Source organism: Oryctolagus cuniculus, chromosome 2, assembly GCF_051225735.1.
Source record: "Oryctolagus cuniculus isolate XC-2025 breed Fujian yellow rabbit chromosome 2, ASM5122573v1, whole genome shotgun sequence".
NCBI lineage: Eukaryota > Metazoa > Chordata > Mammalia > Lagomorpha > Leporidae > Oryctolagus > Oryctolagus cuniculus.
This window is the reverse complement of record NC_142868.1, coordinates 32008786-32072108: the sequence shown is the minus strand read 5'-3', so window position 1 is coordinate 32072108 and position 63323 is coordinate 32008786. Positions and strand designations below refer to the sequence as shown.

General features: G+C 45.3%; 1 protein-coding gene across 7 annotated transcripts; it reads right to left on the bottom strand.

Annotated features, from left to right (window-relative positions):
* Positions 1–9214: 9214 nt before the first annotated feature.
* On the bottom strand, positions 9215–53759 carry PGM2 (phosphoglucomutase 2). 7 transcript variants are annotated; one of them, XM_002709269.6, is made up of 14 exons: positions 53647–53759; positions 49431–49598; positions 45587–45693; positions 42190–42274; positions 38017–38100; positions 37692–37885; positions 27193–27382; positions 25943–26040; positions 24652–24832; positions 24468–24561; positions 22922–23051; positions 22129–22318; positions 16867–17000; positions 9215–11157 (listed from the first exon to the last, which is right to left on the bottom strand). In XM_002709269.6, the coding sequence occupies exons 1-14, from the start codon at positions 53746–53748 to the stop codon at positions 11055–11057; spliced, it is 1860 nt and encodes a 619-aa protein (XP_002709315.4). In that variant the 5' UTR covers positions 53749–53759; the 3' UTR covers positions 9215–11054. The 7 variants fall into 7 exon arrangements, 4 of the variants coding, with proteins under 4 accessions (XP_002709315.4, XP_017206137.4, XP_089183218.1 ...); XM_017350648.4 differs by lacking the exon at positions 53647–53759 and adding an exon at positions 50231–52967; XR_016229851.1 differs by lacking the exon at positions 22129–22318.
* Positions 53760–63323: the final 9564 nt, after the last annotated feature.

Sequence of the window (63323 nt, the reverse complement as noted above, 5' to 3'; positions counted from 1 at the left end):
AGGGGCCCAAGCACCTGAGCCATCTTTGACTGCTTTCCCAGAGCACAGCAGAGAGCTGGATCAAAGAGGAGCAACCAGGACTTGAACCGGCACCCATATGGAATACTGGCCTTGTAGGTGCATATTCACCCGCCAAGCCACAGCACTGAGTTTTAAAATGACTGTTTTTGAGAGTTGTGTTGCACTGAATTGTTCTGTTGGGTTAGCAAGAAAAAGGGAAGGTTTGGTTATTCCCTTGGCTTTCAGCATAGCCTTCCCGTCTAGAGGCGTTCTGGTAGAACTGCGTGGCCATGAGCCTCTCTGACCCTTCAGCCTCAGGAGAACATGCATGGAACTGAGTGTCCCTCCATCAGCACATGCTAAAGAAATGCGCCCTGGGCGAGGCTCCTTTGGGTCGCTTTTCCATGGCATAGGGATTTGTATCTTGTCAGTGGAACAGTGGAAGCTAGCACTTCAGTACTTAGCGGTTTCCTTTCAACCCTGAATCTGAGTCGAGATGGTCAGCCTCTCCTCACTTTCCTGTTGCTAAATACAAGTGGGAGATGAAGTTCTCCTTTCTTAAATGGAATGTGGGCTCTTGATTGGGACATTTAGAGAGAAAATTAAGTAAGAAGTAGAATTACCAAGATTCCCGAACTGGCAGGGAGGCACCGTCAGGGACTTAGCGGAGCTTGGTTGGTGAGCTGTGCGTGCCACCCTCTCGTGCCAGGCATGGAGGTCACGCAGACAAAGAGGAGGCATCGTCCGTGCACTCAGCATCTTCTGCTCTCTAACGCAGCACTCACTCAGTCATTTAGTCAGTGTTATGGGCTCTGCAGGACCTCAGTCTGCGTTCCAACTTTCCCCTCTGTTGTAGCATAAAAGCAGCCATAAAGGACTGGGCAACAAACCAGTGTTCCAGTGAGAACGGCTGCCGAAACGTGAAGTTCCGAAGTTCTTCCATGTCATGAAATAGGATTCTTCTTTCCCAGTCACTTAAAAGTGTGAAAATTAAGGTGGGTGTTTGGCATAGTGGTTCAGATACTGCATGGGAGACCCAGAGCTCATATCAGAGTGTCAGGGGCCCGGGTCCGTTCCTGCTTCCTGCTAATGTGCACGCTGGCAGGCAGCAGCTGATGGCTCATAGAGTTGGGTCCTTGCCATCCACATGGGAGACTCAGATCGAGTTCCAGGCCATCAGTTTGAGCCTAGTCCAGCTCTGGCTATTGCGGGCACCTGGGGAGTGAACCAACAGATGGGCGCCCTGTCTGTCTCTCTGACTCTAAAGTACAATAAATAAGCATATTTCCAAGGTATATAAAAACCTTTTGTTCACAGATCTTACATCATCAAGCAGCCAGATCTGCATCCCATATTGCAGGGACTGGGTTTGATTCCTGGCTCCAGCTCCCAAGTCCAGCTTCCTGCCAATGCACACCCTAGGCGGCAGCAGTGCTAGTTCAAGGAGTCTGGTCTCTGATGCCCACGTGGGAGACAAGTTGAGCTGTTGGCTCCTAGCTCCAGCTCTGTTCCAGCCCTGGCTGTCATAGGCATTTGAGGAGTAAATCGGCAGAGAGAAGACTTCTCTTTCTCTCTTTCTCCTTCTCTTTCTCTCCTCAAAGAAACAAATTTTAAAAATAAGGGAACTGATTAAATAGATTGCATTACTTCCAGATAGTAGCATCCTGTTTAGCTGCTAAAGAGAATGAAGGGCCAGCACTGTAGCGTAGCCAGTAAAAGCTGCTGCCTGCAGTGCCGGCATCCTATATGGGCGCCAGTTTGAGACTCAGCTGCTCCACTTTGATCCCGCTCTCTGCTATGGCCTGGGAAAGCAGTAGAAGATGGCTCAAGTGCTTGGGTCCCTGCACCACATGGGAGACCCAGAAGAAGCTCCTGGCTCCCGGTTTCGGAATGGCACAGCTCCAGTTGTTTCGGCCACTTGGGGTGTGAACCAGTAGATGGAAGACCGCTCTCTCTCTCTCTCTCTCTCTCGCTCTCTCTCTCTCTCTCTGCCTCTCCTTCTCTCTCTGTATAACTCTGACTTTCAAATAAATAAAAAAATTTTCAAAAAATAAAAAAAAAGAGAATGATATTGGAGGTCATTGTGGGGCAGTAGTTTAAGCCACTGCTCGGGACACCCGCGTCCCATACCGGAGTGCCTGGGATTGAGTACTGTGTTGTCTTCAATCCAGTTTCCTGCTAGTGTCCTTGGGAAGCAGCAGATGACGGCCCAAGTACTTGTGTTCCAAGTACTTGGCTTCCTGTCACTCACATGGGAGACCAGATGGAGTTACTGGCTCCTGGCTATGGCCTGGCCCAGCCCCCCTGGCTATTTTGGCCATTTGGGGAGTGAACCAACAGATGGAAGATCTCTTTCTCTCTCTCACTCTGCTTTTCAAATAAACAAATCTTTTAAAAAAAGAAACTTGTCCAATGTCACATACTAAGTTGTGGAAATTCAGTCAGCCTGGCTATAGAGCCCAAAACCTTACCTCGTAGAGGGTGTGATGGGTACAGTCTACATATGATATTTTTTCCTGGCTTTACTGAAATGTAACTGAGAAATAAATTTAATATGTACAACATGATGATTTGCTATACATATGTAATGTGAAGTTACTACAATCAAGTTATGTAACACACTTTAACTTCACCTAATTGCCATTTTGTGTGTATTGGAGAGAATATGTAAGATGTACTCTCTTAGCAAAAATCAAATACACAGTCGCCACTGTTCACTGCAGTCCTGTGCCATACCTTAGATCTGTGTGTCTTTCTCAACTTACGATGGAAAGTGTGCATCCTTTGACCAACATCTTCCCAATTCCCTCCACTCCCCAGCCACGGGTGCCCACTATTCTACTCTCTGCCACTGTGAGGTTAACGTTTTTAGATTGCACATACAAGCGTCATGCAGTGTTTATCTTCTGCACCCGGCTCATTTCATATTGTCACAAATGGCAGCATCCCCACTGGTTGTTTTAAGAAGGCTGAATGATATTCCACTCTGTGTGTGATATGACAATTTATCTTCTCATTTTTAACAAGGATTTATTAATTTATTTGAAAGTCAGAGGGACAGGGAGAGAGAGAGAGAGAGATTTTCTATCTACCAGTTTGCTCTCCAGATGGCCACAACAGCTATGACTAGAGCAGACCAAATCCAGGAGCCAGGAACCACATCTGGGTCCCTTACATGAATGGCAGGGGCCCAAGTACTTGAGGTACGTTCAACTGCTGCTTTCCCAGGCACATTAGCAGGGAGCTGGAAGGGGAGAAGCCGAGACTTGACCTGTCACTATGATATGGGATGCCAGCATCACAAGGGGTGGCCTAATCTACTGCAGATATTCCTTGGAATACTAATTTATTTTCCTTCTGATAGATGAATATATCCAAACTTGGAATTGCTGGACCATATGATAGTTCTATCTGTAATTTTTGGGTGAATCTCCATGCAGTTTTCCATGGGCTCTGTTTTCTCCACACCCCCACCAAAACTTATTTCTTACCTTTTTATAAACAATTACCCTAACAGATGTGAAGTAACAGTTCACTGTGGAGTTGATTTGCATTTCCTTGATGATTAGTGACACTAAGCACCTGCTGGCCATTGGTGCTTCTCCTTTAGAAAAATGCTGATTCAGATCCCTTGCCTGTTTTTTTAAGAAAGCTTTTATTTAATAAATATAAATTCATAGGTACAGCTTTACAGCTTTTGGATTATACAGGTTCCTTTGCCTGTTTTTAATCTTTTTCTTTTTTGCTATTGAGTTGTATGAGTTCCTTATATATTTTGGTTATTAACCCCTTATTGGATATATGGTTTGCAAATATTAGACTGTGGGGAGCAACTCGGACTAGACTAAGTTACTGGAATTAAGACTTATTCTATGCATCTGCTCTCCCACAATATGGCGCTGGGAGAGGAGAAAACAGCTTCTACGCAGCTGCCTCTTGCCAACTTGAGTGATGACCTCCAGGAGCTGATCCTGCTCCTGATTGGAGGAGAGCAGCGTACTCGGCGTGTGGGCAGCCGAGTTGGGATTGGCGGAGGAGGACTATAAAGGAGGAGAGAGACGGCATGCACCAGGAACATCTAAGGGGAACATCTATCTGAAGGAACACCTGTGCAGCCCCTGAGAGAGCCGGCCGGCGGTGTGCCGCTCCCCTGCGGAAGTGGGGAAAGTGGCCAGGGGGAACTGCCCTTCCACGGAGGTGGAAGGGACAGTAGCCAACCCGGGAAGAACCAGCAGCAAACCCGGGGAGGGCCGAGCAGACAAAAGAACAGCGTAGGGTCCTGTGTCGTTCCCCCACGAAGACGGGGAGCGACATAATGGTGCCGTGACTCGGATGTGAAGCCTAGGCAGGGTTTTGTGTCGTTCCTCCACGAAGAGGGGGAGCGACATTAGACATGTTTTTTTCCTTTTTACAGATTACTGTTAACATCTGAGAAACAGGACAGCAAAGGGATACCAGTTTTTGAAGCATTGTTGCACATACTAAATGGATGGATGATGAAATGAAACATAATTTATGATTTTAATTCGTTCTCTGCCAATTATAGCAATACTTACAATTTGGCAATTTATAAAGTGCTTTCACATAGGTCATATTACATCATCGCTTCAACAAAGATATTTTAGCTGTTACAAAAGCATTCTTCCTATATTTAGAATGGGTGGAGAGTGATGAACAATGCAACATTGTTTTAGTAAAAGTCTGGAAACAACTGGAACACCCATCTTTTACCTGGAGGGCTGAAATGCATTGGCAGGAATATGTACAGTGTATACCCATTTGTGAGCAAATGTAAACTATTTCAACCTCTTAATTGTTTCAAGGTTTCTAAGCTTGGAAAATGGCATACTCTATCTTTTTATTATTGTGATATCAACATTTTCCCAAATCATATGTATACCTTGGTCAAATGTTGAGGGTCTGTTTCATTTACAAGGTCAGCCCTCTTAACTCTAAGTACATTTCTCTTTGCCTTCAGATTTCCACTCACCTGCCAGCCTCTGCCTTCTCTGCTAGTGATGATTCTCAAAGCAGCAGAACCTTCGGATCTCTGTTACTGATGACAGGGATGGCACTGATGATGTGAACAGATGAAGGGGAATAACACTGGTGGAGTGGTATGGCTTCACAACCTTTTTTCAAAATCTTTCCCTTTGTCTCACTTTGTGCAATGATCAATAGCTGCTTAACACAGAAATGCCTCCTCCGGGGAGAACGGCATGGGCAGCACAGGATTCAAGAGCTTTCTGTGCTGTGCCCTCTGCAAAGAAGGGGCTAAAGGCGCTCACTCTCCGTTCTGATGGCTGCAGCAATGAGTCAAGTCCTTCGCAGACAACGTGCACACTGAGAGTGTCTGAAACTTCTTGCTGCCATATCAACAAAGAGCACGGTTCCTGTTCCAGGCTTCGGATCAGAGTGCAGTCTCCCTGCTTCCATCCAGGGCAGCTGATCCATTCAAGCAAGGCTTCCACCAGATCTCCTCGTGCATTCTCACATCTTGCTCACGTTTCTTCTTTAGTTTGTGGATCTTTATAACTCAGTGTAAGAACGAAATTTCACTCTACAACAGGCGAATGATAAATTAAGAGGAATCACTACACCTAGCAGTGTGACAAATCACTCTGAACCACAGACATCCCACACAGCTCCCAAAGCAAGCACTCTTCCACCTGGTTGACGTAATTACTAGCCCTGTCTCAAACAGTTCATCAGCTCTTTCTGCCCCAACCAGTCTGGCAGTATTCTTTGTGAGTGACACTAGATGCACTGATTCATCCTTTTTTTTTTTTTTTTTTTTTTTTTTTTTTTTTTTTTAACAGACCCTCATTGCTATTTACCTGTGAAGAGCAGAGCAGGAGGGGCTTGCACTGCTGATGAGAACTAACCCCTGGGACTTGGAAATCGATGGGAAATAGTGCAAATGCTGCAAAGAATTTCTAGATTGAAGGAGACATAAGAAGCCTGCCAGGCAAACACAATGAATGGACACTATCTGAATCCCATCTCAAGCAAAGTGTAAATGAAATGTATTAGACAAAGGGGGAAATCTGCAGATTTCCTGAATAATCGATGGCTTTAAGGAATTGCCAACTCTTAGCTGTAGCAATGGTAGTACAGGTGTGTGGGTGTGTGTGGGTGTGTGTGTGTGCGTGCACACGAGAGAGAGAGAGAGAGAGAGAGAGAGAGAGAGAGAGAGAGAGAGGCAGAAGCCTGGAACTCAATCTTGGCCTCCCATGTGAGTGGCAAGGATCCAACTACTTGAGCCACCAGCTGCTGCCTCCCAGGGTGCACATTAGCTTGAAGCTGGAACTCCAAGCAGAGCTGGAGAAAGTGACGATGTAGGGTCAGAACTTGATACAGAAGTTTGCCATCTCATACAAGGGCTCTTCAAATAGTGCATAAAAATGCACATTATGAAAAAAATCTATGCACGGATTTCACAAATTTTTTGCACTAAGATAGACTTATCAATTGCACTTCTCATGAAAATTCTGAAGTACCCCTGTGCTTAGGATAATTATAGTCGTGAGCACCAGAAGCTTCCAGAGGGCAGAGACAGGGTCATCACAGCACAGGGAATGAGCCAGTCTATGGTTAGGAAAGGGAGAAAAGGAAGTTCACAGAGCCTGCAAAGGAGAAAGTCAGCCTGCACCCCATCTGCAGTTTACTTGTTTTGCTAAACCACAAGGACACTCATCAGGTACACAGCTACATTTCACTCTTGCCACCTGGGTGTTTCGAAAAAGTGCAATTGTCCAGTTAAGGAGAAAGGGTTCAGGACCACGTATTTGAAGGACGTAACCAGGCTCTGTCATCTCTGGAACTTGCAACCCGAACTTCCCTTTGGAAGTTGCACAATGCTATTTTGAAATGGTTTCAAAACTATTTGGAAGCTGGAGGGGCTGTCTGTGTGTCCAACTCCATTCAGCACCATGTCTAGGCCACAGAAGAAAGTGGCCTTAATTGGGCACAAGTGGGAGATGACCGACGGCTCTGTTTCTCACATTTCATTTACAAAGACCCACAAAAAGGAACCAGGTGGGAAGAAGCGGGATTCCTCACTGCTGCTGAGTGGGGGCTTCCCCGGCGCAGTTTTCTTTCTGCTCCAGTTAACCCCAGGAGTCATCACGCTCTGCTTACAGGGAGAAAGCTGCAGAAGTGATGTTATTTTAAACTTGCAGTTTCGACTGCTAAAGAGTGTGACATCTGGCTTTCAATGGTTGAGTTACGCTACACAAATATTCTCGTAGCAAGAGTTGAACGATGGGAGGATGCAGGAAATCACATGCAAATAATCTCCCAGAGCCATTTTGTGTTAAACACGTGTTAGGAATTTGAACTTGGGAGTGAAAAACAAATTGCCTTTTCTTCTTCTTTTTTTTTGACAGGCAGAGTGGACAGTGAGAGAGAGAGACAGAGAAAAAGGTCTTCCTTTGCCGTTGGTTCACCCCCAAGTGGCTGCTGCGGCCGGTGCACCGCGCTGATCCGAAGCCAGGAGCCAGGTGCTTCTCCTGGTCTCCCATGGGGTGCAGGGTCCAAGCACCTGGGCCATCCTCCACTGCACTCCCTGGCCACAGCAGAGAGCTGACCTGGAAGAGGGGCAACCGGGACAGAATCCGGCGCCCCGACCGGGACTAGAACCCGTTGTGCTGGCGCTGCTAGGTGGAGGATTAGCCTAGTGAGCCGCGGCGCCGGCCTTTTTTTTTTTTTTTTTTTTTTTTTTACCATCTGAAAGAGTCAGACACAGGGAGATCTTGTATATGCCGGCCCCCTCTCCACACCTGGGGCTGGGACACGCTGAAGCCAGGGGCTCAGAACCCGATCCGGGTCTCCCACAAGGGTGAGGGACGCAGTTCCCCCGAGCACCGTCTTCTGCTGGGACTAGGACTGGGCACCCTGACAGGGAGCGCAGGCGTCTCGAGAGCCTCTCAGCTGCTGCTGCGAACATCTGCCCCGATGCTGCTCACCCTTCAGATGCTGCACAGCTGCAGTGCAGCGCCCTAGACGGGTACAGCCGGCACCTGTTTCCTTGGCTAGACCACGCACGCGATCAGAGCTGCACGTTTACCACCAGCACCCAGAAAGGAGCCCTGCTCTCAGCTGGAGTCAAACGTGGCTCCCTGGGTGAGCGTGGAACGAACGCGCAAATCCCTGGGAGGGTGGCATCTCGGGATGTGGAGATCACACATGCAGGGCAGATGCCACCCTTCCAAAGTCCCTTCAAAGCAGGACGCACACGTGCGCACGTTCTGCCACTTAAAGCACTTACTTTTAAAGCCACGTGGACTTCCAGTATGAATGAAATAACGATGCTTTCCCTTTTAAGCACCATGACTGAGTAAATAACTGACACTCCCTGTGTTTCTTGGAGGAAGGAGGGACAGCTGATATTTCAGAGACCACAACGAAGAGCAGCTAGAACAGCTGGCCTGTGTGTCCCTCTACAAGTCAGTCTCTCAGACGCGGGACTTGGTCACCTCTACACTCACATCGGAGGCATCGCTAGGCAGGGTGAGCGATGAGGAGGCACAGTGGGCCACTGTGCCAGGTCTCCGTCCTCACCACGGCCGGGGACTCGGCCTTGCTCCCGGCACAGGGCCTTCCCCGGCACCTGTGTGTCATGCAGTCCTGTCTCGCTTGGCTTCAGCCTCGGCACTCACCCCCTTCAGGCTGCAGCCCAGGCAGGATAGCACACAAGGCTGCCCTCGTTGGTACCTACCTGAGATGTCAGGGCTTCCAAGAGCATTCTGCCAGATGTCAGCAATGCATTGGTGATCATGCCCCTTATCACTCCATCACTTAAAGACCCACAGTGTGAAATGACCTCAGAGGTCACTGAGAAACATTTATTAAAAAAAAAAATGCCAAAACATCACCCGAAGCCCACAGTTTATGTCAGGCTATTAGTGTTGTACATTGTATGGGTCTGAACAATTGCACAAAGCAAGTGCTCGTCATCACGGTGTCACCCAGAGTGTTCTAGGTTCTCTGCCTACTCATCCCTCTCCATGCCTCAAACCACAGATCTTCTTCTTGTCTCCATGGTTTGGGGGACAATGGTGGGTGCTGGGTCAGCAACTGTAACACGTGTATCCTCTAGTGGGTTGCAGTGGTAAAGTGGGGGACACAGGGGTGTATGGAATAGCTCTGTATCTTTCAATTCTGCTGTGAAACTGTAACTGCCCTAAAAAAGTCTTTGAAACAAAAGACAAAATTGAGGTTTTGAGAGGTTGAGATTTAATCAAGGTCACAGATTCAACTGAATAAAACCCAGGGGCCTTAGTGTTGTGAGCTGATGCACCACCCAGTGCTACCCCCATATCCCATAACAAGCAGACATTAAAAAATGGTTAACGGGCACTCATGGCATGCTCTTTCTTAGGAATGTGGGTGAGAAACAGCTTTGGGGTAGAGGGAATCCCCTCTAGGTCCAGTGGAGTTGTCTGCTCCTATGCATGGCAGAGAGGTGGGGTACATCCAGAAGTATATTCTGGGCTCTGCCTTCATCATCTCCCCCTGCCCTAAACCCTCATCTGCGTGCACCTGTGCACTGCTCTTAATGCTGGGCTCCATGCTTGGGAGACTGCTCCATCCTCAGCTGCTACCCGCCCCTGATGCTGAATGAGGGCAACCTCACCCTAGGCTATGAGGCATCCTCTGGCCAGAATGAATCCCTCCCCACACGCTTGCAAATATCTCTAGTACAAAATTTGTGAGTATTATTGCTACTACTGGCCCAGCAATTAGACCCTGAATTCCAGCATGATAGGATGGGTCTTTCTGTATTTCTAGAAATAAACTCTGTGATGGGATATGGGGTACATGCTTAAAAAAGATCCGTAGAGGACACAGATCTAACATCTCTTTTTGCCAGAGTACAGTTTAAGACTAGAAAGCATTTTAAATAAAAATAAATATGGCTTCTCCAGGAGGAGCTGATAGAAAATACTGGCTCTTGTAGGCTTGACACTTCTGGCAGGACACAAATTGCGTATCATTAAGATAGAAAACCACTTTTCCCTTCACTTTAGAAAAAAGATTGCCAATAGGACTGTGATTTTCTATTATTCCAGAACTGTTAATAAACATTTGGCTTGATTGTAATAATAAAATGGCAATCACTCACGTTAAAAGTAGAAATGGATGGAAAATACATAAATGTACAAGGCACAGTTTGCTCCTAGCTCACGGCCACGGGAGTCGCTCTGAAAGGCTGTATGGCAATGAACCATGAGGAAAAGGCACAGATTGAAAGACAGGCGTGGAAAAGGCAGTCTACATTTCCCATCACAGAAGAACAATGTGACAAATTCAGAGTGAAGCGAGTAGTAACTGCTCACGTCCGAGAACTACACTACATTGTGCTTAAGCAAAAAAACTGAACAGATAAACGACTTCCCGAACTACAAATCACTGTTTGGTTCCCAAGATTTAAAGAGAGAAAATGAGTATCAACAAGTAAACCGCAGTGAAGCTGCTTCTCCTACCACATGTGTAGCGCACAGTGGCATATGATTAGAACAAAACGTTAGAGCTCAGAGTTACTGTTTTAAATTATCTTTTGCTCCACTTTACATGTTCCTAGGAACTACCTTTTCCCTGAACATGAACACATTTGATCTGTTCATTTCTTTTGGCTCCTAAGGAACTGATGGAAACAGCAAAGTAAATATACCTAAAACGTGGCAATCCTACACATGACAGTTCGGAGTTTAGTAATCATACAGATTTTCTATCTCAACTATACAGAAGAAGAGCTACAGGGAAGACAGCCATTTACGTAAGTTAAGGCATATTAATTTGACCTATTTTTGAAAGTTATTTTGAAAAATTCAGATAAGTCCTTGCTCAACATTTTTAAAGGAATGTTGGTTTGTTAGGTTTTGCTCTTTTATTAACCTTAAAGATCAAACTAAGACAATGAGTAATACAGATCTGTCTAAAAGATATAAATACTAATAGTGATAATTTGAATCATTCAGCCCTCAAAACTACTCCTTATCAGGTTGTGCTTGATTGGAGATAAATGTACTTATGCCCAAGGCTGGAATAGTTTATTCTGCCTTTGGCTGCAGATTATACTTTTGTGGCTGGAAAAAATGTTCTTCAATGGCGTCGACTAGTTCATTTAGTTCTTTCTTCAACTGCTCTGGGTCACTGGAAAACAAGAGAAAAAAAAAAATCCAGATCAGTGAATTATTCCAAAGCACATTTAAATGCCCCCACAAGAGAGCAAGAACACTGACGTTCACACTTCGGAGAGGGCCCACGTGGGAACAGAGCAGAACTCCAGCAACTCAAGCTTGGGAACACATCTGCTGACTTAGACCAAACCTCATGAGATAATATGCATGATTTTCCCCAAAGGGTTTCCCGAGGTCTTAACTATATAAACAAAGTCAGCTCTTGTTCTATTCATGAGAAGTTTTAAGAAACACAATTTTTGGCCTAGCATTCCTGAAAGATCTACAATGTTTGTACCTAATAGTGCAGAGAAAACTTTCCTGACTCCATGAAATTCTGCTAAGTTTTTGCAAAGAACATCTCCTGTTAAGTCCTCAGTCATCCAGGACATGAACGCTCCTGATGATGCTTGCCCCGAGACTGTTGGAAGCCAAGCTTGAGCCCTGTGGATGAGGCCCACCTAGGGTGGCCAGAGCTGGGAGCCTGCCAGGGGGCTCAGAAGCCAGGAAGTCAGTCCCCTGGGTTTTATTCTTCATTACTATGCCTCTAGAACAAACAAGAATCTAAGGTACAAAGTCACAGCCAAACAGGAGAAACATGTTTTGGTGTCGTTAACAGAGGGGTGTAAAATATAAAACAGCTAGAGGAGAACAACCTGAGTGTTCTCATCACAAAGAAATGGCAAATGTTTGAGATGTTGGGTAATCTAAATATCCTGAGTAGATCATTATACAATATTTAAAGGTACTTAAACTTCACAGTGTACTCCATAAAAGGTGGCTCACTAGGCTAATCCTCCACCTGCGGCGCCGGCACCCCGGGTTCTAGTTCCAGTTGGGGTGCAGGATTCTGTCCCGGTTGCTCCTCTTCCAGTCCAGCTCTCTGCTGTGAGCCAGGAGTGCAGTGGAGGATGGTCCAAGTCCTTGGACCCGGCACCCGCATGGGAGACCAGGAGGAAGCACCTGGCTCCTGGCTTCAGATCTGCACAGCGTGCCGGCCGTGGCGGCCACTTGGGGTTGAATCAACGGAAGGAAGACCTTTCTCTCTGTCTCTCTCTGTCTAACTCTGCCTGTCAAAAAAAAAAAAAAAAAAAAAGAGAGAAGGGGCCGGTGCTGTGGCACAATGGGTTAAAGCCTGGCCTGCAGTGACGGCATCTCATTTGGGCACTGGTTCAAGTCCCAGCTGCTTCACTTCTGTTCCAGCTCCCTGCTAATGCACCTTAGAAAGCAGCGGAGAATGACCCAAGTCTTTGGGCCCCTGTGCCCATGTGGGAGACCTGGAACAAGCTCCTAGCTCCTTGTTTCAGATCAGCTCAGCTCTGGCTGTTGTGGCTATCTGGGGAGTGAACCAGCAGATGGAAGACCTCTCTCTGTCTCTACCTCTGTAACTCTGTCTTTCAAATAAATAAAATAAAATTTAAATTAAAGGAGATTTAAAATGATTATATTAGTATATGATACAAAGTAGTTGATAAAACTTTGTACCTTTAGTTTTTTTTTAAAAAAAGGACAAATTTAGGGATATAGATTCCTCTAAGAAAATTAACCTTTTCAAGGATGTGGGAAACATTCATTTGCATGAAAACAATTAGAAGGTTAATAATAGATAAAACTGAATTTCCAGCAACCTGTGTGAGCTACTTTAAGTATTTAAAACTGAAAAGCTGAATTTAGAGCCGTCATACTCAATCATCTTTAATATATGCCAAGCTTATTTTTATGGAAACGCCGTCTCTGTCATTAGTTAAGATCATTTTTTACAATGGAATAGCTAAACAGTACAAAGAAATCAGACACTGATTTCGCCTCTTCTATTTACTATGAGCCCTTGAGCAAATGGCTAAGCTTCTCCAAGGCCCAGATTCCTTGCCTGAAAACTGAGATAGAGACTTTACCTTCTCAAGAGGGTCAAGATACTTTCTATAAAGTAATTAGCCCAGAACCAGGCTCAAAGACCTCAAAAAGTGCAGCTTTTGCTATAATTATTTTATTCTTATTGGAAATATGTAAAATAATCATGCTTCATAAAGACATATGAATTATACTCTTTGTCCCTTTTCCACGAGTGTGCACTGAAGAAAAAAGAAAGCACATTTTTTAAAGAAAAGTATACCTGAAACTAAAACCCTGTGAATATGCTAATTATTTACTTACTTATTAATTGAGTCCAGTTTTTAACCATGGCATACACATAATGATTCATTTACACATTGACTTAATGTTGCTGGCATTGAGTTTCTTACGTGCAGAACAAAATCAGTACTACTAACGTTCTGTGGGGCAAGAACTCCTAAAACCAAAGTTTTTGTCTTACTAGTCCCCATCCTAGTTGTTAGAGGTTCATTTTTTAAAAATAAAGTTTGAGAACATTTCATTTAATTTTTTAAAAAACACCAGGCTGCATCCCACAAACCAAGGTTAGGAATTCTTGTTTCTGAAATGTCTGAGCCTAGGCAGATCTTTTTATGGAAATGCAGAGCAAGTATCAAATATAATTAGGCAGTTGTTTTTCTGCATTCATCAGGAAAAACCACTTACACTAAATAAACAGCAACTAATTTTAATTCAGGGATCTCAACTTCCTCCTGGATCCCGAGAAAATGGGCTGTTTTGGAAACCCTCTGGCAAGCCTGAATGTGTGTCTCTTTGGCTAAGTCCTGGTCCTCAGGTATTCAAATGCTAACCCTGGTGCTGCTATGAAGCTATTTTTGGAGATGTGAAAAATGTGTATAATCAGTAGACTTTATAATAGGCAATCCAGATAGGCCAGACTGTATTTGCAAGGCATTAAGGTTTTCCTGAAGAATAATTCCATGGGTTTCTGGCAACTTCCACCCATGCCTGAGAAAGTCCAGCCTGCCCTTGGGATTCCAGACTCACTTAGCCAGCCCCTCCCTCCATCCTGCCCCCTAGGGCACAAGCCAATTCCTTGCAACCAACTTTTCTCCAAACACATTCTTCCGGTTTGTTTCTTGGTGGGAGGGAACCCTGCCTTGATACAATCATATCTAGTAACTTGAGATACTTTCACACTACAACCAGAAAGCACATGGCCTGCAACACTTAGTAAGATACTTACTACCTCGTTCTTTACAGAAAACACTTGCTGATTGCTGATGTAGGTGAAAGGTACATGGATATTCACTGCACTATTATTTCAGTATACCTGCAGGTTTGAAATTTTCCCAAATAAAGAGTTCGACAAAACTAAAGACATCTCTCCCAACAGAAATATTTCTGAAAAGCAGGCTTACCCTTGAAAAGGATTTTCCATTCTAAGTGATGGTAGAATTCTATGAATACATGAAATCCATGATATAAACACACTATTAACACATATTTTTTAAAGCTTTATTTATTTGAAAGCAGATTGGGAGGGAGGAATATTGATCTTCTACCTGTTGGTTCATTCCCCTAACAAGACGCTCAGAAATGTTCTTCTGCTTCCAATCCCATGTATTCATAATGCAAATGTTATTCACAAAGTGTGAAAACCCTTCTATGAGCAAGGCTTTGGTCTGGATATGTTGTGGCAATTGCCTATACTGGTGCTGGCAGCTACCACAGCCATGAGCCACATGGCCACATGTGGCTACTGAGTACCTGAAAATATGGCTGGTGCATCCAAGGAAATGAATTTTTAATTTTGTTTAAGTCAAGTTAATGGGAATTCAAATAAAAAATACTTAATTCATTTCTTGGAAAACTGCAGTATGTTTGGAACAATTTGAATATCAAAATCTACTTTTTCTACTGTAAACTTTATGAAACCTAAATACAGATCAGGTATATCCAATATAAATTTACCATTCAAATTGAGACATATTCTGGAGGGGTTGGTGCTATGGCCCCCTTAGTAGGCTAAGCCTACATCCCATATGGGTGCCGGTTCATGTCCTGGCTGCTCCTCTATCAATCCAGCTCTCTGTTATGGCCTAGGGAAGCAGCAGAAGATGGCCCAAGTGCTTGGGTCTCTGCACCCACGTGGGAGTCCTGGAGGAAGCTCCTGGTTTTTGGCTTTAGATTGGCCAATCTCCAGCCATTGAGGCCATTTGGGGAGTGAACCAGCGGATGGAAGACCTCTCTCTGCCTCTGCCTCTCCCTGTCTGTAACTCTACCTCTCAAATAAACAAATAAATAAATATATTTTTAAAAGAGTACATTCTGGAGTAGATACTAAAGACTTTGAAGAAGTTTCTTCCCTTAGAAACAAAAGAATGCAAAATATTTCATTAAGAAATTTTACATGCACCATATATTTTAATGATAATTTTTTGCATAGTCTAAGTCAAATAAAATAGATTATTAAAAATTGTTTCAGCTCTTTCTTCTGTTTTAAAATGTGACTAGCAGAAAATTTCACACTTTTTTCTACTGGAGAGCACTGAACTTAATTCACCTTAAAGAATTTTTTTTTCCTGATCCTTAACTGTATTCTGATTAGGGCTGTGTATCAGACAGGTTTGCAATATCACATTTATGCATGCTAAGGACATGCACTAAGGCTGTTATAGTTCAAAAGGGTATGGTTGTTGGAGGGTGACCAACTCAAACTCTTTGCCAAAGCCACAGAAACATGACCCAGAGGCCACCAGCCCATCAGCTCCTGCAGGCAGGGCCTATTTCTGATGTGATTCTTTCTCCTCCCTGAGATCCAGCTCAGAGCTGTGCTGGTACTCAAAGATATTTGCTGAAGTCATGTGGAATGGATTTTTTTTAAGAGATTTATTTATTTATTTGAAAGGCAGAGTTACAGAGAGAGGGAGAGGCAGTGAAAGAGGTCCTCCATCCACTGCTCCAATCCCCAAATGGATAAAATGGTCAGAGCTGAACTGATCTGAAATTCGGAGCCAGGAGCTTCCTCCAGGTCTCCCAAGTGGGTGCAGGGGCCCAAGCACTTGGGCCATCTTTTGCTGTTTTCCCAGGCAATAGCAAGGAGCTGGATTGGAAGAGGAGCAGCTGGGACATGAACTGGCACCCATATGGGATGCCGAGGCTGCAGGCAGAGGCTTAATCTATTGCACCACAGCACCAGCCCCTGGATTTTCTTTTTTCAAAACATTATTTCAGAAGCAGAAAGTGAAAGACAAACATATATGGAGAGAGAGAGAGAGACAGAGAATGAGACATAGAGACACATATACTTCCCATTTGCTGGTTCACTCCCTAACATGCCTATGGCTGGGCAAGGCTGATGCAGGTAGTGGAGAGCTCTAGGTCTCCCACATGGGTGGCAGAGACCCAAGTACTTGACCTACCACCTGCTGCCTCCCAGAGTGCATGTTAACAGGCAAGTGGAATTAACAGCCAGAGGCAGGTAACAACACGGGAGGTGGGTGTCTCACCTAGTGTGTTCGGTGATAGCTTAAATGCCTGCCCCTTTATGCAGGAGAGAAAGAGAAAAATTCACTGGTGCTGAACACCAACAAAAAGTACTTAGAAAACATAAGCGCTATCACTATTACTGGAACTAGGAAGGCAATTTTCCCATACAAAGAACGTTAGGAGGGAGGGAGGTGAGAAGCACCCACTCTCACCGCATCTGCCACAGGCCCAGGGACAGCACTTCTAACTACATGGCACCCTCGCATGCTGGAACGCCCTGGCACGCTGGAGCATTTTACTGAGCCAACTAGAGAGCCCAGAGAAGCAAATGTCACAGCAGCTGCCTTGCACACCATACCTGTTTCCAGGAGGGGCGCACAGCTCTGCGTAGTACTTGATTTTGGGTTCTGTCCCGCTGGTCCTCATGGTGGCCACGCCTCCATTAGCAAAGGTAAAGGTGATCATTTGGCTGCTTTTGCTGGTCGGAAGGACCTAAGAATAGATGATACACATTGTGATTTCACTTTTAAAATTTTCTACTCCTGAAAGAGAGATGAGAAAGAGCGAGACTCCCATCTGCTGGTTCATCCCCCAAAGCCAGGAACCAAATCCGGTCTCTCACGTGGGCAGTAAGGACCTAACTACTTGAGCCATCAGGAAGCTGCAGTCAGGAGCCAGAGACGGGACTCAAATCCAATCGCTCTCAATCCCTGATATGAGACAGGAGCATCCTGTCCTGTCTTAATGGCTGTGCCACACCCCATCCCATATACTATAATTTTAAATTGTAATGTAAATTGTAAATTGTTCTGGCCTAATTTTTCCCTGATAAGAAAATAAGTGCCCCAAATATTGGTTAAAAAGAAGCGAAACAAAGCAGAAAGTGTACTCCATGGGAATGAGACACTAAATGCTAATAATTTATGAAAATTAAGCAACCTCAGGGCCAGCACTGTGTGCAGTGGGATAGAGAAGCTGCTACCTGCAATGCCAGCATCCCATATTGAGTGCTTGTTTGAGTCCTGGCTGCTCTGCTTCCATCCAGCTTCCTGTTAATGTACCTGAGAAGGTGAAGCTGGCCCAAGTACTTAGGTCCCTGCCACCCATGTGACAGACCAGGATGGAGTTCCTGGCTCTTGACTTTGGCCTGGCCCAAATCTGCTGCGGCCATTTGGCGAGTGAACCAACAAATGGAAGATTTCTCTCTCTGTCTTCTCTCTCTCTCGTCACTTTGCCTTTCAAATAAATAAATCTTTTAAAAAAGGAATTAAAAAGAAGTAACTTTATATATTAGCTTTTTACCTCCCTAGTTTTATTATAATTACCAAAGTTTTATTTGATTAAAACACATTTCATAAGAAATTAATTTAAATGGATTAATATTGTACTAACCACACACAAATGAGATCACATTTCATTGTTGCTAAGGGAAACTCTGCCCCCAAAAAGTGCCTATGGAGTTGATTCATTTGTCCTTTTTTTTTTTTTTTCAGATAAAGCTTCTGGAAGATGTATTTGCCCCACTAAAATTACAGGAAGACTATTTTTTCCTTTAACGATTGATTTATTTTATTTGAAAGGCAGAGTTACAGAGAAAGAGGCAGATAGAGAGAGACAGAGACAGAGAGATCTTCCGTCCGCTGGTTCACTCCCCAGATGGCCACAACGGCCAAAGCTGGGACGATTTGAAGCCAGAAGCCAGGAGCTTCTTCCGGGTCTCCCATGTGAATGCAGGGCCCAAGGACTTGGACCATCCTTCCTCTGGAGACGGAACCAGAAAGGTTCAAGAGTTGGGAGCACCAGGCTCCATGGAAGGTAGGGGATTATGAAAAGGCAGATCAGACGACAGCCCCGGGGCTGAGAGCCTTGGCTCTGCTCCTGCCGTGTTTTCAGGGCTGAAGTGTCTGAACTTACAGCCCCCAGACAAACCAGTTTAGGCTTCACTTGAGAAGCTAAAGAGCCCAAGATAGGGGTCCCCCATAAAAATGCTGACTTGTAACTGCTGTGGTTTGGATGTGCTTTGTCCCCCAGGGCACATATAATGAAAGCCTGGTCCTTAGCACAGGGGTGCTGGGAGGTGGTAGATCCTTAACAGGTGGGAGTCATTAAGTCACTGCCTTTGGAAAAACTGATGTACTCCTGTGGGACCCTGGTCAGTCCTTGCAAGAGGCTGCTTATAAAAGGGAGAGTCTGACCCCTGGATTGCTCTCCAGCTTCCTGTCTCACCACGCAATCTCTCTCGAACAAGCTCCTACCACAAGGCCATGTGCTATGATGGGACGCAGCTGGGGGGCCTGCACCAGAGTCTGTGCCATGCTTTGGACAGTGAGCTGAACAACTCTTTCCCTTAAAAAGGTATTTCAATACAGTTGTGGAAAACTGACTGATACACTACTCAATATCCCTGGAAGTATGGCATTTGACCCGCACGTATCTACACAGCTTCCAATCAACTTTTAGGAACAATCCTTTTTAAAGTTAATTTATTTAGGAGGCACACACACACACACACACACACACACTTTCATTCACTGACTCATTCCCATGCCCACAATGGCCCCCTTCTGGGACCAAAGCTGCAAGCTCAGAATTCAATCCTGGTCTCCCACTAGAGTGGCAGAAACTCAATCATATGAGCGATTACTGCTGCCTTCCAGGTCTGCGTTAGCAGGAAGCTGAAGTTAGGAGCCAGACCTGGGTTTCAAATCAGGCTCTCCAGTGTGGCACATGGGTGTCTTAACTGATACCCTAACTGTTAGGCTAAAAGCCTGCACCCTCAATGAACTTTTAGGTACCTAAAGGGTAGTTAAGGATCAGTAGACTTCCAGGGAAAGACATTGGATAAGAAACAAAATCCAAAACAAATAGGAAAAAAAAAAAAAAAAAGAACTTGGAAGAAATACATACAGGAGGAAAAAGAAGATGTATTTTTTTAAACTATCACTAATATCCTTGGAGAGAGAAGCTGTGCTATGTATAAAACAAGAAGAGCCTGCCATTTACAAGAAAGAGCTGAAACACGTTCAATAGAAGCCCTGGAAGTCAACGTTGTGGAAATCTCCCCGAATGTAGAAAAGGAAGACTGAGACGGAGGACAGAGAAGAAAGGCAAGGACAACAGGTCAACAGGCTACAGAGGAGCCTCTAAGAGCTCCTCAAGACAGGAGGACAGAAGACAGAGGGCAGGTGATTTACAAAAATAACTAACCAGCGCCCTTCCCCAACGCACAAAAACATACTCAGAACCTCAAAAAAAAAAAAAAAAGACCCCAGAAAACCAAATAAAAACAGACCCATACTAATACATAACACTACAATTTTAGAACCTGAAGTTTACAGAAAAATGTCCTAAAATCTCAAGAGTGAAAAGAAACAAGTTGCATGGAGACGGCTAAGTAGGGCAGCTGGGCTTCAGCTGTGCACTGAGTGACTGACTGGAGGCTCAGCGCAGCAGGTGGAAGCTCCACCAACACACAGCAAGGCTTTCAGAACCATGGGCACATAACGAGTCCGATAAAGACCAGATTCCAACATTTTTCCTCCCAGACTTTACCTCCTATTCACTTTCTCGGAAACTGACGAGAGGATGGGATCTAGGAAAGTAAATATAGAGAGAGGAAGTCATGAGGTCAGACGCGAGGGCTTGGACCCTGGCAACAGCCTGCCCAGGACGACAACTGTGCACCCAAACCAAACAGCAGCTGCTCCTGCCTGGAAGAGGTGCCAGAAAGGAGGCCGCTGGGAACAAGTGGAGCCGACAGAACGGCTGAATCCTTGGACCACCTGGAGAACTCTACTGAGAGGTATTTGACAGATCTGGGGAGAGGTGGTGACAGTTACATAAAACTCCAGGCCGGGGCTGGCATCGAGGTGTAGCACACTAGTGCGCTGCTTGCAATGACAACATCCCATGTTGGAGTGCTGGTTCAAGTCCCCACTGTGCTGCTTCTGATCTGGTTTCCTGCTAATGCACCTGGGAAAGCAGTGGATGATAACCCATGTGCTTGGGTCCTTCCACTCATAAGAGAGACCAGGATGGAGTTCCTAGCTTCTGGTTTTGGCCTGGCCCAGCCCTGGCTCTTATGGACATTTGAGGAATGAACCAGTGAATGGAAGAACTCTCTCTCTCACTCTCTCTCTGACATTCTGCCTTTTAAATAAATAAATAAATAAACTTAAAAAAAATCCAACCAAAAGAACAAAGCAATCATTAATTACAAGAAATATGATTCCTTATACAAATAGGTAAACCTAATTAAAATATACTACCTAGCTAAGCAGCCCACAATACTTACTAGTCATAAGAATAAAAGCTCAGAATCTTATTGAGCTAAAAGCTGTGGTATGCAGGTGTTGTGAGGATGGGGAGGGGGTTGAGGGGTGGGGAGAATACTGGGTGTAGGTGTTAAGATCCAAATTCTTATTTCCATGACAATAAGTGAAAGAACTCTAACACAGGGAAGGTCAATGTGGACACATCATTTAGAAGCTAGCAGGTAAATAAACACTCTGAGAAACAGGTGCAACCAGCTGCAGTGGGTGTGGGCACTTGCTTCACCCTAGCCCCCATAATACTATTTATGTGTCAAAATATACCATGTGCAGATGAAAATAAAAAATCAAAAGTGGTGAACATCACCGAGCAGGTCTAACCTCTCTTGGGGAGGTTCCGCCTCTACCCACTGCCTGGTCAGAAACACTCTTCTGCTACCCTCAGTTCTTCTTCTTTCAAGTTTAACTTACTGATGTATTGATTTGAAAGGTGGAGACAGAGAAAGACAAAGACAGAGATACAGACCAAGAACTCCCATCCACTGGTTTAGTTCCCAAATGCCCATACAAGAAGCCAGGCCAAAGCAAGGAGTCCAGAACTCCAACAGGGTCTCCTGCATGGATGGCAGGGATTCAGTTACTTGAGCCATCACCTGCTGTCTCCCAGGGTCTACATTAGTAGGAAGCTAAAGATCAGGAACAGAGCTGGGACTCAAACCCAGGTCCTGGATATGGGATGCAGGTGCCCAACCCATGGCTTAATGGCTACATCAAATGCCAGCCCCTGGGTCTTCTTTTGACTGCCATGGGGGATCCATGATGCGTGATGAACGCACACCCACACTTTATACCTAACAGCTCCCTTATGTACAGAGAGCCGGGTACAACCAGCTAGAAAGTAAAGAGTGGTTCTCAAAGGGTGAACAGTCACCTAGGCACAGCAACACCAGTGCTCAGCCCCCACCCCAGACCCACTCCATCCGAAACTCCAGCTTGGCTCAGGCACTGTGTTTCCTTGGTGTTTCCACCAGCCCTCTGTAGAACTCTGACACCATTCACGTCAGCCAGGTTCTCCCCAGAGCATCACCAGCCTCATGTGTGACACAGACAGGCCCCACGCTTCCGAGGTTTGCCTCCCCTATGTGTCAAGCGACAGTATCAGCTCAGAGGACAAGGGAGATCCTTTTACCTGCTAGTCCATGGTTTTTAATTTTTCATGTATTTTATATCTCATTATAATTATGCCTAAAATCAGCATCCAGTACTTCTAAGATTAAATGTTAACCTATTCAAATTATTTGCAATGGTAAATAGAAAAGATTTTAGTTGAGAAAGTGAACATTACTTACAGCTTTTTTATCAGATTGGCTATCATCATAGCCAGTCGTAAGGTCCCTAATGGCAGAAATTTCAAATTTGCCACAAGTTTTTGGATAATTATTCTTCCCATCATAGTTTCTAAGGTTTTCAAATAATTTTTTAATGGTGCCTGGATCATGGCAGATAAAATATGAAGCTTTTGTAATATGGTAGCCATACCTATCAAAAAATACAAATTCATGTAAAATGAAGGACAAATAATTCTGTAGTGTATACATAGGACATGTATCAACCAACATAACAAAAAAATCAATGAAACAAATAACTATTTATTATTTTAAAGAAATACCTCAGCATTAAAAAAAAGGTCCAACAATCTACCCCAGGGATTGACAAATGGCTGTCAAATGGGTGTCCAGGTCTGCAAGTCAAAGTTTCATTAGAACACAGCCACATCAAACCTGTAACTTTCTGTGATGTGCCTGGCTGCCTTAGTGCGACTGAGGCAGAGCTGAGTACTTGCTCCAAAGACTGAACCGATGTGTTATCAATGCAATTCATCTTTTGTGACAATGCACATTAAAAATCACATTTTTCAAACAGCCATTTCTACAAGTAAGAGTCTTAATGTTAAGAATTAATGTCACTGTGAGTGGCAATTATTAATATGTGGTTCAGTATCAAAAGCAAATGATGATCTCTTCATTTTAATGAGAAATAGATTCACCACCAAAGTAAGAACATTAGAAAGACTAGTATCACACGCACGAGAACATGAGCAAACATTAAAAACATGACTTCAATCAGTCAACACAAACTTACTCCACATAGATGGCTTTTAGCTGCTGAGACAAAGACAAATTCTTGGTTGCTAGAAAGCTGGCCAGCTCTGCGCTTATGACAGCGGCACTGACTCCATCCTTGTCCAGAACAAAAGGGCAGCACATGTATCCTGCAGAAACAATGCCACACAGACATCCTTAGGATGGGTTCCTTTGCCACATCCCCGCTATGTCCCAGTACAGGTGGTACAGTTTTGAATACTGGCATGTTTTCTATTTAGCTCAGTGCCTAACACGAAGGAGGCCTTCAAGAAGTACTTGTTGAATCACCTGTGAGGAGACTGTTTCCCCTGTGTTCTCTAGATTCTCTGCAAGTCCCTCCAGCCCACATGAAACTGTTTCTCATGGTTCCAGTCAACAAACAGCTCTTTCATCTTTGAGTCCCAATCATTCTTGGTGGTCACCTGACTAGATCCCTGGTCTAGACACTTTCTGTGGTTACTTAACTAGACCTACACAAGCTACCATAAGCTAAGTTCACTGTCACCCATTTCTTTCACAGTCACTGAATAATGGATTTGCAATTAATATCTGATAAAAAACACAGGGAAAAAATTCTAAATAAAAATGGAAGATGAGTACAGGAAATCTGACAACAAAAGAGCGAACGTTGAGCGATTTCGCCTCATTTGCTCCATTAAAAGAAAGATGGCTGTGCATTTTTCATAGGAAGTAGCATAATAATATTCAACTTTTGTAAAACAGAATTATATAGATGTTTATCTAAGTTACATGTGTAATTTATAAATCTCTTTAAAATATTTATGTTGCTTAATGAATACAACACAGATAGGTTTGCTAAAACATCTTACATTGATGTTTGTAAGCTAGTTCATATTTTGTTTTGTATGATTTCCAATTACAAATCCATCCGCAAGTTTTATTTGTAAAACAATCTAATCATCACATTCACTTCATTGAGGAAATATACAAATGTATGTAAATAACTTAATGTGTAATAGTTTTGCAAAATTAACACCTAAAATATTTGGATTCAAATGTGTGAATTTCAGATTTTTATAGCTAGTTCTCCTTTCTGCTCATTTGTGACCAACGGTTCAGGATAGGCACCCTTCTGGCTGGACTTGGGTCAGCCTTTTGGGCGACCTCTGCTTCATGAGAGCTGCACAACCTTGCCTTCTGCTTCCTCCTGGACAGACCTCAGCACAGGTCCTACTAGCACGTGTGGAGGCGGGTCTGAAGCGCAAACACCACAGTTGAAGAAACATCACAGCTCCCAAAGTACGTGGATTCTCAAGCTGCCAGAGGCCACGTGCAGAATGCCACTGTCTTTAGTCATTAGCGGATGGCCTGATCATTTGCAAGATACTCCTCTTTGCTGGAAAATTTCCAGACACCAGTTTTGGAATAGGACAATTCAATACTGCACCCAAGCATGGAGAACCAAAGTAACCCACGTGTTTCTGTTTCACTCCTGATCTTCTGCACCTGAATCTAAGGCTTTTCCAAGTCTACTTACATTCTCTATATTAATCGATTCTATGATCTTCATTTTTGCTTCTTACCGATAGCTTCTTCAAATGCAAATAACACAGTTTTCCCCTGGTCTGCTAGCTGCTTGGCTCTGTTTCCCATCCACTTAAAGCCAGTGAGTGTTTCCTAAAGAGAGCATGTGAAAGAAAAGACAGGTCTCAGCCCTTCCACAGAGCAAAGGGAAGGAAGACAAACGAGCACGCTCGGATACCTTACCTCGAAATGAAAACCCTCCTTCAAGGCAATGGCCCTCAGGATTTTGGAGGACACGGTGCTGGACAGCATGTACGTGTCTTTGAGGGCACTGTGATCTTGCTTCTTCTCTTTCCAAGAAGTAAACAGCCACCAGCCCAGGAGGGCCCCCAGCTCATTGCCTGAAAACACTCTCCATTCACCACTGAAAGAAAAAAAACACCTATTCATCGCAGGGATTTTAAGAAGCACTGGCACAGGATGATGATGCAAACAAGGCTCCAGGTGGTTTCTGTGAGCATGTTCTTGCTATTCAGCATGTGCAAATCGCTGACCAGAAGTGTAAGGGCGGCCTCTCAAATGTTCAGGTAGCTACCGTGTACCAGCCAGCGTGTCCAGACAAACATCCTGTCTTTGGAGATCACATAAACCAAGTATGTCAAATATTGGCTTTAAACATCAACAGAAATACGTTCCCAGGTTGCCCCCATTTCAGTTTTGGGTCTGGGCAGTATTGCCAATTCTGAGACAGTGACAGCTCAGCATTCTTTGAGATCAAGCTTAGTCCTAAAACTGTCAGAACAACGGAGAACAGATGTATGAAGTGTGTTCCTCTTTGTAGTCCAGGGGCCTAGAAGTAAACTCCGCATCGCAGCACTGACCACCTTAACTCTGTAAAAGCTGACACAGAAGCCAAACTGTTTTATCATAATCTAAAACCCTGGCCTTTCAGTAGGACTTCACTGCCCCCACAGTATCACCTGTGCTCTTGGACATCTTGGACATCCCAAATGGCTCAGGCTCTGCCTGTTTTCAACTTTCTTTCCCACTTCCTTACTACTCCTTTATACAAACTCTATGGTCAAATTTGTCTTAAACATTGAACCAATACCCCAAAGGTATTCCTCTTGGTCAGTTTAACCTAAATTCAACATTGTCTTGAAGATCCAGCTCCTTATCAAACCCATCAGTCAACAACGAACTGCAAAGCCAGCACTGTGCAAAGCACTTTGCTCTCATTAGCCATGGGAACATTATTTGTAATAATTATGAAACGAGGGAGGGGCACACATAGAAATTTCAACTCCAAATACATGCTGGGTGGATTTACTGTGTATTACGCTTGCCAGTCACGTGATAACCACTCTCCAGCATCTTGCTCTGCTACAGCACTCCACAGGGGGTTGTGTGGGATGATCGGTCACAAAACAAATGGGAAATGTTTCCATATGGGTGCTGTGTCCCAGGAGTATGTTACAGCTGAAGATGTCAGCTCGATATTTTCTCTCCTATGCACCGTCACAATTAAGGTTACCTGTCTTGCTTCTCCGCCACAGCCAGTCTGTCAGCATCTGGGTCATTTGCTAAAACGATTTTGGCCTTGGTTTTGTCAGCCAAAGCAAAGGATAAAGTCTGTAAAAGAGAATGAAATAAAAGATTACTGAAATCATGGACTGAGTAGTGTAATTTTTTTTCTTATTTATTTTATTTTTTTTAACTTTTATTTTAATAAATATAAATTTCCAAAGTACAACTTTTGGATTATAGCGGCTTTTTTCCCCCATAACCTCCCTCCCACCCACAACCCTCCCATCTCCTACTCCCTCTCCCATCCCATTCTTCATCAAGATCAATTTTCAATTGTAATCTCCCTATGGAACAGCAGGTTAAGCTGCAGCTTGTGACAACGGCATCCCATATCAGAGGGTGGGTTCGAGTCCCAGCTACTCTGCCTCCATTCCAGTTTCCTGCAAATGTGTCTAGGAAGTCAGCTGATGGTGGCCCAAGTACTTTGGCCCTGGTCACCTACATGGGAGACCTGACTGGAGATCCTGGCTCCTACCCCAGATCTGGCTCTTGTGGCCATTCAGGAATGAACCAGGAAGTAGAGGATCGATCTCTATCCCCCCACCCCGCTTCGTGTCTCTGTCTCTGTCACCTCTGTCATTCTGCCTTTCAAATAAATTGATAAATAAATCTCTTTTTTTAATTCAGTTCTTAACTAGTTTTTAGGCTGAAGGCTGAATTTTATTCCTGGAGCAGGTGCGGCTGCTCTGATTGCTCAGATGCTCTTTCTCAGCTAGAAGTCAGGGAATGGGAGCGCCGTGTGTGGCCCGTGCTCGCCCACGGAACCTGCCCAGCAGTGACAGCACGTGTGCGGCCAGACAAGTATTTCAGCCTCATCAACAAACTAAAATAAACTAATTCTTTGCATATCAGTATTACTTTAGCCACCATTTAAACACTTCTTATTAGGGAAATGACAATTAAGGAATAACCACCATAATACAATAAAATTCCCTTCAATTACTCTTTCTTTCTGGCAATAAAGAAGGACAGTAAATTAAATTTTAATGAAATTAAATTCAACGAAGAAACCATTTAGATTTCAGCTCTCATATCTTGATGCTACACTAACTTGAAATCAAGGACTAACAAATACATGTTTCCAATGACAAAGTTAGTTTTCCGGCAACATAATGGATATATAAAAACGTATTTTACTTGACAGTAATCATTTTGAATATAAAAGGTGGATTTTATAGTTCAAAAAAATCCTGTTACCAAGACCCCTTGACCCTCTTCAGGATTTGGGTATTTCACGGTGGGAAACTCAGGATCAGGATCTTTCTGCTCCGGAACAGCCTCAGGGGGCACAAGGTCAAAAGCCTTGAAAGCCGACTGCACGAAGGCGTGACCCACGCCGTGGACGGAGGTGTGCACAAACTTTACTGTGGTCTCCCTGTTGATGTTCCTAGAATCAGACACATCGCAAAAAATGATCAAAGACAGATACAAGCCTCTCACAACTGGAGTGTTTGTGAAAGTATAAAAAAGCCAGATTCTTAAGAATGTAAAAAACCAAGGTAATGAAAATATATGTCAACTGAAAATCTTTCCGTTTTATTAAAAACGGAAAAAAAAAAGTTTGGTGCAGGGGCTTAAGTACTGCTTGGAGCATTCGTATCCCATGTCAGAGTGCCTGGGTTCAAGCCTGGCTCTCCTTGTGATCCTAGCTTCCTGATGATGCATACCCTTGGAGGCGGCAGGTGACAGCTTAGGTACTGCTACCCAGGAGGAGGTTTGGATTGAGCTACTGGCCCAGCCGTGGCTGTCGCAGACACTTGGGGAATCAAGGAATCCAATTGCATGAATTAAAATTAAAACAAACAAACAAAAGTACCATCCAAAACAAAAAATATAAAGAAAACACTGCCTGGTCTGATGACATCTCAGAAGGCCTGCCATGCCTGGGATACCAACTCCTAGGAGGCGAAGAGAACCAGTGTAAAGCTGAAAAAAAAAAAAAAAGCCAAAATCACTCCATTAATCAGATATGATGCATGCGACTGGCCACAGCTGCCATCTTGGGGGTGGAGTCTATTGTCTGCTGTCCATCTTCTGGTAAGGATGGAAGTCCTTGTGATGTCTGCCCACTTGGCAACAACCCTGGGGTCAGCCTGGGGAGACTCCTGCCAGGGCAGAAAGGTGTTTCAGATGTGGATAGACAAGCCACTGGCAAAAAGAGTGTCCTCTTCCAAGAGCTTCCCAAAAGGAACGCCCCAATGCATAAAGAGTGGCCACTGGAGGAGAGACTGCCCTCTTTTCCGAAGCACTGAATAAACGAGCTACCAATGCATCTCAAGGACCTAGGAAAACAACAGCAAACCAAACCCAAAACTAGTAGGATAAAAGAAATAATTAAAATTAGAGAAGAAATCAACAGAATTGAAATCAATAAAATAATACAAGAGATTAGCAAAATGAAGAGCTGGTTTTAAAAAAAAAAAACAAAAAACAAAACAAAATTGATACACCACTGACCCAACTAACTGAAAAAAGGAGGAAAAGACCCAAATCAATAAAATCAGAGATGAAAAAGGAAACAACAGACACCACAGAAATAAAAAGAATCATCAGAAATTACTACAACGAGCATAAGCCAACAAAACGGAAAGCCTAGAAGAAATGGATAGTTTCCTGGACACATACAACCTACCTAAATTAAGCAATGAAGACAGAAAACCTAAACAGACAATAACCAAGACAGAACTCAAATCAGTAAAGAAGACCCTCCCAACAAAGAAAAGCCCAGGAGCAGATGGCTTCACTGCTGAACTCTACCAAACTTTTAAACAACTAACTCCAATTGTTCTCAAGCTATTCAAATCAGGCAAAAGGGAGGAAATCCTCCAAAATTCTTTCTATGAAGCCGGCATCACCTTAATTCCTAAACCTGAAAGATAAGAAAGAGACAGAGAACTATAGACCAATCTCTCTGATGAACATTGACTCAAAAATCCTCAACAAAACATGAGTCAACTGAATCCAACAACACATCAGAAAGATCATTCACATGGACCAAGTGAGATTTATCCCTGGTATGCAGGGATAGTTCAACGTTTGCAAATCAATCAATGTGATACAGCACATTAACAAATTGAAGAGAGGCTGGTGCTGTGGAATAGCAGATAAAGCCACTGCCTGCAGTGCCGGCATCCCATGTCCCAGCTTCCCCACTTCCAATCCAGCTCTCTGCTATGGGCTGGGAAAGCAATGCCAAAGCTGAGACTGAGCTTCTAAGATCAATTGCATTCATAATAGCTACCAAAAAATCAAATACCTTGGAATAAATTTAACCAAGGATGTCAAAGATCTCTACAATGAGAATCATAAAACATTATAGAAAGAAATAGAAGAAGGTACTAAAAAATGGAAAAATCTTCCATGTTCATGGATTGGAAGAATCAACATCATCAAAATGTCCTTACTGTTGAAAGTAATTTACAGATTCAATGTAGTTATAATCAAAACAGCCTGGTACTGGTACCAGGATAGACCAATGGAACAGAATAGAAACACCTAAAATCAGTCTAAGCACATGCAACTAACTTATCTTAACAAAGGAGCTAAAATCAACCCCTGGAGCAAGGACAGTCTCTTCAACAAATGTGCTGGGAAAACTGGATTGCCACATGCAGAAGCATAAAGCGAGACCTTTACCTTACACAAAATCCACTCAAAATGGACTAAAGACCTAAATCTATGACCTGACACCATCAAATTATTAGAGAACATTGGAGAAACCCTACAAGACACTGGCATAGACAGAGTTCTTGAAAAGGCACAGAGGCACAGGTAATCAAAGCCATAATTGACAAATAGGATTACATCAAATTGAGAAGCTTCTGCACTGCAAAAGAAACAATCAGCAAAGTGAGGACACAACTGACAGAATCAGAGAAATTATTTGCAAACTATGCAACTGATAAAGGATTAATAACCAGAATATATAAAGAGATCAAGAAACCAAACAACAACAAAACAATCTGGTTAGGAAATGGACACAGGGACTTAAACAGGTATTTTTCAAGAGAAGAAATCCAAATGGCCAACAGTAAGTGAAAAAATGCTCAGGATCACTAGCTGTCAGAGAAATGTAGATCAAAACCACAATGAGGTTTTACTTCAACCCCATTAGAATGGCTTTCACACAGAAATCAATAAACAACAAACGCTGGCAAGGACGTGAGGAAGAAGGTACCTTAATTCACTATTGGTGAGAATGTAAACTGGTAAATCCACTAATGGAAGACAGTGCGGAGATACCTCAGAGGTTTGAACACAGACCTAACATATGACTCAGCTACCCCACTCCTGGGAATCTACCCAAGGGACATAAAATCAGCATATGAAAGAGCTATCTGTACCTCCATGTTTACTGCAGCTCAATTCACAATAACAAAGATATGGAATCAACCCAACTGCCTGTCAAGTGAAGACTGGATAAAGAAATTATGGGGGGCCGGCACCACGGCTCACTAGGCTAATTCTCCACCTGCAGGGCCAGCACCGTGGGTTCTAGTCCTGGTTGGGGCGCCGGATTCTGTCCTGGTTGCTCCTCCTCCAGGCCAGCTCTCTGCTGTGGCCCAGGAAAGCAGTGGAGGATGGTCTAGGTCCTTGGGCCCTGCACCACATGGGAGACCAGGAGGAAGCACCTGGCTCCTGGCTTCAGATCAGCACAGCGCACCAGCCGCAGCGGCCACTTGGGGGGTGAACCAACAGACAAAGGAAGACTTTTCTCATCTCTCACTGTCTAACTCTGCCTGTCAAAAAAAAAAAAAAAAGAATTTAAAAAAATTTTAAAAAAAGAAATTATGGTACATGTACTCCATGGAATATTACACTGCAGTAAAAAAAAAAAAAAAAGTCTGGTCATTTGTAACAAAATGGTTGAAACTGGAAAACATCATACTTAGCGAAATAAGCCAGTCCCAAAGGGACAAATTCTACATGTTCTCCCTGACCTGTGATAACTAACAGAACACCTAAAAGGCAACATGTAGAAATGAAATTGACACTTTGAGAGGCAATGATTTTGAACAGCCCCTCTCTTGACTGTTGAGGAACAGCTTTTTATTCTACATTTTTGTTTATCTTTTCCTTTATAATATTTTCCTTTTTCTCTTTCATATGAACCATAGAACTTTATACTTAACATAGATTATACATATATGTATAAAGTTAATTAAAAATAGGTGTTAGTAAAGAATAAGAGTGAGAATAAAAAGGGGAAGAGGAAGTGGGGTGGGAGTATGGGTGGGAGGGCAGGTATGGTGGGAAGAATTACTAAGATCCTAAAGTTGTAACTGTGAAACATATGAAGTTTGTAACTATAAAGTAGTAGAGCCCTATATACTTTCCTCCAGACTTACTTCAAAGAGTGGAATTTAAGAACTTGCCATAGGACCCTAAAATCCCTTAAACTGGCTAATAAAATATCAGCTTAAGTGTTACAAAGATCAAATGGATAGGATTAAGTGGTAAGTGACCATATAGATAGGATCAAATGATAAAGTGATTATATAAATAGGACTAAGTGTTTGGAAACAATAACAGAATTAAAAAGGAGTAAAGGCTACAATATGCAAAGCAGTCCATGCAGCAGACTCATAGAATGATAATCGCTTTAAGCAGCACTCTGATCTCAGAATCAGCCCTTAAGGCATTCGGGTCTGGCTGGAAAGCCCAGAGGGAACATTTCAGGCATGGAAAGCCAAGACACTGGCAAAAAATGTTCTACATTAGAGACCCCTGCAAATGAGACCCCAGTGGAAAGACGTGGCCACCAAAGAAGGATGTACTTTTCTCTGAAGGGAGGCGAGAACTTCCACAAGGCTTATGGCCTTGTTGAGCTAAGAGTGTTATTTGTTAAATAAACAACAAGAATCACTATACACTAACTTCCCGTGCAAGACTTCTGCCCCCAAAGAGTTGTACTATGAGACTTAATAATAAAACTTGTACTTAAGAATCACTTCCTTTTAGTATTAAATGGAGGACATTATTTTGTCTCATAAGTTATAGTTATATCTAAGAGCTCAGAAAAGATGTAGCATCCTTGGGTTCTTCTTTAAAGACAATTAAGTTTCTAAAGGGAAAGAGGGAGGAAGGAAGGGAAAGGAGGAAGGGGAAAAAAAAGTAAAATCACCTTTGAGAAGCAATAACATAGGACAGCCTTTCTCTAGACCATTGAAGAACAGTTCTCTCAGTTTTTTTAAATTCCACTTTTCTTTTTCTTTCTTGGGCTAAACAAGAGAGGGAGGAGGTAGAGGGCATAGAGTGGGTGGGAGGGAGGGTATGGTGGGAAGAATTACTGTGTTCCTAATGTTGTATTTCTGAGATACATACAAAAAAAAAAAAAAAAAAAAAAAAAAAAGGCAGGTTATGCCATAGTGGATCTTACCCAGGTAAAAGAAGCTCAAGCATTGCCAAGCAATACTTCAGCTTAAAAGGCTGAATTTATTGCATTAATAGAGCACTGCAATTAGGGAAAGGTCAGCAAGTTAATATATATTACAGATTCCAACTATGCTTTCCTTGTGTTACATGCACATGCAGCAATTTGGAAAGAAAGAGTCTTACTAACTGCAAAAAATTCCCCCATGAAATATGGAAAAGAGATATTGACTCTACTTCAGGCAGTACTGGAGCCTTCAGGGGTGGTTGCCATTCACTGTAAGGGACATCACAAGGAAGAGAGCCATGTTAGCAAGGGAAATGCAACAGCAGATAAGGCAGCAAAAAATCTACCGCACAGCAAGTTCTGGAGTTGGCCCTAATACTCAGCTGTAGCAATGAGTGCAGGGCCTCCCTGTAGTGAGTCTGAGATCGAATGGTCCCAACAATGAGGTTATATGAAAGATGCTAGTGGATGGTGGACTTTAGATCTCACAGTTATGCTCCCAAAGGCCTCTCAATGTAAAATCATTCAGGAAATACATGACTCTACTCATCTGGGAAGAGGAACTTTAATGCAAGAAGACTCTCGAGTGTTCGGAGGGAAGGGACTAAGTGCTGCCATAAGGGAAGTAACTCGTTCTTGCCCACTTTGTTTACAAAATAACTCTGCTGGTCATGTAGGACCACCTCCTTTGCTGACTCCTGTACAAAGGAGAGGAACATATCCAGGTGGAGACTGGCAGAGTGACTTTACTAATATGCCTCCAAAGAAATAATTACAAACATCCTCTAGTTTTTATGGATACTTTCGTAGGATGGATAGAAGCCTTCCCAGCTCAAACAGAGAAGACACAGCAGGTGTCGAAAGCCTTGCTTAAGGACACTGTGCCATGCTTTGGACTCCCACAGTCACTCCAGAGTGACAATGGACCTTCATTTGTATCTAAAATAACTCAACGGGTAACTGCTGCTCTACGAGTTTCTTCCCATCTCCATGCCTCTTGGAGACCTCAGTCACCGGGTAAAGCTGAAAAGGCTAATCATAGTCTTACAAAATTCTAGCTATGCTTTACCTAGAGACCTCAGAAATGAGGCTTAAACTATTGGCTATTGCCCTTCTCAGGATGAGAATAGCACCCAAGACTGCTTTAAAGCTTAGTCCGTATGAGATGCCGTATGCAAGGCCTTTCCTCACCTCTGACATCCTCTTTGATTCAGAAATTTCAAGATCAGAGGCTTTGATAGAGTATGGTAATAAAGTTCTCCCAGAGCCAGATCCTAAAACTCAAGAGCAGCCTACTTCCCCAGGATTTAGTCTTATTAAAAACTTGGAAGGAAGGATCCCCTTCAGACCAGCTGCAGCCTAAATGGAAGGGACCTTACCAGCTGTTACTGAGCATGCCCCCATCCATGAAACAGGGCATACCAAGCCTGGTGCATTTGTCAAAGATTAAACTTCCACCCCTTGAGTCTTCACAAGTGAACCCGAAAGACATGTTTGTTTATTCCTGTGAGCCAAAGATCTTAAATCCTTCTTCAAAAAGCAAAATGACACGTAAAGCTTTTTGCTTTTGTCACATCAAAACTGCTGTACTTTTTAAAAAGATTTTATTTATTTATTTGAGAGGGAGAGTTATAGGCAGTGAGAGGGAGAGACAGAGAAAGGTCGTCCTTCTGTTGGTTCACTCCCCAAATGGCCGCAATGGCCGGAGCTGAGCCGATCTGAAGCCAGGACCCAGGAGTTTCTTCTGGGTCTCCCATGTGGGTGCAGGGGCCCAAGCACTTGGGCCATCTTCTACTGCTTCCCCAGGCCATAACAAAGAGCTGGACTGGAAGAGGAGCAGCCGGGACTAGAACCGGCGCCCATATGGGATGCCGGCACCGCAGGCGGAGGATTAACCTACTGCGCCACGGTGCCAGCCCCAAGACTGCTATACTTTAAGACATACATATTTTACCTACGTTTTCTTTTGATATTCTCTGGGAGCTGTTACTGGCAGGAAAAATCCTTAGTGAGTTGTTTTATTATGTCAGAAGATCCTAGTGTGCCTCATGAAGCTGATTTTAAAAATCTGACCATCGCTTTTGGCAATCTGGCTAACACTTCAGGCCAGCTTTTACAGCAAGTACTTATGTCTGTGGACACTCTGTCCAAGGTAGTTACGGGCAATCAACAGGCCTTAAGATATATATTAAGAGAACAAGGGGGGCTGGTGCTGTGGTGCAGTGGGTAAAGCTGCTGCCTGCAGTGCCGGCATCCCATATGGGGGATGGTTCGAGTCCCAGCTGCTCCTCTTCCAATCCAGTTCTCTGCTATGGCCTGAGAAAGCCCTTGGGCCCTGCACCCATGGGAGACTCGGAAAAAACTCCTGGCTCCTGGCTTTGAATTGGTGCAGCTCCACCTGTTGTGGCTAATTGGGGAGTGAACCAGAGGATGGAAGATCTGTCTCTCTCTCTCTCTCTCCCTCTCCTTGCCTTTCCTTCTCTCTATATATAACTCTGATTTTCAAATAAATAAATAAATCTTAAAAAGACAAGGAGGAACATATGCAGTGATTGATGGAATCTGCTTTACTCAGTCTATGTTTACTAAAAAAGACATTAAAAATCAGGGGCTGGCGCTGTGGGTGCAGCGGATTAACGCCCTGGCCTAAAGTGCCGGCATCCCATATAGGCACCGGTTCGAGACCGGGCTGCTCTACTTCCAATCTAGCTCTCTGCTGGGAAAGCAGTAGAAGATGGCCCAAGACTTTGGACCCCTGCACCCGCATGGGAGACCCGGAAGCAGCTCTTGGCTCCTGGCTTCAGATCAGCACAGTTCTGACTGTTGTAGTCAACTGGGGAGTGAATCATCAGATAGAAGACCTCTTTCTCTCTGCCTCTCTGCTCTCTGTAACTCTGACTTTTGAATAAATAAATAAATCTTTAAAAAAAAATCAGACTAGAGGCCGGTGCTGTGGCGAGGCGGATGGGGCTGCTGCCTGTGGTGCCAGCATCTCATATGGGTGCCGGTTCCAGTCCTGGCTGCTCCACTTCCAATCTGGCTCTCTGCTGTGGCCTGGGAGGGCAGTGGAGGATGGCCCAGGCACCTGGGCCCCTGCACCCATGTGGGAGACTCAGAGGAGGGTCCTGGCTCCTGGCTTCAGATCTGTGCAGCTCCAGCTACGGGGAGTGAACCAGCAGATGCAGGACTTCTCTCTCTCTTTGTGTGTCTCTCCTCTTTCTGTGTAACTTTCTCTCTGACTTTCAAATAAATAAATAAATAAATATCAGACCAAATGGTTTGATGATCTGCACAAGGAGAGCCTATCACTACCCACTAAACATTAGAATATATTCTTTCCATCTTAAAGGGCCCTAGCAATTTGTTTTCTTCCTGTTTTGCCCATGTTGACTGATAAACTTGTGTGGTTCAGAATCGAACGTTTGAAAATAATGACTGTGTGGGGGATGCAGGCATTGGTGATGACTGAAAGTTCTCCAGCTCATAATGGAGTCATTAGATAAGACAGAGACAAAGAGATTTCTGGGCCCCAGAGAGGCAGGGCCTGCGTCCCTGATCAGCAGGAAGCAGCTACAGAAGATAGAATGAGTCTGTGCCCTTCAGCATACCCTAAAGATTAAGGCTCAGAAATCTCTGAGTGGGGAATGATGTGGGAAAGCTTAGATAGATAATTTTAAGTTCATGAGCTGGAACCCACAGCTCCTTCGCTCTGTGTTGCCACGTTCATCTATCTATCAATCAGGGGACCCTTCCCCAGGAAGTACCCCCTCTTACCTGGGACGTGGGGGTGGTACCACCTAAACACTTCTGTTTTTCTAAGCTCCTAAAAAGCTAGGAAGAGCGGAAGTGTGCTCTCTCCTCCACATGGACTCAGGACAAGCAGAGCAGGGTATAATTCCCTTTCTTTGGCCCCCTTTCCCGAAACACAGCCCTAATGGGCCTGCATATTTTTTTCACTTTGTAAATAAAGTTTATCACTCTGCATGCTGTGTTTGGGTCTGTATTTAGAATTCTTCTCTAAGTAAAAGGTAAGAACCTGGAAACTTAATTTAGGCCCTAATGCAGCCCATAACAGTAACACTCAGTGGGTGTGGTCACCCCTTCAGACTGGACTAGCGTCCACGCTCTGTGCTGCACCTGCCCCTCCCGGGTGGTCCAGCAAGAGACAACGTAGGAACTGAGCTTCTGAAAATTAGGGGCCTCTTGCCCAGGAGACAACTGAGAGTGGTGGGACCTGCAGCTTAGCAGCTTCACACCTGGCAGTGTGTCCTGGGGTTAGACCAATGGGCGCAGCGGCCTCTGAAACAAGTCAGGACTAGCAGGAAGGAGACGAGAAAGGGATCCACAAGAAACTAATGGGGGAAAGCAAAGAAGGAACGACCCGCACTCCACACCCCTTCCTTACAGATTGGAGGTCTGTGATACACATGATGGCACTTCAAAAAGGTTGAAAAAGAAAATGGAATTAAAAAGATAAGCTTATTTTGGTATAAAAAAGTTGAAATCTATGCATAGATTTGTTTCATAATATGCATTTTCCATGAACTTTTTCAGTCCCTTCATACATATTTTTACATATGCACAGAAAACTTCTGTAAGATAAGAAACATGCCAGTGTTCCCTACACACACACACACACACACACACGCACACACACACACACACACACACTGTCCTTTAGTATCCTCAGGGGGTTGGTTCCAGGATCCCCCTTGGATACCAGAGTCTGTGCTGCTCCAGTCCCTTATATAAAATGGTGCAGCATCTGCTTGTGACCTACCATAACCTCCTATTACACTCTACATTGTTTCTAGATGGCTTACAATACTTGACACAAGCTAAATGCTGTGAAAATAATAGCTACACCGTATTGTTCAGGGAATAATGACAAGGAAAAAAAGCCCACGTTTGTTCATCAAAGGTGCAATTTATTTTCAATCTGCAGTTGGTTGAACCCACAGATGCAGAAATGGTGGGTACAGAGGAATCTACAACAGAAGAGCAAACTAAGGCCGGGGGCTGGTCACCTCTGTGTTACACTGTTAGCGGCACACAGCTGAGTGTGCACTCTGTCACTGACGTATCAGCTCTGGCTGTCTTCCTAACAGGACAGCAGGGGTGAGTTGTTGAGAACAAGCCTCACTACCTGTTCCTCTAAGAAAACTCTGTCACCCCGACCCACAGCTTCTACGATCAGACTCAGCTCTCACGTGCACTCATTAATAAACAAACAAAAACTCGGTGAAAACTGATAAGAGTTTGACTGAATCACATTAACGTAACTCACTTGAGGTCAGTGTAGACACAATCCAATTACCTGTGAAAGCAGTATTTTTTAAGGTCTTCAAAGTAGGCACTGTTGATGGAAGTCATTGGGTCATGAAGAAGCGGACTGACATCGATTAAGGAATCATCCCACGCTTGAGGCCATGGCTCCAGATTTTCTTCAATAGCTTGAGAAATCCCTTTATCATGTGGAGAGATGATCTGGGCTCCATTATCCCAATAGACCTGGAGAACCCCGGAGACGTTGAGAAAGTTTAGGGCTAATGGAAAGAAAGCATCTGTAACCAAGGCTCTCTCGTATAAAGGCATAGGATTCCTGCAGAAGGACCCCTACGTGGAGAGAAAAATCGAAATACCTTATAACCATTATCCTGCTTTGGATTGTGAGAGGCGGTGATCATGACTCCAGCACAAAGTTTCAGATGTGCTACTGCGTATGGCTGTAACAGAGCAGGACACATGAACAGTTTAAACAAAAAAGTAGGCACACTTACAATGTCTATTGCATACTGTTGTTTGCATCAACTTGATCCCTTCTAATAAACACAACATCTGAGTATCGTAAGGTATCATTCAATATTTTTGTGCCACATGCAAAAAGTATACAGTAGCCCTCTCTTATCCATGGTTTCAGTTACAGCCCACCGTGGCCTGCAAACAGTGCTATTTGTCTTGACACACTCAAGAGAAAAACTATACTCACATAATTTTATTACATTATGATTATATAATTATTTGACCTTTTTTTAACTTTTATTTAATAAATATAAATTTCCAAAGTACAGCTTACGGATTACAATGGCTTTTCCCCCCCATAACTTCCCTCCTCCCCGCAACCCTCCCATCTCCCGCTCCCTCTCCCATTCCATTCACATCAAGATTCATTTTCAATTATCTTTATATACAAAAGATCAATTTAGTATATATTAAGTAAATATTTCAACAGTTTGCACCCACATAGAAACACAAAGTGTAAAGTACTATTTGAGTACTAGTTATAGCATTAATTCACATTGTACAACACATTAAGGACAGAGATCCTACATGAGGAGTAAGTGCATAGTGACTCCTGTTGTTGACTTAACAAATTGACACTCTTATTTATGGCGTCAGTAATCACCCTAGGCTTTTGTCATGAGTTGCCAAGGCTATGGAAGCCTTTTGAGTTCACCGACTCCGACCTTATTTAGACAAGGTCATTTGACTTTATTATTAAAAACAGTTGCTAACCTCTTACTGTGTTTAATTTTTAAAAATTCTAGCTCTCCAGAGGCCAACACTATGGTATAGAATGTTAAACCTCTGCCTGCAGGGCCAGCATCCCATATTGGTGCTGGATTTGAGTCACCGCTGCTCCACTTCTTACCCAGATCTCTGTTAATGCGCCCGGGAAAGCAGCAGAAGATGGCCCAATAACTTGGGCCCCTGCACCCATGAGGGAGACCCAGAAGAAGCTCCTGGCTCCTGGCTTTGGCCTGGCCCAGCTCCGGCCATTGCAGATATTTGGAGAGTGAACTAGTGGATGGAAGACCTCTATCTCTCTCTTTCTCTTCTCTCTCTGCCTTTCAAATAAAATAAATCTTTTAAAAAGAAATTTAGCACCCCCCAAGGCCAGTGCCGTGGCTCAAAAGGCTAATCCTCCGCCTTGCGGCACTGGCACACCAGGTTCTAGTCCCGGTCGTGGTGCCGGATTCTGTCCCGGTTGCCCCTCTTCCAGGCCAGCTCTCTGCTGTGGCCCGGGAGTGCAGTGGAGGAAGGCCCAAGTCCTTGGGCCCTGCACCCCATGGGAGACCAGGAGAATCACCCGGCTCCTGCCTTCGGATCAGCGCGGTGCGCTGGCCGCAGCGCACCAGCCACGCCGGCCATTGGAGGGTGAACCAACAGCAAAGGAAGACCTTTCTCTCTGTCTCTCTCTCACTGTCCACTCTGCCTGTCAAAAAAAAAAAAAGGAATTTAGCCCCCACATATAAGGAGAACATGTGGTATTTGTCTTTGGCTTACTGTGCTTAATTCATAAGTTAAACTTCATCATAGGCACATATGTATAGGAAAAACTAGTACATATTCATACAGGGTTGGTACTAGCCAAGGCTTCTGGCTCTCACTGGGGGTCTCAGAACGTATGCCCCACAGGTAAGGGGGAATACTGTCCTTCACCATCCTTGGAACTAACCGGCCACTCAGAATTCTAGGACATGTGTCATCATAAGAAAGCAGACTAATTTCCTAGATGCCTCCCTCCCATTCAACCCTCTTCCTGGTAGAGATAGAAGACTTTTCAAACAAAAAGATGGCTTAAGCCACCATTCCACATTCAGACAGGAGCTTTTAGATTCAATTTATTTCCACCAACTGCTTCCCTTCACTGTTTTGTTTGCTTTCAAAGAAAGGTTGATGAAAGACAATGTGCTCTTACAAGTTGCTCATTTACCTTGCACTCCAGGGATATACTTATATCTCTATCCCTATCCCTATCCCTATCCCTATCCCTACCCCTATCCCTATCCCTATCCCTATCTCTATCTCCCTCCCCTGTACTTCTGCTTAGCTACCACTGTAAAAGACTACTTGCCAAAATGAGGAGAGGGACTGGATTATTTCCCACACAAATAGTTACTACATACAAGCAGGCTGAGACCTGAACCATCTGTTTCCCTTCCCTCTCCCTGACCACCAAGGATCACCGCAGTCACTTGTACCCTTCTAAGTCATGCCACATCTCTCAGGTGCGCTGGGGCAAAGCAAGGGGGATGCACACCGCACTGTAAGAAGATGATGAGGCTTTCATTTAATTCATGTCTGTCACAAAAATAAGAGCTGTTGACACTTAGTACAGAAAATGGTTGGGACACTAGGACACACTGCAATTTTTCCATCGATAAAACCTGCACTACCCTTGGGTGTGACCCGGGTTAGCTACAGGAGGTGCTTTATCTATCTACTTGTCGGTGCATCAGGGACCACAAACACTAAGCTCGTGGAGCTTCCCTCTGCACTGACACACGCATCCAAACCCAATTTTCTAAAAACATATATTCTCAGCACCTGGGCCTCTATTATAAATCATACATGATTGATCAATCATTTGATAATGAAAAAAATTGAAAAAGAAAAAAGCAACAGCTGGCTCAGACCTACCTGTCATTTTCTTTATGTTCTGCTGCATTAAGGCTCTGATGAAAGTGTTACCAGAATATGCAAGCACGCTCTCCACTAGCCAGGAGGAGTATTGAGGATGGAATGTTTGTCCCATGGGGCCTGACGTGACCTAAGAAGTTCTTAACTGTGGTCGCTGGGAAAAAGAACTACAGCTGATGTTTGAACAACGTCAGGGGAGAAGGGCACCCATCATCTGACACAGTTCAAAATGCACATGACTTCTGCTCCCTGCCAGTGACTAGAAGCCTTGTGGATAACACAGACAACTGAAGAGCATGCATTTTGCATGTTTTATATATTGCATACAGCAAGAAACAGGCAAAAACTACGAGAGATCACTTTTCACTGCTACAGCCAAGTTACAGGTAAGATGAGCTGCTCACGGACAGGCAACTGGTGTCACGTGTTTTAAGCAGATTCCTACAATGCTTAAGCTCACAGCAAAGTAAGAGGTGGCTATGAAGTTATCACTTTAGTACTATAGTTAGTTTTACGCAGTTATGGCATTTATGACAGTTCTTACATTCGTTGATGTTTTTCTCAAGTATGAACACATTTTAGCATTTATTTACTTTATTTGAAAGGCAGAGTGAGAGAGAGAGAAAGAGAGAAAATATCTCCTATCTGCTGTTCATTTCCCGAATAGCCTGTAACAGTCAGGGCTGGTCAGGCTGAGATCAGGAGCCTGGAACTCAGTTTGTATCACCCACATGCGTGACAGGGACCCAAGTACTTGAGCCAGCGCTGGGTGTGCATTCGCATTCCCAGGGTGTGCATTAGCAGGAAACTATAATGGAGAGTGGAGCCAGGACTTGAATCCAGGCACTCCAATAAGGAACAGAGGATCTCCAAGCATCAGCTTAACCACTGTACCAAACGCCCACTCCCCATTTATGCATATTTTATGTGGTAAATGAAAAATCAACTATTATCCACATATATTTTACATATTCATGACATACCTAACTTCTATTTTTTTTGTTTTTGGTATTTCTAGGCTAGGCAGTTCACTTGTGCCTTTTTTCAAATTGTTGCAAATTTCAAAAAAAAATTCACATATAAGTTGACAGGTGTATTTCAAACCCCAGGCTGTTCAGGGTCAACTATACTAACTAAATGAAAAAATAAAATGACAAACAAACAAAAAAAAACCATTTTGCTAACTCTTGGAACTGTCTTTAGAAAGCAGGCAAAAGCTGATGAATTGAAAGTGGACTATAAGAGGAATATTACTAGAATGTGTGAGGAATCTTCCCAGGGAGAAAAGACAGCACAGCTGACACACGCTCAAGTGCTCTAGAATGTCAAACTCCGCCAAGTCCCATCCCGGATCCGGTGACAGGAAATGCTAGCAGGAAACGGTTACTTACCACAAAGGGGGTTGGGGTAATGTCGGAAAAGAGGTGCACAGGAACCCCTTGGCTGATAAATGTGGTTGCAGCAAGTCGGGCAAACCTGGAGATGCAGAGTGGCAGGGAAGAAAACAGGAGACAGGTGGTCAGGAGCGGACAACGGAAAGAGCACTTGCGAGGGTTGACTCTAACAGCCAGATTAGAGAAATACTTAGGAGACGACTATTTATACTGTCACAGAAGAGTAAAGCAGGACGACCCCTAGGAGTCATCTCATGGCACCCCTTGATTTTAGAGAATTGGAACAAATGCTATGAAAGGCCAGGCACCTTGCTCTGTGCACAACAGCCACTTAGCAGCTGAGCTGGGCCCACACTCGCGTGTTTTCCCTCCTGTGCAGCTCAGTGGTTCTCAGCCAGGGAATTCTGTCCCCCATGCAGCATCTGAGATGTCTGGGGTTTGGGGAGGAAGTGAGAGGTGCCCCAGCAGCTGATGGATGGAGCCCCAGAGATGCCACTACCACCCTTCAATGCACACATAGGATGCAACAGAGAATCACACGGGGCTGGCATCACAGCATAACAAGGTTAAGCTACTGCCTGCAATGTCGGCACCAGTTCATGTCTTCGCTGCTCTACTTCTGATCCAGCTCCTTGCTGATGGCCTGAGATAGCAGTAGAAGATGGTGTAGGTGCTTGGGTCTCTGCTCTCCACATGGGAGACCTGGAAGAAGCTCTTTGTCCCTGGCTTCAGCTTGGCCTAGTCCTGGCTGTTGTGGCCATTTTGGGGGTGAACCAGCAGATGGAGAATCTCTTCCCCAGCCCTGCTCCCCATAACTCTGCCTTTTGAATAAACCTTAAAAAGAATCACACAGCAAGTGTGAAGCCCCATGTCAACAAGACAGAGGCTAAAGAACCCTAACCCACCCCACCACCATCCATATACACCACAGACCAGATATGGTCACTAAGGTTTTATTTGAAATATAAGACTGACTCTCTCTCCTGGGGCTGGTGCTGTGGTGTAGCAGATAAGGCCACTGTCTGCAATGCTGGCATCCCATATGGGCACCAGTTCAAGTCCTGGCTGCTCCACTTCCAATCCATCTTTCTGCTGTGGCCTGGGAAAACAGTAAAGGATGGCCCAAGTCCTGGAGCCCCTGTACCCATGTGGGAGAACTGGGAGAAGCTCTTGGCTCCTGGCTTCGGATTGGCCCAGCTCCAGCCATTTAGGTCATCTGGGGAATGAACCAGCGGATGGAAGACCTTTCTCTCTCTCTCTACCTCTCTGTAACTCTGCCTTTCAAATAAATAAATAAATCTTAACAAAAAAATTCTCTTTCTCTCTCTCTCTTTCTCTCTCTCTCTCTCACACACACACACACACACACACAAAATTATCTGGGTTCCAATCAATCTTTTAAGACTGAAGACTTAAATCTCTGACATTTTTCTCAACTTCCATAGCAACTAGCTTAGCTCAAGATATCAGGATTTGATGACATCAAATCTTCATGCTTGGGATGACACTTTGCCCCAACAAACGAGTAATCTATTTCCAGTGAACCACACGATACCACTACAGAATTAAACCGTCAGGTCATGCACTGTCTCCTCCCATGGATCTTTTTTTTTTTTCTTTTTTTTATTTGACAGGCAGAGTTAGACAGTGAGAGAGACAGAGAGAAAGATCTTCCTTCCATTGGTTCACCCCCCAAATGGCCGCCATGGTCGGCGCAATGTGCCGATCCGAAGCCAGGAGCCAGGTGCTCCCTCCTGGTCTCCCATGCGGGTGTAGAGCCCAAGCACTTGGGCCATCCTCCACCGCCCTCCCGGGCCACAGCAGAGAGTTGGACAGGAAGAGGAGCAACCAGGACAGAATCCGGCGCCCCAACCAGGACTAGAACCTGGGGTGCCGGTGCCGCAGATGGAGGATCAGCCCAGTGAGCTGAGGCGCCGGCCTAAAGACTCTGTCTTAAAGTCAGCAAAGGACAACCCAACACACACTTGAGATTGTGTGTGTGTGAGTGTGCACATACACACATGCTTCAAAAATTCATAGAAAAATAGAATTAAAGAATATGAAGTTTGGATGAGCCTTTTGAAGCCCCCTCATATGTAAAGTTAGAAACACACATGAAAATATTCTATATGCTCTCTGCATATGGTTAACAGTTACTGTTCATGCTTTCCCCCAGATATTTAAAATTATAAGTTTAAACTAATAAACATTTGCAGAAGTAAAATTCTGAGGTTAAGAGCTTCAACTCTGGGAAGATTCCATTTCCCCATCCAGAATGTGTTAGCATTGTTGATCTAATGTTACAATCTCCAAATGTCTTGCACATTACAGGTGATAGAGCAGCTCTGGGCTCTGCTCTGTTCCATGCAACTCTTGAGACTTGAGCCACAAACTGAAACAGAATCAGTGAACACCAATCCCTGTAAGGAAACGCTACAGCTCCAAGCCAGAGAGAGAAATATCTGGATCTTAATTGGCAACAGCAACATAACTGGATCCCATTCTCACTCACTTGCTGATTAGTGAGAAATTCCAAGGGACCAGCTCTTCATGTGAGAAGATGGATGATGCCAACAAGAAGAAGAGGGGGACCTGGACTTTGTTTACAGGTCCTGGATGTGGCCGACCTGATCAGTCCTTACTGATCAGAAGCAGAGCAGACTAGCCACACTGACGAAACATGGGAAGCTAGCCAGGCAGGTTTGCCCCTGCATGTGCTGTGAGTGCCTTGCTGCAGGACCTGACCTGGCCCCAGGGCAGCGGAATGTACTCAGGGTCTGGTTCTGACCGTGTGTTCACTCTGAATTGGCCGGCTGACACACTGGTTTACACCACATCACCCTCTTGTGAATGCAGCTTACATACTTTCATTCCTCAGAGGCACAGCTTCTCTCTCGCCTTCAAAGTTACAAAGAGGCAGAGGCAAAGCAAGAGAGAGAGAGAGAGAGAGAGAGAGAGAGAGAGGTCTTTCATTGGCTGGTTCACTCCCCAAATGGCCACAATGGCCAGAGCTGGGCTAATCTGAAGCCACGAGCTTCTTCCAGGTCTCCCACACAACTGCAGGGTCCAAGGACTTGAGCCAACTTCTGCTGCCTTCCTAGGCACATTGGCAAGGAGCTGAATTGGAAGTGGAGCAGTTGAGACTTGAACCAGTGCCCATATGGTATGCTGGCACTGCAGACAGCAGCTTTACCTGCAATACCATAGTGCCAGCCCCCAAATTTTATTTTCTTCATCCAAATATAAAACTAGATTTTTAAAAGTTGCAAACAGAATTCGCTCATGATTTTTATAGTTACACCATGTCATTAAGAAACTTATTGAAAGTTACGATACTGAAATTTGAATTATAAAATAAACTACAAAAAATTCACTTCCTACAATGTTCAAATACCTTCTGCTGCTGCCTCCACTGGGTGGGTGAGCTCGTGCATCAAAGCTGATCACAACACCTCTCTGCTTCAGGTCACTGAACTGTTTTTCCAGGTATCTGCAAAAGCCCTGAAAACACAGCATCAATTAAAAGGTAGACATGTTAACACCTCTTTTATATCTATGATATGGAAAAAAATAGCCAAAAATCAAGTTCCTCAGCTTTCACCAGAGAACTTCATAACTTTTCAGTAATGAAACAAATGGAGCAAAAGGAAATTAGCAGCTTTGTTGTCCTTGTCTGTCAGACGCTGTTGGGCATTTAGTGTCTATTACTAGCAGCCCTAGAAGAACTGTGCGAAGAAATGCCATCGTACAGACGAAAAACTGGCAGTTTCAGGAGCAGCAGAGCCCGGATCTGCAGCCAGGTCTGGTGGGAGGAGGCTCAGTGTGGGGTTAGGTACATGCTCTGGAGCCAGAACCTGTGGATCTGTACTCCACCCTGCCACCTACACGCAAGTGACAGGTGCCTCAGTTTCCTCTTCTGTAAAACAGGAATGATAACAGTACCTCCCTCATAGGGCTGGAAAAGAGTCAAACTAAAACATGGTGAGTGCTGGATTTCAACATTAACTACACACTACGTGACTGTCACTATGAGCATTATTTTTATTATTTTCCTTCAAAGTCTATGCTCCTTCCCATACGTCACTTCTAAAATATCTGGATGACGATGGTGGTGGGAGGTTGGGGGGACCCTGCAGACATTTCTGCCTGCTCTGTAACATCAGTAAGTCAAAGAAACTCAAAAAGTTTTTATGATTTTTACAATTAAATGATCTGTAGCATTTGAGATACTGCTTTCCAGCAGGGATGCGGTCTAAACGAGGCCATCATCATGCCAACCACAGGGCACAACTAACCACAGGAATAAGCATGGTGCACTTTGGGGCTACCCCGTCAGCCCAGAAATGACGGGACACACACTCTTCCATAACGTCACGTCGGTTTGCAATGTGGAAGAGGAGGAGACTGGACTCTGAACTCTGTACATTTATATTACTGGGTATTATTACAGAGCAGAGAGGACTCTGGTGGACTGGGAAATGACGGTGGTTTCTATCACTTATTGTACTTTGGCTACAGGAGTCTTGCAGAAAGTAAAAACCAGTCTTAGTTTTGCTAGAGGATACTTCACAGCCGTGTGGGCACAGCAGGGCCAATTTAGGAGGCTACAGTCTCTCCTTCACCAGCACAGTGTGGGCCACATCTTCCTTGAATGAGACAAGGAAATAAGGACACACGTGCATCGGTTTTGTGGGTTCCCTAGAATGCACCCAGATGCCTGACAGTCCACAGGGGTAGTGGTGACATCACCCAGCACTCTCCCTGGCCAACTCCTGTGCTGTGGCCCGAGTATTCAAGGCAAAAAGTATTCAAGGCAAAAAGCATGGAGGTTTAGTCGAACATCCTCACGTCTCCAAATTCCCTAGAAACCTCTGGGGCTTGCAAGGGATGAGATCCCAAGCGGATAAGATTCTTGATCTCAGTTGGGGTATGGAGGGTTTTCAGAATGAAAATGTTACTGTAAAATAAAAGGAGCATGCTTATTTGCCTTCAAAAAGTATAATTATTATAAATGTGTAAAGGCTACAGAAAGAAGGATTTGGGCTCAAAGTAATGAGACATCTTTTCATGAGAACACCCCAAAGAACGGGCAGCTTCACAGGACAGTGGGCTCCCCCTAGCGGACGTGCTGATGCTGGATTGAGTAATCCAGGAGCGCACATATAGCGCATAATTTACTTGGCAAAGGGAAACTGTACCCTCTACCAATGAAGCAGACAGTTCAAAAGTTTACCTCCAGTTCTGTCTTGTTTCCTTTGAGATGTGCCTGACTTACATACACCTGCTTCTTAGAATCAACCAGGCAAACGTGGTGCCACCATTTAGATGAGACTCTGCACCTGCAGACCAGCAGGCAGCACGCTCATGGCACAGAGGAAGTGAGAACAGCCATCAGTGACCAACACATTTGTACATCAGCATCCCAATAGGGAGCAGCCCAAGGTGGGGCAGGGGTGGGGGGTGGAGGCCTGAGTAGACTGATCTAGCACTCCAACCTTCCCCCCTCTGCAATCATTCCCAAGATGTTAAAGGTGCGCTTGTTGCCCGCATACAATTGTTCTTCACCATGAACAACATCCTTGTCTCCTGTGGTAAGTGTCCCAGTGCAGGCCACGGGACCTCTTCACAGTGGGTGGGCTGTAAAGATTATCCCAAGGGTGGTCAGTTGAATCAAACGACCTTTTATAGGATTCTTAACTACCTACCCAGAAGAGAACAGTTCTTCTGAGGAAGCAGGTAGTCGAGTTAGGTCTTAAGACCTTCCTGGGAATGCGTTCCATCATTCTTAGGAACTAGACATAGATGAATATGGAGAAGTGGCCCTAGGGTTCATCTAGAATCCCTTAGAACCCTTTAACAATTAGGTGCAATACCGGGTGTGACCAACTGGATGTTTCCAAATATAGCCACAACAATATATCCCATCTCATGAGGTTCTTTTCACAAAATGACCCTGACATTCCTTTAATGGGAACTGAGTCTAGACTGTGTCTTGAGTATAAGCCCAACAAATAGAATATGGCAGAAGTAAGTGACTTTATGTGACCTTCAAAGCTAGGTTATAAAAATCGATATAATCGGGGCCGGTGCAGTGGCGTAGCAGGTAAAGCCGCTGCTTGTAGTGCAGGCATCCCATATGGACACTGGTTTGAGACCCAGCTGCTCCATTTCCAATCCAGCTCTGCTGTAGCCTGGGAAAGCAGTAGAAGATGGCCCAAGTCCTTGGGTCCCTACACCCAAATGGGAGACCTGGAAGAAGCTCCTGGCTCCTGGCTTCGAATTGGCGTAGCTCTGGCCATTGCAGCCAACTGGGGAGTGAACCAGTGGATGGAAGACCTCTCTCTCTCTGCCTCTGCCTCTCCTTCTCTCTCTGTGTAACTCTGACTTTAAAATAAATGAATCTTTTTTTAAAAAAATCAATATAATCCTTTTCTCTCCCCCTCGCCCCAATTTCTGCCTTTTATGCAGGGATGCATAAGGAAGGCACATATCACCATCATTTGACACGTTTTCTAGCCTTTCCCAGAATGGAAGTGATGTTCATTTTTAAGAAATCTAAGTAGTAGAAGAAACAGTGAAAACAATCTGTTCTCATTTTCCTCATAAACAGCTCCCAACGCTGAGTGGCAGCTCTTCCACTTTCTCCAAGTCTTTACCTTTATTCCCAAAAGTCAAGTCCACACTCTGACAACAACATTCATAAATTAAGGCAAGAGAACTCAGTAACAACTTCAATCCATGCCATAAATTAAAACCAACTACAACAGACTCTTGGCAATTCTTTCTGGTGGCTAAAATGTTGGATGCAGGCACCCAAGCAGCATCTTAACTGCTGTGCCAAATGTCCAACTCAGGCAAGAAATTTTGAAATCCATGCATTCAAGGGATCTTCAAAAATCTCACGGGAAGTGCATGTTATAAAAAAAACTACACAGACTTCAAAAATTTTTGCACCAAAATAATCTTATGTTTTACTTCCATTTTCTATGAATTTTGAGAAGTATTCTCCATTTTTGCTAAGTGAATGCTGAATGAATGAGTGACTGTAGGAGTTTTCAAGTAAGTACCACTTCAACCAACCACGAGGCTGAGCTGTGGAGTAAATGGTAGTCATTCTCTGTGCTTAGCCAGCCCAATAATACACAACCATAGTTAAAACAAATTAGATCTGTGAAATACAAAAGTGGCCAGGGGATACATTACGAGTACCAAGAATAATAATAATAAAAAAGTGGTACCTGCGTAGTCTGGATGATGGTCAAGTCATTCATACGAGAAATTCCTGCGCCCATAGGCGCCCGCAGGCCAGCTGTCCCAAACTCCATGCGGGCCCCAAAACATCTTTGCAGTTCTTCTTTATCTCCTTCTGCAATTAGTTGTTTCACTGACTGCAAAGTTAAAGGATTCTGCAAAACAAGAGATGCTGATGCCAGGTGCAGCCGGGAGAGTAAGAAAACAAAAAAAACATGGAATGTAAAAGAACCCCACAGTAATTCTAATCTGCAGAAGGAAAATATATGTATTGACACCTCAATTTTCTGATGCTTTTGAAATTTACAACATAAAGTTGGTGTGTCTGACATCATAGTGGAAATACTATATTCTCCCCTACCAAGGCAAGCACTGTTGAAGGGATGGAATGAGTACAGGTTTAATATAGCAGTCTAACACCCAGAATGGGATCCCACACATACCATTTACCAACTCAATGTGCTTGAGCAGAATATTTAGCTTCTTGAATTCTTGGTTTCCCATCTGTAGAATGGGGACAATCTAGACCTCCCTTACACAGCTTGCAAGGTTTTCACGTGGCTTACATTAAGTTAATGGAAAATATCGCTGAGTGGCACTTAGTTGGGATTAAATGTTCATGTTCTTCCCTCATGTTCTCAAAATTTTCCAGAGTGATAGATGACATGATGTAAATCTAAATCTTACTTTTATCATGTTTTAACATTTGTAAAATGTGTTCATGTATCTGGGCAAGACTGAATCTTTCAGCATCTCCAAGAATCAGGTTAAATAAGGAAAACTCCACCTTCTAGATGGGAAAGCCTGGGAGAATGAGTGGCAGGCTTAAACTGCATAGACATTGCTCGGCTACTGCAGCCCACTGGAGAGTAAACCAGCAGACGGAAGACCTCTTTCTCTCTCTGTTTCTCCCTCTCTCAGACTCTGCCTTAAAAATAAATCTTAAAACAACAGCAGCAAAACACCAAAAGTCTCCAACTCCCCCCAATGGCTTAAGCATTAACGAGTGCCTTTTCTGTGACATTAACTGTTTCAAATAGACCCTAACATAAATCACTTTAAGTTCATTATACATTTTCTTATGAGGCTATGTTAAAAAGTTTGTGGAAAACAGAACTAAGTTTATTTTAGTGTAAAATTTTTGTTTTGAAATCTGCACTTAGGAGGGGTCTTCAAATGCACAGTATAACAAAGCTATCAGAAGTGCCAAACTTCTTACCAAAACAAACTTATCTTTTAATTTCATTTTCTTACAATTGATGGGAATGGTTAAACTGGACAAAATGACAATCACATTGACTGCACATCAGACTACTAAATTAGGAATTCAGAGAAACAATAGAGTAAGCACTTGACTTCTATTTTATAGCCATCATCAGAGAGATGAGCACTTGGCAGGAATGGTCCACATAGTTAAACCTCAAATGCAACTGCAATAAAGCCTTGGATTTTTGGAGTTAAGCCCACATGTCCAGATTGTTCCAGGTTTAACAGAAGCCAAATAAAATCCCATTTTTTTTTGGTTAAAAGCAATGGTTAAAGCTAATCACAGGGGCCAGCTCTGTGGTGCAGAAGGTTAATCCTCTTCCTGTGGTGCTGGCATCCCATATGGGTGCCAGTTCTAGTCCCAGGTGCCCCTTTTCCAATCCAGCTCTCTGCTATGGCCGGGAAAGCAGTAGAAGATGCCCAAGTGCTTGGGCCCCTGCACCCATATGGGAGACCAGAAAGAAGCACCTGGCTTCTGGCTTCGGATCAGCGCAGCTCTGGCCATTGCAGCCATTTGGAGAGTGAACCAATGGAACGAAGACCTTTCTTTCTGTCTCTCCTTCTCACTGTCTGTAACTCTACCTCTTAAATAAATAAATAAAACTGTCAAAAAAAAAAAAAAAAGCTAATCACAGATCACAGTCTTCCCATCAAATTGTCAAGTGCCCCCAAGGAGGCACTAACACCTGGCACACAAAAGAGGCTCAAAGTGTATGTGACTTCACAGTCACACCCAATGACGTGTGAGTCTCTCATTCACAGTATAGGTTTGGAAAATCCTAATTGATTTTTGTAATATATAACATACCACACAACTTGAGAGAGACAAAGGAGGCACAAAGAAAATGAAAATCAAGAGAGCAACTGAGTGGCCGGCAATGTGGTATAGGAGGTTAAACTTCTATATCCATATGGGCGCAGGTTGGTGTCTCAGCTGCTCCACTTCTGATCCAGCTCCCTGCTAATGCACCTGGGAAAGTAGCGGAGGATGGCCCCTGCACCCATGTGGGAGACCTGGAAGCTCCTGCCTCCTGGCTTCAGCCTGGACCAGCCCTCACCCTTGCAGCCCTTTGGGGAGTGAATCAGTGGATGGGAGATCTCTCCCCCAATCTCTGCATTTCAAACAAACAAACAAATCTTTAAAAAGGAGAGTAGCTGAGGTCAGCATTGTCTCTGGCAGGAACAAAAACCAAGAGCAGGGGAAAAAAATCAGAGAGGGAGGCACAGTGGGAAGTGCAAAATGCACCTGCCAGGTCACTGTGCCAGTCTTGGGGGGACAGTAGACTAGAGCACACTGATGCTCTTACCTGGCGGGAGTTCCACACTGGAGGATGAATGGCCCCTGCCCAGACAGGTGCCTGTCTCGTGCCAGTAAGAAACGAGGAAGACCCGTGAACAGTATTTAAAAAAAATAAAATAAAAAAGGACAGCATCCCCTTACTTCTACCATGGGAAACACTGTCTCCAAACAGATGAATCATCTGTAGAAGTCAGAGGTTGTTTTCTTCAAATGGACACATCTGTGCAACAATGTGTCACTAACTCTGCAAGTTACTAAGCTGCAGTCATGGCAACTCTTCCTTCCTTTAGGATCACAAGGTAACCTTTCCAGGAAAGGAAAAAGTGCCCAAGGAGTTGCCCATGGCATCCTGGAACCGGAATTCGCTGACACTGCAGTTACAGGACCAAAGAATGCAAAGCAGGGACCAAGCCCCGGCCTCTGCTGACCGGGCTGCAACACCACTCAACAAATCCTGCAGGCAGGCGGGGCGTGGGCTCCATGCCCAGAACTCTAAGCCCTGGCCATGGCCATTAGCGACAGCGGGCCACACTGGCTTGTCGTGATTTGCAGGCGTCCAGTGCAAAATGAAAATGGGCAACTCCTTATTCAACTATGAAGACTTTCAAGAAAGGCAGCAGGGGCCGGCGCCGCGGCTCACTAGGCTAATCCTCCACCTTGCGGCGCCGGCACACCAGGTTCTAGTCCCGGTCGGGGCGCCGGATTCTGTCCCAGTTGCCCCTCTTCCAGGCCAGCTCTCCGCTGTGGCCAGGGAGTGCAGTGGAGGATGGCTTATGACTTGGGCCCTGCACCCCATGGGAGACCAGGATAAGTACCTGGCTCCTGCCATCGGATCAGCGTGGTGCGCCTGCCGCAGTGCGGCGGCCATTGGAGGGTGAACCAACGGCAAAGGAAGACCTTTCTGTCTCTCTCTCACACTGTCCACTCTGCCTGTCAAAAAAAAAAAAAAAAAAAAAAGGCAGCAGGGCGTTCGATCAAAAGTGGGCCCTTTTGGAAGCTGCACAGGTCCCTGTACCACACACAGGCATTAACAAAGATGTACAGACAAGTGTTGGCTTTTGGCTCGCCAATCGCCGTAAGGAAAGGAAAAGAAAGGCGGTTCAGAGAGCGTCTTAGAAGCAGGGGACACCTGGGGGCCAGGACACCTGGGGGCCAGGACGGCCGAGAGAGGCCGGGGTCAGCCACGTGTGAGCTCAGAGCCTGGAGAGGAGCAGCAGAGAGTGGAGAGCCGCCACGTTCTGCTCCACTAAGGGGGCGAGCGAGGCTGGGCTCTCTCTCCTCGGACGTCAGCGTGCTCCTCGGGGCCACCCGTGTCCTGGGACGCAAGCCCTTGGGAGCGGCGCACGCGGTCACGGCTCTCAGAAGGATGCAGAGCCCCGGGCAGAGGACACGCCCGCTGGCCGGGGGACGGCGACGCATGCGCGCCTCGGCCATCCGGAGCCCGGAGAGCCGCTGTCGGCGGCCCGCCCCTGCTCGGTGCCCTCCACGGAAGCCGCAGCTCCAACCCAGGGCCGCCTCTGAGATACTGACTCCGAGCCTGCACGCGCCTGCGGGGCCTGGCGCCGCCGCCTCCCGTGGGGCCCGCGCAGCCCGGTGGGTGGGCGGGGAGGAGACTCCCAGCCCCTGTCGCCGCGCACCTGGTCCCAGCGCAGCCACCGCGCCGCCTCCTGGTCCAGCTGCGTGTCCGGGTCGGGACCGCTGCCCCCCGGAGCCGCCACCGCCTTCTGCGCCGTCGCCATCTCGCGCCGTCTGCGCCGGGGTACCGGAGAGGCGCCTTGGCCCTTCCGGAGGGGCGGGGCGCGGCGGCCGGGGCGGGGCCTGCGGCGGCAGAGCCCGCCCCTCCCGGGGGCAGGGACCGCGCGGCGCTGAGCGCACCCCTCTGCCCTGCGCAGGTGCGCCCGCGGGGTCGGGGAGCAGCCCAAGAGCGCCCCTGCGCCGGGGTTCAGGTGCGTGGGGACTTCCTCGACTTGGGCTCCGTCCAAGAGGTCCCGAGGCTGTCCCCATCCACCGGGCCCCGGGGCCCGTGCAGGTGCAGGGACCCAAGGAGGAGGACCCTCAGATAGGAGCGTAACAATGATGAAGAAATTAGCGAGGGCAAGAGTAGCCGAGAAAAATTTCAGACAGAAGGAAGTGGGGAGAGTCAGGTTCCTACACCGGTGGGACGGATTGGGAGGCGTCCAACACAAAACCGCAGGTGCACGCAGTTTGTCTCAGAGGCGGCGCTGCGGGGGACCGGGAAGGGACTGTTTTCAGTCCCTTCCATGATGCTGGGACGATGGTGCTGGGACGCCAGGAAGAACAAAAGAGAAACTAAGTGCTGAAGATTTTCCACGCATGTATTTTGGAACCCCAGATGGAATAATGAAAGTTGTTTGGGAAGACCGCAGGGCCGTTTGTCTCATAGACAAGGAAACAGATACACTGACAATTTGAGAGCCTTTCTCGGAGACGTAGGCTGGGGAAGGACAGAGCCAGGATTCTTGCCCTGGGTTTCCTCTTTTCCTAAGCGAGTGGCCGATCCCCTGCACTTGGGAGCGTGCATGTAGGAAAGATGTTCATTCTACATTGGAGTACCAGGGTCCCAACCCTGGCTCCAGCTCCTGCCTCCAGCTTCTTGCCAATGTAGACCCTGGAAGGCAGCAACGATGCCTCAAATAATTGGGTTCCTGACGCCTACACAGAATACCTGGATTACTCTCCTGGCTCTGGTCCTGATCCAGCAGTGGCTATCTGTGGGCATTAGGAGAGTGGATTAGTAAGATGGAGGATATTTTTCTCTAACCCCTTGCCCTTTCGCTTTCTGTGTGTCTCAGCCTCTGAAATTAAAAAAATAAAATAATATTCCTCTGCTCTGCTCAGCCCATTTCTGCGTGCCCAGAGCAGGAAGTTCCATGAACTCTGACCCCCTGTTTCACGTGGTAACAGCTGGCTCTTGTTAGAAATGTCAGCCGTCCTTGGCACGGATAAGCTGAGGTGATGTTCACGATGATATGTTTGTGTTTGCTGCCTTGCTGCCTAAGCACTCTTTCACTTGTGGCTGTCCCAACTTCCTGGACGGCTTCCCGACATCCCTAAACACCTTGTCAGCAAATGCCTGCAGGTCCTTTCTATCCAGCCCAGGAAGAATTCTAAAACATTTTATTATGCCAAGTTTTAAATATTTACTAAATTGATTCTCCTGTGACTATTGTAGGGCTCAATAGTGATCAATGCATGGCCAGACTTGTTGCATTCACCCGCTGCTAACCCTCCTGTGCTACTCCGAAGACGATTCCGGACATCCTGTCCTCATCTATACATGACTTGGCACATGTCTCTGAAATGTTAACAACAAAGAAATTGGAAGGAAGTTGAGATATAACCTATAAAATAACAATCAAGTCACTTAATAGATACATGGATGTTTGAATACTACGTGGACGTTTGATAATACAGAGAAGTTACTAGTTGTTTTTTTTTTTCTCTTAATTTAGGTGAGACCTGTGGTTTTACAGTTTTCTTGAATTACAAGCTGAATAATGTTCCCATTGGTTAGAAAATATTTGGGGTCTCTTTTACTCTATAGATTCTACTCATTTCCTTGCCATTTATTTGTTGTTAATATGGCCGCTTGTCTGAATTTTGCTGATAGCATCTCTGATGTCTTTTAGCATGTTCCTCTCTCATCTGTGTTTCCCGTAGATCATTTTTATTATAATTCTTTATGATCTCTTCCCTATGGGACTCTGAACTCTTGGAGAACAGGAATGGTGTCTTATTTATCTTTGTCTGCCCAGAGATTAGCACTGTAAGTGCCCAATAAACAGGTAAAGAAATGAACAAAGCCGCGTGGCTATCGGGTCTTTCCAGGTAGGAACAGAGAAAGTTCTAGAGTCAGGCTGCCTGGGATTGTGATTGGATATTAATGTCATCCTTTATTCTTTTGGGGGAACCCTGGGCAACTCGTTCTACTTTATTTAGTTTTGGTTCCTCCCTCTCTCCCTTCCAAGATGTATTTATTTGAAAGGCAGAGCATGAGAGAGAGGGAGAGGGAGGGGAGAGAGAGAGAGAGAGAGAGAGAGATCTTCCATCTGCTGGTTCACTCCCCAAATGGCCTTAAAGGCCAGGTCTGGTACAGGCCAAAGCCAGGAGCCAGGAACCCCACTGGGTCTCTCAAATGGGTGCAGGAGCCCAGGCACTTGGGCCATTTTCTCCTGCCTCCCCAGGTGCATCGTCAGGGGACTGAAATGAAAGCAATGCTTTCAGGGCTCAAGCAAGCACTCCGGCATGGGATGCCTGTTTCTCAAGTGGTGGCTTAACCCAGTGCACCACAGTACCAGCCCCCCAGTTCTCTTCTTTCTAAAGCAGAAACAGTAACAGGTTCCACCCCAGAGGGGTGATGAGAGGCTTAAATGAGAAAACACATGGGAGATGCCTAGCACGGGGCCTGGCTCCATAAATGTTAGCTATGCTGAGCAGCTGAAGGAGTAAGTTCGTCACTGCGGTTCAGGACTTAGGGAAGCAGACTTGTTCTTCTATCTTTGGTTACAGGTCCAGGGTAAGTCAGCGGCCGCTGTGTCCCGCTCTGTCACTCAGTGCTCAGAGCCTTCCATCTGGTGGTGCCCTCATCTCAGCACGTGGTCTCTGCAGTCACCACGGAGCGGGAGAAGTGTGCAGGTCACACATTGACTCTTAAGCGCTTCTGCCTGGATGTGGCATGTATCACTTGCACTCACATTTCCCCAGCTGGAGCCCATCAAATAAACCCACTTAACTGCAAGGGTGCAGGGAAGGTGGAGAGGCTCGGACAGGGCTGAGCCCTCCTGGGAATGACCACACAGTCTGTGTTGCCTGCAGCTAATGTCAGCAGGGTGGCAGCTATCCATGGTTCTGGTGTGTTTCCAACAAGCGAGGTCTGGTCCTGATCCAGCAGTGGCTATGGAGGGCACTGGGAGAGTGAATTAGTAAGATGGGTGATATCTTTCTCTAACTCCTTCCCCTTCCCCTTTCTCTTTCTCTCTCTTTCTCACTTCAATTCTTAAATTTAGAGCCGCACCTGAGTCGACTCGCCACATTATAGTGATCCCTGTTAATATAAATCAGAGCGTGTCCCTCTCCTGATTTCCACCCTCCCATGGCTTCATAATGTACTTAGAATAAAATCTGTACCTTTTACCGTAGCTTCACACTTCTCCTTATTCAACCCCATCCAGATTATCTGCCACCTTTCTCCTGTCCATCAGCGTTGCTGTTCCCTGGCTGGTCCTTGAATACAGCAAGCAAATGTTGGTGGAAGGCCTGCACCTGCATCGCTCTCCCCTGGCTATTTGAATGACAGACATCCACATTTGATTCAAGCTTCTGCTCACATAGCTGCTCAAAAGAAAGACCGCTCCTCTTTGAAGCACCGGTGAATGTTTACCACGGGGCTCTCTGGGCTATCCAGGCCCTGACTCGCAGCATTTGCTGATATCCGTGGTAGTAAGCTCATCCCCTGTGGCTGATGTCAAGCTACAGTGTGACACCACCAACGCAGAGCCGGGGAGGGGCGGAGGCAGCACACCACCATATGTAGCAGTTCTAATATGTAAGTCTTGTGCTACACGGTGATGTCTCAGTCCACCACACAATGCCTGTGGGATAGAGGTCCCACTATGAGGGAGTTGACAAATGCCCATCACTTAGTGACACTGTAGCTGTTAGAATTACAACTGCCTAGCGGCGCCAGCACACCGGGTTCTAGTCCCGGTCGGGGCGCCGGATTCTGTCCCGGTTGCCCCTCTTCCAGGCCAGCCCTCTGCTGTGGCCAGGGAGTGCAGTGGAGGATGGCCCAGGTGCTTGGGCCCTGCACCCCATGGGAGACCAGGATAAGCACCTGGCTCCTGGCTCCTGCCATCGGATCAGCGCGGTGCGCCGGCCGCAGCGCGCCGGCCGCGGCGGCCATTGGAGGGTGAACCAACGGCAAAGGAAGACCTTTCTCTCTGTCTCTCTCTCTCACTGTCCACTCTGCCTGTCAAAAAAAAAAAATAAATAAAAAAAAAAAAAAATAAAAAAAAATAGAATTACAACTTTGAGTTGCTGTTGATACACAAACCTACTATGCTACCAGTCAGATGTAGTTTATATGTATAGAACAGGGATGGGAACAGGTAGACTAATAGTTAAGATGTAAGGTCCCAGGCCGGCACCATGGCGCACTAGGTTAGTCCTCCATCTGCAGTGCCAACATCCCATATGTGTGCCGCTTCTAGCCCCGGTTGCTCCTCTTCTAGTCCAGCTCTCTGCTGTGGCCTGGGATAGCAGTGGAGGATGGACCAAGTGCTTGGGCCCCTGCACCCACATGGAAGACCAGGAGGAAGCACCTGGCTCCTGGTTTCGGATTGGTGTAGCCACCTCTATTGCGGCCGTTTGGGGAGTGAACCAACAGAGGGAAGACCTTTCTCTCTGTCTCTCTTTCTCACTGTCTGCAGCTCTACCTGCCAAATAAATAAATAAAAGTCTTTAAAAAAAAAAAAGATGCAAGGTCCCATATCAGAGTGAGTTGCATACCCACCCAGCTCTGCTCCTAACTCCAGCTCCCTGCTAATGTAGACCTGGGAGGCAGTGGTTAGGGCTCAAGTAGTTGGATTCTTTTGACCCACATGGGAGATCTTGACTAAGTTCCTGCCTTCCAGTTTCAACCCCAGCCAGAGATTTTTTGGTGTGAACCAGCAGATGGATCTCTCTCTCTCTGCCTCTCAACTTTTGAAAAGACATAGCAGTTACAATTATGTACAGTATAAACACTTGATAATAAATGACTATATTATTGGTTTATGCATTTACTATCCTCTAATTTTTATCATTAGCGCATATACCTGCTCATTAAAAAATACTTTTACTGCAAAACTCCTGATGGCGGCCTCATCCGTTTTCTGTTTACGGCTTCTCTTGATTGCTTCATTTTCTCTTGCGCTTGATTTAATCTCATCTTGTTATTTTCATCATAGCCCTAGGAGCAATAGGCGTGCCATATATACATACCGTCCAGCCTGGGTGTGTGATAGGCAACAATGAAAGTGTACTGAACAATGCATTCCTCAAAACCTGTTCCCATCCTTAAGAGTTGCATGACTGTAATTTCGAGAGCATAGATCATGGTAACTAAATAGCCAACAGTGAGTCTTGAGTATTTATTACATTTTAATATAGTTATTTTACTTGTATGTTTATATAATTTAACTTCTAATCATGACTATGTCTAGCACGGCTCTCAAAATTCCTAAAAGGACCTTGCAGGGGCTGGTGGCTGTCACCAGCTGAGCTTCAACTCTCCTATCCACTGTATGTACAATGGAACCCTCACCAACCTCTTTTCCTTCTTTATTTTTCCTGTTCTTCACAATGGCATGCTATTACCAATTTGAATTTTTGCAATATCGTCTTTGCTGCTTGTTTTCCTGACTGAGGCTGTAGCACGGAGAACAGGATCGGTTTCCTTTTAGATGTTCAATGCGTTTTTGTTGAAGAATGAATCGCTGAGGCCCCTGACACTCAGACTAAACATAGAATACAATGATGTAAGACACAGATAAGAAATGGACACATCCCTTTTTCTCCAAAACAAGCTAGCTATCTGGATCTAACAAAGACAAATGGCCTGCATGTCACCTTCTTTACTGCTCCAATTTTAAGGCTGATGTAAGAAGGAGTAAATAATGTGCTAATCGACTTTATCAGCCTGCTCATTACTGCCCATAAACCCAAAGTACACCAACAGCAAACATTTCTTCAGACCAGCTGGAGCTTAATGGTCTTTCTCAGTGAAAATGTAAAATGTCTATTATTTATAGCTATTTTCAATACATTCACGAACTTGGCTAGTTTCCTCTCATTACTCACTTTAATAATTCTTCACACTTAAACCCTTACTAGGCCTTGTGACAATTAAAGATTTAGCACCAGAACTGGTTCCAGTTCCCTTCCCCACTTTCCACTTCCTTCTCTTCTTTTCCCGCCTAATAGTGCCCAGTGGCTCAGCACCCACAGCCGCCCCTGCCTGGCACAACCAGATAACACGGCAAGACTCATTCAAGACTCTCACCTCCTCGTTAGGGATTTGCTGACCAGGTAGGCATCCACGTTTCTTTTGCCCTAGCATTCATGAGCAAGCGACTTAGGGAAGCACTGTCATTAAATTGCTGAGTGCCTAGCTTCTACCTTGGACAGAGTTGCTGTGACCACATCACCAGAAAGTAAGGGTAAAACCCTCTAGGAGACTCATGTTTGAAAACTTGAAGGCCCTCTAACATGTTAGTGCACTCATCATTCTCTCTGTGGAGAGGAGTGGTGGGGTTCTTGTCTTCGTGCAAGAAAGAAATCAGGCGTGAGACAGAGAGCAAAATAGCAAGGTTTATTGGGGATAGGGCATCCACCAGAAGGGAAAGGGGAGAGAGAGAGAGAGAGAGAGAGAGAGAGAGAGAGAGAGAGAACAAGCCCAGTCACTCAGACTGGGGGCAAGTGAGGTTACATGGTTAAGTGGAGAGGATACACCTGGCAAGGCCAGGCTGGTGGCTCAGTGGAGAACAGAGAGAGCTGAGTGCATGCAGTTTTTGTTCAGGCTGTGGCTTATAAGAGAAGGGTCTAGTTCGTTTTGCCATTTTTCTTTTTTCTTTCTTTCTTTCTTTTTTTTTTTTTTTTTTTTCTGACAGGCAGAGTGGACAGTGAGAAAGAGAGACAGAGAGAAAGGTCTTCCTTTGCCGTTGGTTCACCCTCCAATGGCCGCAGCGGCCGGCGCACCGCGCTGATCCGATGGCAGGAGCCAGGTACTTATCCTGGTCTCCCATGTGGTGCAGGGCCCAAGTCATAAGCCATCCTCCACTGCACTCCCTGGCCACAGCAGAGAGCTGGCCTGGAAGAGGGGCAACCGGGACAGAATCCGGCGCCCCGACCGGGACTAGAACCTGGTGTGCCGGCACCGCAAGGTGGAGGATTAGCCCAGTGAGCTGCGGCGCCGGCCGCCATTTTTCTTTAACCCCCCCACCCCACCCCTTCTCCTCCAGGACAAAGGGTTTGCTGAGTGTAAAGTAGGAAATCCTCCTGACTGGTGGGAGGGGCCGCTTCCTGGCTCCTGGCGTAGGGTGCCTGCTTGGAGGAAGGATGTAAAGGTTTTATTGCTCCATGTTATCAGGCCAGGGAACCCACTGGCTGCTGAGGAGGGAGCTGCCCTTGGGGGGAAGGGCTGGGACCATGGGGAAAGTGGTCAGGGTGTGGGCAGGACTTTGAAGTGTCGATGCTGGGCTGCTTCCGAAGTGAGCTGCTGCAGAGGTACCTGAGGCAGTGCTCACACACACAGGCTAATTTCTAACTTCCTACCTGACAATTCCAGCTTGGGACTAAGACTTACACTGGAAATAGATGCATTTAAGACTTAGCTGGAAGGAAAAGTGGTCCCCTCCCACACTGCCACATCACTACATAATTCCTGATGTTTCTGGAAAATCTCTGCTCTGCCGACCGAGCAGTCAGCCTTGTGCTTCTGTGCTGTGTTGTGCTGGGTGGTCGCTGCATTGCTGGTTTTCATCAGCATTGCTTTCATCCACACCTTCTCACCTCGGTCATTTCTTCTTCTTCTTCTTTTTTTTTTTTTTTTAAGATTTATTTATTTAGTTGAAAGGCAGAGTTACAGAGAGGCAGAGTCAGAGAGAGAGAGAGAGAGAGAGAGAGAGAGAGAGAGAGGAAAGAGAGAGATCTTGCATCTGCTAGTTCATTCCCCAAATGGCCATAACAGCTGGAGTTGGGCTGATCCAAAGCCAGGAGCCAGAAGCTTCTTCCAGGTCTCCCATGTGGGTACAGGGGTCCAAGTACCTGGGCCATCTTCCACTGCTTTCCAGGCCACAATAGAGAGCTAGATTGGAAGTGGAGCAGCTGGAATTCCAACTGTCACCCATATGGGATGCCAGCACTGTAGGCAGTGGCTTTACCTGCTATGCCACAGTGCTGGCCCCCCTCTGTCATTTCTTTGTGTGTGTGTGTGTGTGTGTGTTTAGATTTATTTGAAAGGCAGAGTTACAGAGAGAGGTAGAGCTAGAGAGAGAGCTAGAGGCGGGGGGGGGGGGGGTAAGAAGCCTTCTATCCACTGGTTCACTCCTCAGATGACCACAGTGGCCAGAGCTGAGCTGATCTGAAGCCAGAAACCAGAAGCTTCCACCAGGTCTCCCATGTGGGTGCAGGGGCCCAAGAACTTGGGCCATCTTCTACTGCTTTCCCAGGCCATAGCAGAGAGCTGGATCAGAAATGGAGCAGCTGGGACTCAAACTGGTGCCCATATGGGATGCTGGCACTGCAGGCTGGGGCTTTAACTTGCTGTACCACAGCACTGACCTCATGTAATTTCTAATTCTACCTGCATGAGTGTGAATAATATTTGAAAGGAGACCTAGATCTACTATTAAAATAAAGATATTGAAGTAAGAATTACCAAGTGATTGTTATTTAAAGTAGATCATACAACCTTAAATTGCTTGGAGTATCATTGTGTTTAACTCAAAAGAAAATTTAAACTTGTGAAGTTTCTATACTAATTGTTATTGAATTTTTCTCTAATCCCATTTTCTTCTAATGATTTAATTAGTCTCTTTCTCTTTCTCTCTCTCTTTCTGTCTCTGGGGTCTCTCTCCCTGAGATTAGGTGGTCACTGTAGGTAACTCCTGGCTCCCCTTCCTGGAAGGAGGTCTTTGTCTACCCTTTGTCCTTTGTGAGGGACAATCAGGCAATCAGGGCTTTCAGCCCCTTTCTTTTCTTTCCTTGTTGTTTTTTTTTTTTTTTTTTCTGACAGGCAGAGTTAGACAGTGAGAGAGAGAGAGAGAGAGAGAAAGGTCTTCCTTCCATTGGTTCACCCCCCAAATGGCTGCCACGGCAGGCGCGCTGTGCCAATCTGAAGCCAGGAGCCAGGTGCTTCCTCCTGGTCTCCCATGCGGGTGCAAGGCCCAAGCACTTGGGCCATCCTCCACTGCCTTCCCAGGTCACAGCAGAGAGCTGGACTGGAAGAGGAGCAACCAGGACAGAATCCGGCGCCCCAACTGGGACTAGAACCCAGGGTGCCAGCGCTGCAGGCGGAGGATTAGCCAAGTGAGGGCCAGCCTTCAGCCCCTTTCAAATGCAAGAAAATCAATTGTTTCTCAACAAAATCCAGCCACCACATACCTGAAATAAAAGTTTTTCCTGATGCGTTTGTTGTGGCACAGCAGATTAAGCCAAAGTTTGGGATGCCCACGTCCCACATTGGAGTGGATGGGTTCAAGTCCTGGTTACTCCATGGTTCTCATCCAGCTTCCTGCTAATGGGCCTGAGAGGC

Excerpts from the sequence above, each read along its gene's own strand:
- PGM2 (XM_002709269.6), bottom strand. The coding sequence starts at position 53,748 with ATGGCGACGGCGCAGAAGGCGGTGGCGGCTCCGGGGGGCAGCGGTCCC. Across the intron at positions 24,562-24,651 it reads AGGAGGGTTTTCATTTCGAG|GAAACACTCACTGGCTTTAA; the intron begins GTAAGGTATCCG and ends TGCTCTCTTTAG. Across the intron at positions 23,052-24,467 it reads TGCATTTGAAGAAGCTATCG|GATACATGTGCTGCCCTTTT; the intron begins GTAAGAAGCAAA and ends TTGTTTCTGCAG.